Source organism: Numenius arquata, chromosome 8 (assembly GCF_964106895.1).
Source record: "Numenius arquata chromosome 8, bNumArq3.hap1.1, whole genome shotgun sequence".
Lineage (NCBI taxonomy): Eukaryota > Metazoa > Chordata > Aves > Charadriiformes > Scolopacidae > Numenius > Numenius arquata.
The window spans coordinates 47,771,165-47,843,253 of record NC_133583.1 but is presented as its reverse complement, the minus strand read 5'-3'; positions in this window follow the sequence as shown (position 1 = coordinate 47,843,253).

Sequence of the window (72,089 nt, the reverse complement as noted above, 5' to 3'; positions counted from 1 at the left end):
AGCTTCAATCCAATGCTGAATTATTTTAGGTTAGGCTTCAAGAACTGAAAACCAAAGGAAATAACAAGCATTGTCAGTTTGGTACTGAAGGAGAATGGAAACCAAAAATGTTTAATTTCAGGTTCTATTACCAAATTACATAGAAAATATGTGCACCAGAAAGTATATAACTTAGCCAAAGAAAGGCAATGAAATTAAAATAAGGGTTGTTAGGAAGGACAGAAAAAAGGGAAAATTAGCATATGCTAGCTATGAGTATGGAAGGTGAGCACTTGCTAGAGAAAGATAATTGCTGAAATAGATAAAGTTTCCAAATTAGTGAATGATGGAAACATTGCAAACATAATATAAATCATTTAATACGGTGTTTTACAAAATCCTACACTCAAAATTAATCTAAAATATATTGGTTGAAAGATTTACATGAATTTTAAATGGACAATACAACTAAACAAAGAGCTATAATAGAAAAAAAAAGATGATGAATTGGAAGAAGTGCTTGGTTTGGAACTGCAAAAATAGGTGATGATTCCAGTCTTAACTAACTTATTTAGTGGTCTGAAAAGAGAAATATGCAGTATTTAAATGGCTTTTCCACATTATGTTAAATGACATTGAAATGCGAACACCAATAAAGATAGAGGGTATAATACACAGGTAGGTCAAGAATAGGAAACATATAGGGAAGAAGCCTACAGAAAATCACTTGCTTGGGAAGAATATATGCCACGATACATTTGGAAGAGAAAAGATAATTGAAATGGTGATTAGAAGGTGAAGAAGAAAAAGCTTACAAAGCAGGTACAGCTAAACACACACAACTATAGGGGAACGCAAACAAAGGATGTATTTGAACAATGGTTCTCTCCATTGCAAGTGACAACTGCTATGGACACATATATTCATAAGGGGCTACAGTCTCCAGAGTATTTTCAAAAGATCTTTTTGTTGTTCTTGTTCCAGCTTTTATTTTCACAGACTATGACTTTGAGCTAAGCAAGTGCAATGTGGCTGGCCACAGGCTCAGAGACCACCAAAACATCTTTCTGGTTTTGCACTTTGTTACCTCTTAATCTGTAGAATTATTTTTTCCTCATTTTATTCCCCCTGGAGATTCGGTTCTATTTATCCTCTTCTCAGGCAACTCCTGCTAACCCACTCTTTCCCATGTATTGCTCATCCTTGCTACAACTTTTGTAAAGTTTCTTATCTAATACTATCCATGGTAGTTTCACTGTCTTTTCTTTTTCCAGTTCCTTCACCCTGAACCTCTGAGGTCTTGTCCTTATTCTTCTATCCTGAGAACAACATTTTTCAGTCTCTTGAAAGGGTTTTGCTCTTTAGAGATGATTCTTATGTGAAGCCTTTGAACTTTAGGATGGTCCTGTAAGCCACAAAAGTTGCAAGCAGAACAAACATCTTATTTGAATTTCACAGATGAAAGACATTAGGGCAAAGAGAAGAAAGTAACTTCTCATTTGTGTGGAAGGAAAGTAAAGCCTCTGAACTGCAGTGTAGGTAAAATATCCAAAATTGAATGTCCTAAGATAGAAATTCTCAGCAGAAAAATAAAACAAGAAAATGAAGATCTGCTACCAAGGCATACATTCATGGATGTCAAGGTCAACAGGGAGCTACTTCTGCCAGAAAATGAAGCACTTCCTTAACCAACCCTGACTCTGTCAAGTGGGATTGTTGGGGCTGGGATATTGTTCTTACTTTCCTTGAAAACTGCTGCTGCTTTTCCCACATAGGATGACTCAGCTTTCATAACTGCTTTTCAATTGTATTGTGATTAACTGCTTCTATAAATTACAAGGCTATGTTCCAAGGTAAGTGCTAAACCTCAAAACGGTGTGGATATAATAGCTTTGCAATCTTGCATTCCTCAGTACACAGACAACATTTGTATAATTTTCAATGGAAATCAAGAATATAATGAAATTACTTAAGCTTGGACTGGATCTCTGCAGGTTGCATGAACTTAATAAAAGTCAAGCAAAGTTTAATTTATATATATTTAATTTATTTTATCTTCTGCGTGGCTTCTTGTGTTAAAGGAAATCCTACTGAGTTGGAGTCCTTTCTAACTCCTCAGGTGAAAGAAAGCAGATGGTCATCTCTCTCTGTACTTGTTATTTATTTTATATTTTAGGTTACGTCACTTCCTAAACTGGAATTTTTGTGACTGTTTTTCTGTGATTGATCACAGAATAGCTTTTGGTATTTCAGGGCTAAACCACTGCAAAGTATCTCAATTAATAGCCTGTGGCCTCCTGCCTGAAAACATACCTGAGGCATGTATTAATGGACCAATAAAACATGGCCTGACACATCTTAATGTTATATTCCCGTTCTGTGTGAACAAGCCTGCTCCCAGACTTTGCCACAGGCAATCTGGTATTTCATCTCTGTGTCTGTTTTAATCTCTGACAGATTTCATCCACTTTCTGTCAAATTATGAACACTGGCATTATGAAGTGTTTTTTTCATGTTCATGAATGTTTTACTTTGACTCTGTTTGGTTTTGCAGTGTTGTTTCAACCTAGTCTTTTAAACATGATCCCTTTATACAAAAATCACATACTTGCTTCTCACTGTTAACTGCAAAAGTAAAAAAATCAGTTGCTTTATTCATTGAAATTTTGGCAAATTTCCAATTTAGTTACAGTTCAGGATGTTCTGCAGCTCATGAGTTTCAATGTATAAGTAAAGAAATAATTGCTTGCCAGCTACAACTCTTCCCATGACATCAGCATACTTTAGCAATAGAAATTATACAAGCACCTATAGTGATGATCCTTCTAAATGACAAAATTTTGGACCAAACAGAATCCCAAAATATCACAGAACTTCTCAATCTATGCTTAAGAATCACATTTTAAAGTTTGGACTAAAAAGATACTAGTGGAATGCCCGCAAACCTGCTCTGCAATATCCTCCAAATGAAAAAGTTATCTTCCCCCGCCCCCCCTCCTCTGCATTTTTCTGGTCTGTGACTCACACAGCTCCGGGTGGAAAATGTAGGAATAAAATCAGTCACCTCCCAGAAACCATTCTGAGAGCGGGTTTATCTGAGTTGATTTTAATCTACCAATTTATTCTTTTATTCATTAGCAGTACCTATAAAAATACTTTATTCACTGATGGCCATAACCATATACCTTCTGATTAATATCTCTTAATTTTTAAGACTAACCAAAGACTCAACTATTGCTTTAATAATCCATGGGAAGGTAAGCAGAGCTGATCCTGAGTGGCAGTGACTGGTCCCCACACCGTTCCCCACAAGTGCCTCAAGTGCTTTGAGGCCAGTGTTTTGTCTCCAGCAGGTTCCTCCCCATGCGTTGGGAAGCAGGCTGCTGCTGCATGGAGTTGTGGGGTACGGGTGTGGAGGGGGCCCCTGAGCACGTCACCTGCTTCCTCTGCTTCCCTGGACTTCACCTAACAGCAGCAATCAGAGTTAATACACTAACCCTGGAGTCAAACTCAACTTTTACAGCAAAAATAATGGAAAATCACATTTTAACCACCAGCCTCACAGAGCACCAAGTATTTTCTCATTTTAGTCTCTACCTTTCAGTTTTTCACATAGTAATGAAAGCTGTTTTCCATAGAATAGCAGCTTTTCCACCCTAGGAATTACTCTGCTTCTGTTTGTATTGGCAAGCGGGCATAAAATATAAATGCGAACTATTTGGCATAAAAGAAATCTATAAAAATTGCTAGTAATTATTACTATGATTCCAGTCCAGGACTCCTTATTCGCATAAACCTGACATTGCTGTTGTTGCTGGTTTTCCTTCAAAAAAGAACTTTTCTAAGTTCACACACATTGGGCAAGTTCCATTGTTCCATTGCCTTCCTTTAAGAAGGCACAAAAAATTGTGGATATTTATGCTTAGACTGAAACAGTATTAAGAGGTATATTAGTGTCAGAACAAAATAACATGACCACAAGACTTACGAAGAGTATTCATGGCTGCAGTCCTGTCCTTGGTATATTTTCTAACCAAAGTACTCCAGCATTGTGCAAGGTGAGACCAGGGCTGGCTGAGATGCATGTTCAGTGTCCTCCTTTTTTATCAGTTCCAGAATAAAATACCACAGCTTATACAAACATCAGTTGTATTTCCAATTCAAAGTGTTGAATTAAATTTTAAGTCATTGTAATGAATACCTTGTTCTCTTATTAGGAGGTGTATTTCCTCACACACCCTTTATTAAAGAATTATTCTATAAATCTGATAATAAATGATGGTTAGCTGAGAGTCCCTAGCAGTGCATGTCATTTTTCAGTGCTGTTTACAAGAATGCCTGTTGTAATGAAACAGTGTGTTTGGTCTAGTAAATATTTATTCAACAAATATTCCCATGATGGTAAATGTGAAGATTATCAAAAGGCTCATGGCACAAAAGATCATATGATATAAGGTAACTAGTGATTTATGGCTTTGTTACTTCCCATCATTGATGAAATGAGGCTTGCGACTGACTAATGTTTCTTTTTACTTTGTTTTGCTGGAAGAATTTATAACTTCCTCCTGGGATTTTTCAGAGCTACATTGTATGATATTCCCAAACTATTTTTACACTATTGTTTGATTTTAATTATAGTTGAACAGAACTAAAATCTTGGGAATACTTCTAATTTGCTTAACTCCTTCCTGCTATGTCTTGTTAAAATTTATCCTAATTGATTATTGAAAGGAATAGGTCTATTTAAAATCCAAGCAATCTCAAGGATAGCTACTGTTTGCTTTTGTAACTTTTAAAAAGAAAAAACAATACTATAAATTTGAACAATGCTAGGGTGGCTCCCTGATGCCCAGAAACCTTCAGCACAGGCCAAAGAAGCCTCAAGAGGAGAGGAAAAACCAAGATGTTTTCTTTATGGAGTTTACTCCATGTTATTCCACTGATGGCACAGAGGGGAGACTGTGGTCACCCAGGCACTCTACAGCAAATTCACTCTCCACCTGCCAAGTATCTGACAACTCTGGCATCAGGAGCTCATGGCTTCGTGCCATCTTCAGGGCTCCTTGCTGCTCTGCAGCACTGCCCCAGTGATGCCTACACTGATAAGTATCTCCCGCACAGAGGCTTCTGGGACTAGTAAAAGGAAGAGGAAAGAGTTCTATAGCTTTCCTCAGAAAACAGGAGATCTAATCTATATTAACTAATGAGCACATTCCCACTGGTACAGAATCACAGAATCTTAGTGGTTGGAAGGGACCTTTGAGATCATCGAGTCCAACCACATTAAAAAAAAAAACCACAACACACAAAAACAAACCAAAAAAAAAAAAAAAAAAAGCACCCACCAACTAAACCCCACACCCACAACCTCACACACAACACCCCACCACAAACCAACAATCCCGGGCACTAGAACATGCCCTGAAGAGCCACGTCTACACGGTTCTTAAATACCTCCAGGGATGGTGACTCCACCACCTCCCTGGGCAGGCTGTTCCAGTGCTTGACCACTCTTTCAGTAAAGTAATTCTTCCTAATATCTAATCTAAACCTCCCTTGCCGCAGCTTCATACCATTTCCTCTGGTCCTGTCGTTATTCCCTTGGGAGAAGAGGCCAACCCCCGCCTCTCTACAGTTTCCTTTCAGGTAGTTGTAGAGGGCAATGAGGTCTCCCCTCAGCCTCCTCTTCTCCAAACTAAACATGCCCAGTTCCCTCAGCCTCTCCTCATAAGGGTGGGTGGACTAAATTGTGGTCCACAGGTCCACCTAGTCCACAGGTGGGTGGACTAAATTGCCACACAGGACAATGTGGCACTCAGGTAATGAAAATATGTTCTTGATACTGCTTTTATATCTGTTGATGGTGTGAGAATCAGTTCTGCCTTAATTTATGGATTGTCTGAGTTGGGAATGGAAGTATAATATTTCTTTTGTGATGATTAGCAGCCTCAGAGAATGCTTCGACCAGAGAGAAACACTGATCTGTTTATGAGGTCAATCAAAAGACAGATTCCAATGTTGCCTTCCTAGCAGAGCTTTCAGTTACATTCAATCATTTGTTATCTTGCATTGATAAAGTTAATGCAGAGAATCAAAGCCAAGCTTATATCACCAGTAAATATTATGATCGTATACATCTGCAGAGCACACAAACTCTGTCCTCACTTAACTAGAGCTTTTAGAAAACCTAAACACAGTACTTGATTTATGAACACAGTATGACATGTTTTGTCTATTGATGAAACACACATTTATTTCAATAATAAGTTTAGAATAAATTATGATACCAAAAATTATTTTTAGCTGAGCTCATAGTTCTTAATGATATCTAGCTCTTTGATAGTGATCTTTGTTCATATATTTTAAAGTATTTTATTGAGATGGCTGAAATTGTCAAAACCTGTCTTATAGACAGGAAAACTGAGTCACCCAGTGAGCTACACCTACTTTTTTTTTTTTTTTTACTCAGCCAATAAGTGATAGTGTCAGTTCCTCAGTACCACATTCCTCCACCTTCATTGGAAATTTATCCAGACTAGCTCACTACAATATGAACCTGTAACAACCCATATCCCCCCGCCCCCAACACTTCATTAATGATTTTTGCAATTTAAATATCCTGCCTAAATGCCAGTTTGTATTTCTTGCCTAAGTTTTCTTAGTAATTTTAGGTATTCTTGACAAAGTGCTCTACAGACTACCTGCTTGTCTTTTTGTGAACTGTCCTCCCTCTTGGCATCAGATACAAGCTTCTCCAGCTATTCATGTAATCCAGGAGAGTCTCTCTGTCCTAGCAGAAGTACTGCCCTTCTCGATGGCTTCCACTGCCTCTGTCAATCTCTCTGAAACTTTTTTATCCCACTTTGAGCATATTTTTTAACATCTTAGAATTCTTAAGTTCTGGTATTCACCAATTATTTTTGGTTGTTTCTTTCTTTTGTTCTTCTATTAAGAATTATTTCACTTTTCAATGTCCTGTGAATATCCTGTTCTTTGAGATGCACCTGTCTGAGTAATGTTCATCAGAGTTTAATAATCCTTCATCATCGCTAGTCAGGGAGATACATGAATAGCCCTAACAGACTTCACATACACCAGTGTACCTATTAAGTTAGCATTTCTAAAATTCTTTCAAAATGGTAAGCTGTACATAGACTCATCAAATTGTGAGGAGTAATGGGCCATGATGTTTTTACTGTTATGATAGATCTTTGATTAATGCATACTTTTTAAGGAAACCTTATCTGGAAGCCTAGATTATCCTATAGAGAATCAATTTACACTCTTAATTTATAAGCCATTTCAGCAACCATCTTGGTAACACACAGTTGCTTTACTTTTAGTTCTTGATTACTTATTGGTAAAATTACACCTGTATCACAGCAGAATGAGCAAACACAGAGTGTTTTTGATGTTTATGAGAAATTTTTTTCAGTATCAACAAAGATTATTTTCAAGAATGAGGTGTACTCCTAGCTGAATAAAAGACCACTGTGATTTGTTGCAAAACAAAAACTTTTCTCTTGCTCTTCAATGCTTACTATCTAAATCGCCACTCTCTCGATGAATATATAGGCATAAATTTTAAGTCTGCTCAAAAAGTTTCAATTCAGAGCTTTTTTTTGAATGAAAGCTGGATTTTGACTGAGTAATTCTTTTAGTTTTGTAAAAAAAAAGTCCTGCTTTAGACATATTTTAAACCCCAAATATTTAAGCTTGCTAATAGAATGTCAGTGCTTTAGCTGGGTTTTGCTAAATTTTATCTTATTTTTCTTCAATTTCTAGATGGTTTGTCAGTCTCATTTATTGAGAACCATATTGATTTTTTCAAAGCTGAAGATGTTCTTCACTGAAACAGCTGCAGGATGAGTTCACTCTGAAAATTTATTTACATCACCAAACACGACTTGTTTGAAATTGCAAGAATAATGTACAATCTTTGCAGGACATAGGAATATTTGTCCTGTGTTTCAGACTATACTTTAAAAAACCCTCTTCATTTTTGTTTTAGTCCAGCCCTGTTAACTACATCTAAAGTGCACTTGTCAGTGGCCATTAAAATAGGGACCATAATATTGGTCCTCATTTAAGAAAAAAGAGGTTTTCTTGCTTCAGTGTACTGACTCAGAGTATGGGTTACTGCATGCAAAAATGTCACCGAGGGAAAAAGAATTCACACTCTGTTGTACACAGACCCCCAAATAATTTATCCGTTCATACCTCCTTATAAAGATCTATGATGTGATACAGATCCTAGTAATATGACTAAGTCACTTATAATCTCTGCTTATATTATGAAATAATGGACAGATCTTGGCACTATAAATACAGATTAAAATAACTTTGTTAAGAAGCTAAAAAGGTCTGTCAGAATAATGCAATAAAAAGTCATATTCCAAAGTGAGACACTAGCCATTCATAATATTTAAATGCAGATCAGGACAACAAGAGTTTTAAATACAAAAGGATTTTTAAGGCATTTTTCTTAAAGCAGTAATCAATATCTGAAAGTTTCCAGTCTGTTAAGAAGGTCAGCAGACAGTCTCTGAATAAGTAGATCCCTTACTGCGGTCTTTAGACTTTTTTTTTTTTTTTGTTCCATGGAGATTTGAAGGACTGATTGGTAACCTTTTATTTAATAACTTTGCATCTTTTGGCTGTAGTGGAATTTTAAGTGCAATCAAGTTTTCTTTGTGTGAAAAAAGGACCACACCACCTCAACTAATAATCCTTCTTTATTAGATAAATTACTTCACTTTGTCTATACTTCTCTCCTTCCTCTTGACCATAGTTACAAATGACTACAGCATCTGAAAGTAGCACATTCTTTGGGGACCTGACACCAGAAACTGTAGTAATTTATAATTGCCTTAGAATTTGTGTTCCCAGCGCTCGTTGGCTCACTTTCTGCCACTTTTGCCCTAAGTGGTGTCAATATGAACACAACATCCACCCTCTTTATGGAAGTTCATTAAGTTTTGTTCAGGTAAGAGCTATGAGAACAGGTCCTACATAACAGAGTAGTAGCTTCAAAGTAATGATCTAGATAATGAATTCTGAATTCAGTGGAATTTCTACTAAAGTTCTATTGCAGCCATATTAACAACAAACGAGTCTATCAGAATTAATATTCCTGCAATAAATATCAAGGAATTAAGAAAGATTAAACTATTGTTGTTACATATTACATGATTAAAAAGGCAAAAAAAGTCTTAAAGAAGCTGTGAAGATTTTCCTGGTCCTTACATCACTCATGGTAACAACTGAAGGCTCACCTGTATGCCATAGTCAGAGTGCAGTTGGTTAGAGGAAATGTGAATTCATAGCATACTTGATAATCAGCAGTAACTCTGTGCACAGAGTATAGCTGAAGTTCCTTGTTCTATTTTTGAATTAGAATAAGTTACTTCACACGAAGTCACTCTCAGTGCTGTATCCTCTGGCAAATCAAAGAGAAATGCACTGCTCAGTGTGAGTAATATTTGCTGATGAAAACCCTTTCCTATACAGGACTTTTCAAAGCGTAGGCAGCATTCAGTATGGGTCACAAACCAAAAAATTACATTGTTATCATTCACTATAATACTGCTTTGAAATAATTATTAATCTACTTGTCTTCCTCCCTCATAACTTTGAATGGATACTGAGGACTTATTATGGAAATTCACATTTTAGTTTATGAAGACTACATCTCTAGAGTGAGGAGGGACTGTAGATCAGGAAATCAAGCTGCTACATTCAACATACATCGTTCATTTTCATCTAGCTGAAATGCTACAGTAGGCTGTACTTGAGTTAGATTTTGAGTGACCCATAAATGAATGCACAGGCAAATCCAAGGTACCGTAACTATTTAGATTCCTGCTGACAGTGTAAATCTGAGCATCTATTTCTATACCACCTTTTAGATCATGGGTCACTGCCTACACCATGATACATATGCAAGATGTAGGTATTAAAACTAGTCACAAAAATTAGCTGTGATTTTTATTTTTTTTTTTTCCCCCACAAAGCAGCTTGAATGACAGCCATGGGCATAATTGGCTGGAGAAGATTTGACCCAATTTAATTCTCTTTCAGTAAGCACATATTTCCAGACTATCAGTCTTCTTCAACAATTAATGTGTTTTATCTCACCTTATATTTAAAAAATTTCATTTTTAAATGTATTTCTACAGTTGTAATTAAATGTAATTAAAATAATTATTTCTCAAGATTTTCCCTGTGACTATTTCTTATTCCTTATCCTTTTCCTGTTGCTCTTTCATCCAGACAAAATAATAAATCATATTATAGTCAAACTATAAAGCTACTAGTCAGTACTGGTCTTTCGTTAATCAAATCTGAATGCATTATCTCCCTATTGAATCTTGTCTATTTTCTGTTGATAAATTGTTGCTATGACTGTCTCAGAGATACATGAGAGAGTCAATTTTAGAAGATTCTTGCCCATTGATTGTATATCATCAATCATTCCAGCTACAGGGTTTGGAATAGATATTAAAAATGTTTGATATTTTATGCATTTTGGCAGTATTATTAGCAAAACAAGAGTCACCTGCAAGCTAGAAAAGTGAAAGTTTGGCATGATGTCTGTAATATTCAAGCAAGAGAAATACCTTTTTTACAGGGTTAAGTTTTTACCACCATAGGGTTAATATTTACCACTAATCTGAAGCTTTTCTGTATGGCATCAAAACTCCCTTGTTTAAACACAGAATCTATGTAAACACCCATTTGCAAAAGTACTTAACTTGCCCAGAAGAAAAATCATAAAAAAGAGCATGGAAATAGAAAGTTAGAAGACAAGAAAACTCAAAGAAAAGGAAAAGAAACAGAAATGGCTGGAATAAAATAAATAGGGAAAATTCCTGAGGAATGTAGGAGACATTGGGCTAGTCTCCACAAGGCCATAGGCATCATGACAAACAAAAGACATATTAGCACAGGCAGCAGAGGTTGACTTAAGAATCATTAAAATGATATGTGGTTAAACAAAAAGAAAGATGGGCCATCAGCAGTGAGAAGTCCTTCCCTTCCGAATAAAGTAAAGAAACATATCTGAAGAAAATAGTCAGCTTGCTTGCCAGAAGTTCATTTTAATTATTGAGTACTGAACTACTGTTGATGTGTTATGATGATGGATGGTAGAATCACCTAATTCATTTGTTTTCACTTTGCTGCCTGAATACTGTATGCCATAAGTCTTATTAAAAACCAGAATTAAGCAGTGGTGAGAAAGGTCATCTGCCCATTTCATCCTGGCAGTTGTACTCCAGAGATCTTGCTAGAGGCAGAAACTCTACCTCACCTGTGAGCTACCAAGTCTGTTTAAGTGGGAGAAGCTTCTGGAAAGTGTGTGAAACTCAGGATAGCCAGGAAACAATGGTCAGGAAAATACTCTCTCTGAAGACCCACAGGAGATTAATGCCTGTAAACCACTGGATAAGAAAAAAAAAAAAAAAAAATTATGGAAGAGAGTCATGTGCTTTCAGAGCTCCATTTAATCTTTTTTCACCCAAAAGATTTCTGTTTCATCTATCTTCCTTGCGTGTTGTATCTAGGGAAAAAAATGGAGAAACTCTACTCCTAGCTTCTAGCCAAAAATCACAAAAAGTTGATTGGGAACAGCCAGCACGCATCTACCACGATGAGATATGTCATGAAGGTCATAAAGTATATTCCTATTCCCTGGTTAGATAACTTTATCTATGAAACTTTAGAGCCAAATACTTACACTTGAAATTAAAAATGATTTGTACAATAGGTATATGTAAGTACCTCATTTTCTGTGTGTTCTTTTCCACAAATTCATTAACTAGAATATTTGTGGAAAGTAATCACAGAAGCAGTGTGTACACAAATTACACTAATTCCTTTAAAATCAAAAGAATATTCATAGAAATATGTTTGCTGTATTCATCCAATTCTAATTATTACTTACTTTTGACACCTGTGAAAATCAGATAAAGTATTAAAATAGAGTGTGAAGGAGTAAAATATTCTTCCAGTAGTATGATATTAACATATTATCAACTTACACCTTTTAAGAAACAATGTAAAAATTTAACTAGAAATATTGAATTCAATTATCTTGCAGGAAGCCATTGGCCATCTTATTAGTATGATAAAAATATGGAAATTATTGCAATTTAAGAACACATGGGGGGGGTACTAATATGTTAATTGCAATTAAAGCCTGATATCAGTTCCATGTAGGAAGTCCAAGTTTGAGGTGATTTGAATGAGAGAAGAAATGTTAATTAATTAAAAGGCTTCTACTTCATATTCCTAAGTCTTACTGATGAATCTAGCAGGTAAGATGACTATTGCTGACAAAAAGACATCTACCAAACATACCACTTCATGACCACAAGCCCAAAGATCCAACTGCAATGTGACTACTCCCCAACCTGGTTGGTGCTTATATGCCCCAACCACTCAGGGTATTTCTTAAGCCAACATTGCCTTCCATTACTCCCTCATTGTGTCAATGAAGCACTGCAGTATTAGATAATAATGCAATCAGTGGCTTTTGGTACTTTCATCAGAGTCAAAAATACAAATTTTTCATGATGGGAAGCAGTGAATATCCAGTAATGTTTGCTAGTGTTAGAGAGGATGGGGTAGAATGACTCAGTTGCCTCCTCCCTACTCAAATAGAGAAATCATGGACAAAGGATGTTGTCCCTGTGCCTTCATTCTCAACAGAATGTCTTACCCACAAGCCAGTATTCCTCTAGTTTGAGCTGTCTCCTTACAAAATATGCATGATCTACATTAGCTACTTTTAATTATATATCCTTCATTCAAGTAACTTGTACCTTACAATAAAAATTATTAAACTTCTCCACATCAAACTGCCCTAAATTATATCACACTCAGGCTAAATATTGGTCAGCATGATTGATTATGCTTTATGCAAGCTGAAAACCATAACTACACATTACAAGCAACAGTAAAGAGAATATTGCAGGCAGCAGCTGCATCTGCCCAAAGCAAACACTTCATCCTTGCTGTGACAGCATCCGATGGAAAACTCTTGCCATTTTTTTCCTTATGTATAACCAACATAATCAAAGGTTTTTTTCCCCTCTTTCTCCCATTTATCTGTATCTCTAATACAAAAGACATTGAAGTACAGAAGAAACACGTGCTAAAATTAAAACATATGGCAAAGCATCATGCAAATGATTCAGTAGCAGAGTAAGTAATATAGAGAGATATCACTAGTGTATCCTTATTCTCCTTTGTTGAGTCGCCATCCCTGGAGGTATTTAAGAAACGTGTAGACATGGCACTTCAGGCCATGCTCTAGTGCCTGAGATTGTTGGTTTGTGTCTGTTTGTGGGTGGGTGTGGTGTGTGGTTGTGGGTGTTTGTTTGGTTTTGGTGTGGTTTTTTTTTTGCTTTTTGGGGGTTTTTTTGTTGTTGTTGTATGGACTCGATGATCTCAAATGTCCCTTCCAACCAAGAAGATTCTGTGATTCTGTGATTTGTGTTCCTACAAGCTGGCTCTTAGCAATTGGCCATTAATATGCTTTGACTATAGTTAGACATTAACTTGAACTTGAACATTCAGCTCTCCAGCATCTGCACAAGAGGAGCTGGTAATCTTTGGTGAAAGCAATGCTGTGTTTTCTCCTCCCTTTGAGGTATCTGACACCCTCTCCACAGGCAAACCAAGCTGCCACATACATCAGTGTTAGATGACCTGTGCCATACAATAACCATATGGTTAATGCTGCATTTTGTATCTGAGCTACCAACCCAGCATTTGCAAATAGAGGTTCCCTCCCTTAAAAAATGTATAGCCAGAAAGACTTCTTTAGGGCTGAGGGGAAGGAGGAAAGAGTCAAATATTAATTCTGTCTTCCTACTGTTTTGTACTGGAAACCTCTCTTTCAGTTGTGCATGCTGATGTGTACATGCGCTGCAAGTTCCAAGACTGCAATAATAAAAGCGAATACTTTTTGTCATCTGCTTTACTTACAGTGTTAGCAACTTTTCTTCCCAGGTCTTTCATTTTCCTCTTTAAAAGACACTCAAACATATATCAATAGATTTCTTTGTGACTCTAACTAAGTGAGTTACGTATTTTTTTTCAGCAGTAGTAGGTGTTGAAGAATTTGAATTGAAATTTGAAGGTTCCTGGCTCCCAAGCCAGCAGGAGATGAGGTTTAATTGCTTGGAAATACATTTTCACAGCTGATACTGGGTAACAGAAAAAGGCTGTATGTCAAGAGCCTCTAAACTAATCATTTAGCCATAACATGCACCACCCCATACCTGGGGACAATGTATCTGCTAACAGCTTGAAGCTGTTGAAAAAATACACCAATGAGAAGGTTTCCTCTATTTTTCTAATGCTATTCTTCACCCTGAATAAACTAATAGAAGAGAAATGTCTTATTTTCAGTTCTGTCAGTTCAAATGAAAACAATTGTGTGTTCACCTAGTTTTAGCATTGGAATTTATTAGATCTGAGACTGTTCATTAAAGTAACAGTTTTGAAGTTGCTCGGTTGTTAATACTCTGCCTGTATAAACTCAGGGGCTGCCTGTTATATCTGGTTACACTCTGGAGACTGAGATTTGGTTTCCAGCACTACAGATCAGGTCAAGAATTGCAATAACAATTAGCCATTAGTCACTAGATCTCAACTTACCATAATAGAAGGTCATTTCTTCTGAGCATTTTCTCCCTGGAAAGGAAGAAGAAACATAGGAAACTGTCAAACTTCTGAAAATTGTGGTATGGAAAAGCTGGGTATGAGTTCTGAGGAGATAACAGGGATAAAGCTTTATATTTCTTTTTGAGATTACTGTTTTACCATGGGGCAGGATCTGCATATATTGACAGTGCCTGGTATAGTAACAGTTAGTCTTCTTTTTTTCAAATCTCAGTGAAATGGAAAATCTACCTAATCTCACCAAGAATCAGACAGATTGTTCCTAACTCAATACAAGCATGCAAGAGAGACACTGAGAAACTTCCCCTGTACAACGTCCTACTTCTTGTTGCTATAATTATTCCTTTCCTGTTACTTACCTGAAGGACAGAGCAGAGGCACCGGTCTGCCTTTTTCAGTGTACTTTGCTAACTAACCTTTTGCACCTGCCAGCAAAGGGGCCAGCAGCCTTCCTCCCTCATTAACACTGCAGAGGGGCACTGAAGCACCTTTGTAAGCACAGGAGCCGCAGTGGGCAGGGGAACCCGACTTCCGCTCTGGTGCTGATTCTGGCTCTGAAGTAGAAAAGAGAGTAAATGACACTCGTGTAGAGGTGTGCTCTCCTGCCACACAGGAAACCCCATAACAACTCCCTGACACCAAAGGGGTGTTGGGACTCTGCAGTCTCAGCTGGACTTGAGCTTTGCTGCTCTGTGAAAGGAGCAAACTGTGAGGTGCTTGCGTTACATGGCAAGACTTTGCTTCTTGCTCTCCAGAAGAAATATTTTATTTTAAATCTGTAAGTGCCTATAAAACACATAAGCATGATATATGACTGAGCTGTTATTGGTTAATTTTCTAATTGAAGTTGTTCAAAGAACAAGGAGGATATAGATGAACATTTAGCTCACCTCCAGTTACCACTTGAGAGTATCAACTTGGCAATATTCCCTTAAAATAAAATTAAGAGAAATTAAAATGGAACTGTTGTTGCATTTCATAAGGAATCAGTTATTTCCTTGTGAACTGATCAAAGGCATAGGAAGAAGAGGGTGGTGAAACTCAGTTTTGAAGGAAGTTAATCAATGATACAGAAAGTGGAAAAACAAGACTGGTGAAAGAGTAGATAGCATTTCAGATCAGATCCTTGTTTTTAATGGACAGCAGCAGCTGAAAAAGAGATTATAAGGGAAGCATCAAAACTTAGAGGATGTACATTGTCAATTGGTCTTACCTAAAAACAGTATTTATAATTAATATAAACAGATAAGGGATCTCCTGTCCACTGGTAGCCTGGCTAACAATCAGTTGACAGATAGTTAACTATAGAAAGGTCAAAGGTCAGGACTTTCAATCTATAGGTTGATGATCCCTTGGGGACTGTGCAGTGTGATAAAGAATTTGGTATACTTGATGCTATTATAGGCATGATCAGCCTGTCAAAATCCATTAACACTCACTTTTCCTTCAAATAAGCATTAAGCTAGCTTTTGGTATGATTTTTTTCAAAGCAGATTTCTTATCATTCTTAGAAATCCTTTATAAGCATGAAACTTTTTGGTCCTTATATGATAAAAGTGATTTTTCAGGAATTGGTAAAATGCATGCTATATTCTTCAATTAGCTCTATTTATCCCATTGAATATATTTCTGATAGGCTTCAAGTTAAACTGAAGACTTTACAGAGAAAAAACAATCGTTTTGAAATTTCATATTAATGTATGGGGCACAGTGTTATCTTTTTTAAATTTCTTGTTTATAGCATGACAAAGACCAAAACAAATCTGAATAGTCTATTTAAAAGAAAATCAGAAATATTTTTAGTCCTACTTTATTGCTTTTAGACCCAAAGTGTTTTAACTTGACATTTTCTCTGAATATTTTACGAGATGTTCTTTGACTCTCTAGATAGCTGTAAGGGAGAGAAACTTCATTTGTTTTTAACATTTGTTCATTGCAGTTTCAAAAGCTCTTCTTATAATGACCTTGAAAGTAAAGGAACTTGTAGAGGTTTTTTTGCTATACAGCATTTATTAGTAATTAATGCAAAAAGAATGCTAATACTATGTAGCTGAAACATATGTAGAACTGTATTTTTTCATTATGCTAAAAACCAAGATCTGTAAGTTAAATGACAAGAAGGTGCAGCGTGTTTACCTAGAATATTCTGAAAGCTTGTGTTAGAGTTAAGGTCAGTTAGGAAAATGTAATAAAAGTAAAATGAAAACAAATTTCTCAGCTGATAATAACATATTTATAGCAGTTACGTAATGCTGAGTTTAAGTATGATTTAAATCTCCTAAGTAAAAAGCTATTACATGCAGCTTTGAATCTGACTTCTGTCAGCTTCATAACATACATCCTACCATACATTTCCATCCCATATGTCAACCTTTAAAAAAAAGGTTTGGAAAACAGAATGAAATCTTTTGATGTTCACTGTTGTAGCTTTGGCTGTTTATAAAAAAATCAAATCAATGCCTCCCAATATGTAATAAATCTTGACTTTACCTCCCCATAGATTACATCTGTATCTTCAGAAAGGCTCAGTCAGTTTGGTTCATTTGATGGGCAGATGCATGTCATGCAATACTTGATGAGAAACTTGTGAGCATATTTTGGCCATGTCTGCTTTGAGCTGTCAGATGGTTTTCTCTTGGGTATCTTTCCTTTTGCTGTGCATCAGAGCAAAATAATATTTTATTGTTGGTCATAATTAATAATTCATTGAAATGCAACAAAAGAACACACAAAAAAAGAATGTGGATATAAATCTTATTAGGTCCCTGGATAAAGTCACAGTATGCTTTTGCATTTTGAATTTCCAAGCATATATTATATCATCCAATATTGGAACGAGCTGAGAAATGTAATATAAAAATTTGATAAATTGCTTTCTGCCTGTAAATGAGAAAACAGACTTGTAAAATGTGAAATGAACCATTCTGGCAAAGTAGAATTTGAGCTTAGAGTGTAAACACTTGAGTTAATGGCTAGGGTATCTCTGAATCTCAGAAGCTGTGGTACACAGGGAGGGTGAAAGTGAGGTTATGGAAGCTCTTCAATATTTTACTTTGAACATCCTTACAGGCCTTAATTAGACAGATTACCTGTTATGCATGGTGCAGTGTGCTGAACAGTTTTAAACTGGCTTGTCCTCGAGGCAAATGGAAGGCAAAGTCAAAAAGAATTACACTCTACACAAATAACAATGAATGTGGTATTAATGGTTATGGTAAAAAAATGAAACCTTCCCAGCCTATACACTATTTAATTTTTAACTTTACCTAGTACAAAAGAGTTTGTTAAATATTTACTGACCATTTCAATTTATGTACCTAACCTGTCCACCTCTTCAATGCCTCAATCTGTGTGAAACCATAATGACATTTAAGGCTGTAATTACTTGAATTTTTCTGATTTATGTTGCTTTATATCTAAGAAAATGTGACAATATAATGGAAACTGTTCTGACATAAAATTAATAAATGTTTTCTTTATTTATAAGTGGATTTTTTAAAATCTCAGTTCAATTCTATACCTATAGCTTAAAGCATAGAGGAACAGTAAGTATGTTTACCAATGGTTCCAGGATACAAGTGTTAACTTGCTGTATAAATGCTAAATTCCTGAATCTATTTAATCGGTTTATTCAGCCAGCCACCTACGGGGAAGGTCACCATGTCAAGCAATCCTGAATGGTATTTTGTGTGAATAGGGAACAGAACTTTTTAAAGGCCAGAGGTTTGGGAACATAAACCAGATGTGCTCATTTGAAATAGTCTACTTATTAAAAAAAGGTCAAACACTTAGATCTTTTTTAAATCTTACTGTCAGACACACTCCTTAGAGCTAAGAATTTTACTGTTTTGAATGGTATGAATTTCACTGATTTCTTAGATAAAATACATCTTCTGATCATTGCCATAAATGTATCACTTCCTTATTTATAGTCTAATACTGCATCTAAGAATTTTACTAATTCAATCAGATTAATATTTTTCAAGGTACTGTTTTTTTAAAATCCCTTTCCATATTTTTATTTCTATAGTTCAGAAATCCTGCAAGAAATTAATTCATACATTGGTTTACAAAACCGTTTTTCCAGGCAATAATTTGCACAGCATAAATCTAGATAATGATGTGGTTAGTGTGAAGATGTTTTTTGTTTTGGTGTGGGGGGGTTCTTTCCAGATATACATGTCTAAAGATTGATCTCTTGTCCATAGGAGTCAAATTAAATGTCATTTAAGAACTAATGTAATTTAACTCCATTGGTCTGCCTTCTAAACTATTTTACTGAACTGCCTATGCTGACTGGCAGTATCTTATTTATTGCTATGTTTAAATCTGTGAATAGGAATTTTAAAGACCTTTCAAGAAGAAAAATATCAAAACGTGAATCAACCAACTTGCAAGATGTATGCGCGGAAGGAGTCAAAACTTTTTCCAACTTCCAACCAGGATGCTGAATCCATTCTTCTTGACCAACCAGTCAGCTGAATGCTCAGAAACAGCTCAGATCAGTGGAGGCTGAAAACATCCCTTCTCCTCCCATTCTCAGCCCTACCCTTATTGCTAGAGCCCCTCAAAGGAGCAAAGCAGAAAAAAAAAGAAAAATAGATACCTGATATAGCAATCAGAAGTCAGAGCAGAACAGAGAAAATGAAACACCTGGCCCTGACAACATACAGCAAAGGATATGTGGATTACCACTAAATGTCTGTAGTTCTGCTTTCGCTGCTATGGATTACACAGCTATGCATAATTTTCTTATTTCAGCTACTTCATGTCGTTGAAGGTTGTAGGAGGCCTGGAGTTGTAATGAACAAAAAGCAAATCCACTGGTTGGAGTAGATGTTTTGCCTTCTGCTTGAGCTGCCTTACTCTCTGTCCCTCACCAATACTGAGTAACTACACAAAACAAGAACAATCTCAACCAGATAATGGGCTGCTACAAAAATAAACAGACAAAACCACAACAAAACCATCTCCCCGTCCCAAAAACCAAAAAAGAATGAACCATAATTGAGAATAATTTGCTTATGTTATATTCAGATGGTTTGTTCTGTTGTGCATTTGAATAACATTTTTTTCAGTGTTCTTTATTCATAGTGAACTGCAGATGACTTTCCATTTCTAGGTCAGAAACATTATTCACCCTTCAATGTACATCTCCATCTTTTAAATACTTGAATGAAATTCTGGGCTGTACCTATTTAAATTTACACAGAAAAAAAACCCCTAAGCACTTGTACATATTCAGTAAATGTTTTCCTGCACAGGATTATGATAAAATATTTTTTTTCTCCTAAGGGCACTGCAATTTGGTTTTGTACCTTTTGAAAGGTTAAACAAGGGAAATACTGGAAATATTTTTTCTTTCTGATATGAGTAGAATATATCTAGCATAAGCCATTTCCCAAAAGAATCTTCCTTGGGTTCCTGGTGTTATTTCTGAGAATAAGAATCACACAGTTTGTCATATTTGATAAACTTAGAGCTTTCTTCTAAATTATCCAAAAAGAAGGCAAACTTTAAACAAATTTATATACACGTACAAAAATATTTGAGAAAAAAAATTAAAATTGTGTCTACAACTATTAATATTTTTATAGATAGACATATACTTTCAAGAGAAAAAAATCACAAATAAATGAGGCAGATCTAAAGAACCTCCTTCTAGTAGTATTTATCTTTATTATTAATGTTATTATTATTTCTTAGAAGCAGATAGTTTAACTGGTTTAGTTTCTTCTTTGGATAGTTTATTGATCTAGTGTATTTAAATGTTAAACCCTCTTACACTCCCAGTGATAAAGCTTAGAAAGTTTTGGTTTCTTTTAATCAATTTTATTAGTTGGAACTGTGTATACCTGACATGAATTTCAGACGTTGAGTGTATTGAATTTTCGTTCTTTTTAAGTGTGTAAATTATGAATTGGCTCATTATTACACTAGTATCAGTTCAGTCTTCTACTTAAGGATTAAACATAAGGGCTATTTAAGATTAAATATTCTACTGAATATTTAGGACAGTTTATTTTTTTTTAAATTACATTCTTTGTACTTCTTTTCTTTTTTTCTATTTGGAGATAATAGTAAATGAGAGGCATTGCTCTGTTTCAGAAGCAAAACAATGCATTACCTTTTGGGAACGCCTGTCCAAAAACAGTTTACAGAAAAAAATACATGATGTATCAAAATTTCAGGGCTGTAATAGCTATAGTAACTGCAAAACCCAAACTATTTCTGTTGCTTTTTAAATGTCCACTTCAGTATTTCCAACTTTTCCCAAACGGACACTATATTTTAATTTTATTTCAACCTAATTAAAATAGCAATATCAAAGTTCATTACGGTATATGAGACTGTGCAGATGAGACTCATGCAATTAATGGAAGGTCATGAGAAAATGTAAATAAATGTATTAAATTAGAATATACATCTTCAGTTTATTAATCTGTCATTATTCGCTTCATTGTTTTCAAAAGCCTTTTTTGCTTCTCAGTCTAGAGAAAAAATAATTGGCTTGGTCTGCAGAAGAAAGGTCGTGCTGGCATGAAGCATAGAAAGACATCTGATGGAACATTGCTGTTATATGGATATCCAAGGACAAGGTTTAAACACTCAGAGTAATTCAGTGATGAACTGTGATTAGATAATGTGAAAAGTCTCAAAGGAGAATTTAAAAGTATGTGAAGCAAAGTGACATACTAGAGGGTATGCTGGAAAGCTATAAGAGAAGCTGGATTCAGCAGACCCATCTCAGTTGTATCTGCACTTCTGTGAGGATGGCCCTGCAAATGGAACAGAAAATGCTGCCATAGCTTGGATTTTTGACAACCTCACCTTAGCAGTGAAGATATATACTGCTGTTTCATAGTCTCTGACCCATGAAATGTAATTATCTATTTTTCTTGGTTAAATTGATGTCAAATCAATCACCTCCACATTCTCTGGTATTACTTCTGAATCTGTGCTTCATTCCTGTTCTTGGATAGAAAAAGTTGACCTTACTGATATGAATTTGAAATGACCCCAGTGAAGGTCAGAAATACCTGGAATAACATCCTTTCTAATGTAATTTAATTGCTGTTGGTTGTTCAGAGGTTTCTGCCAGTATAGTGCTGGCCTCACTGGGTCAAGGTCTTCATCTGAATCATGGGCAAAACTCTCACTGACTTGCCCAGAGCAGGGATTTTGCTATGTAGTCTGTGGGATGCCATGTTTTTTGAACACATTACATGTATAAAATATTTCTATAAAAACCAATTTCAAGTATTTTCTGTAATTGTGTTCTTCAATTTTTTAATCATTTTTAAATAAGCTCTCTGACTTTAATCATGATAATTATTTGTAGAGCATTGCAGTGCAGGATTTTATCATAGAATCATAGAATCATAGAATGGTTAGAGTTGGAAGGGACCTTAAAGATCATCGAGTTCCAAGCCCCCTGCCATGGGCAGGGACACCTCCAATAGACCAGGTTGCTCAAAGCCCCATCCAGTCTAGCCTTAAACACTTCCAGGGATGGGGCATCCACAACTTCCCTGGGCAACCTGTTCCAGTGCTTCACTACCCTTACAGTAAAGAATTTCCTCCTAATATCTAATCTAAATCTCCCCTCTTCCAATTTCAAACCATTACCCCTTGTCCTGTCACTACATCTCCTGACAAAGAGTCCCTCTCCGGCTCTTCTGTAGGCTCCCTTCAGATATTGGAAGGCTGCTATGAGGTCTCCCCGGAGCCTTCTCTTCTCCAGGCTGAACAACCCCAACTCTCTCAGCCTGTCTTCACAGGGGAGGTGCTCCAGCCCTCTGATCATCTTCGTGACCCTCCGCTGGACCCGTTCCAACAGGTCCATGTCCTATTAGGTACTGTGTGAATGAGAAAAAGGTGTGTCTTCACCCAAAATAATGTTATTCTTTTCCACTTTCTCTGACAAAATGTTTTAGACTGTTCATAGTTATCTGCCACCTGTGCAGTTTAATACTGCTTCCAATTATGGTAAAGTAAACGTATGCTGTAAAAACCTCTGCTGCTTTATATTCTGTGCCTCACCTAACAATCCTCTGCCCTGTTTGCCTTTTGTACTGCCTTTATGCTCTGGACTGATGGTTTCAATGATTTTCCTCTTCCTGATCATTGTGCTGGATGATTGTTCTATTAAACTCAGAGTCCCTAGATTGGTTCCTTGCTTCACGCCTAATTATTTTATATTTATCTCATGCTTATACAAGCTTATCTGAACCTCTCTGGCTTAAAAAAATAGTGGGGTTCACAACTAAGGAAACTGAGAAGCTTTTTTGGTTAGTGATTTCTGAGTTACATCAGGGTCTTTTAGCAGTTTTAGATAATTTTGCTGATACCAAAGAAGTCATCCCATCAGTCAGTTGGAACCTTGTTGGATTGAGACACACTCCCAGCTCTCCATCTCCTAACCTTTTGAAAAACATTGACTTTTGTGCATACTGTGGAGCTGCTGTGTTTTCAGTAGCATACTGGCAAAAGCATTTTTATCCAATTTTAATTTTTTCTGATTGAGCACAGAAGTGTGAAATAAAACTCTTTCATATAGCTTTAATATAAAAGAAAAGTGTTTCTACAAAAGCATAGTTTTGGCAGTTCTGGTTATTAATTTACATGACTCTTTTCATGACCTTTTGGGGTATATGAAAGACATTTAATATTAGGTTATTTCTAAAGTTATTACAGGCCATATAATCTGCTGGACTCCACAGGTTTGATTTGTTTTTGGCTGAATCGTTCCATCCATTTTTATTTCTTGAGAATATTACTAATATTACATTCTAAAAACCTGTAAAGTATGAATGTTACCAACTCTTAGGACAGTGCACATCCTTTGCATTGGATGTAGCTACTTGTCCAGCTGAACCTTTAAAAATCCATAGCACCAGAAAAGGTCTGGGAAAAAATATATGCAAAATTGAATCTGCTGTCCAAGAAAGGAAGCTCTCAATCCCACTCCCCAAAGCGTTACTCATGAAAAGAATATTTTTTCCTTAAGTACTGTTTAATACAACTGTTAAATGCTTTGTGCTATATTTCTTTCTAGTAGTCAAACATATTCCCTCTCTTTGTCAGTTTACAAAATACATCATCCTTGAGTTGCCTTTTGAAGAAAGTTTACTGCTCCAATATATGTATTTCAATAATTAATGGAATAATAAAGTAAGCCTAGATTTGATAATGTGCCCACTGAAAACATAAGAAAGAAAATTAACAGCTGTTTTCATTTTAATAAGATAATGGAAATGATTTTTAAAATATAAATTTAACATTTAAAATATTTTTTCTTTTTTTTGTGTTTTCTTTTAAATTGAGTTTAGGTATTTTAATCACCATTGTAAGGTACTGAAAACACACTCCATAAAAACGTCCTTGTGCACTAACATAAATTGTGCTCAAACTAAGGTTTTGCAAACCGTGAATCACCAGTTTGCATTAACCTTATAAGTAATCATTAAAATCCTTTATTTAGCAGTGACTTAGTCTTTACTGCTTTCACTCTTAAATCAAGTTTTCTGTTGAACAGAGCTTAGACAGTTTATGTCCTGAGGGGCAACAAGGGAAAAACTTGCAAAGAGAATCCCAACAGACATCAGAGACACTTAGAATTAGGAGAGAATTAAAGAGGGAAAAAAAACTGCAGCGAAGATGGATTGTTGTTTTCCCGGTTTGGCTTGATCTGTTTTTCTTTGTAGCAAGATGCTCCTTTGGTGTCATGCTATTGCCAAGGTCCTCACTTACTGCCTTGCTCTGGAGATTTCCTACTGTTGAAACAGTGTCTTTATATCTTTTTGGTGAGAAATTATGTTCCATTATATTTAGGGTTTCATGATTTGATTCTGCCCAGCACAGTGCAGAGCATGCAAATGTTTCTTCTATTGACTTCATAGTAAAATTACACTTGGACTTGAGTGCTTTACTGGATAAGGGCTTCTTATGGCAAAAATTCAGAAATCCTACTTGAGAATTGATGAAACCATTCCTACCAATAAAATGTATTTTACTTATCAAGATGAGTTCAGTTCATACTAGTCCTTAACTTTTTGCCCCCTGTATTCCTTGCTGATATCTGATTTCCTTAATTTGGTTTAACCACTTGCTGGAGAAAAAATATAGCGGGTATCCTTCCAGTGCTCTTTAGAACATGTAGCATGTCTTGACATTTTGTATTCTAGCAAAATTGTAATTATAATGCTGTTGAGTATACCTAACATGCCCTGACACTCCATTTAGAAGAATGAACATGGCATTGAAGACTGTTTTCCAAAAACATTTATGTTCCTGCACTATGCATAGGAAAAATAATTCAGCAATTCAATTTGTTTTTGAAAACAAACTTCAAAGTGTTTTAAGAATGTTTATTACAGAAATAGAACATGCATATAACAAAATAGAGATGCAGTTAGAATTTGCCAAACACTTTTTTCCTTGCAGTGTTGACAGAAATATTTTGGAAAAAAAAAATAATAAAAGAGTAGCAAGTAAATGCTAATTAGAAAATTAAACTCTCCTTCATATACCAATAACCTATCTAACTCTAAATGCAGATAATTTTGGAAGGTCAGTAACTTATGTGAACAGAAATATGTTGACCTGAATATTTATCAAAACCGCGTAAGAATCACAATCATGATTAAATCTGAAGAGGTATTTGAATATACCTTTTCTGCAGTCTTTCTGTTTCTGCATGGCTGAATGAGACAAGATTTAGTAGTGTAAGCAACGACTGATGGCATGAAAGAGCAGTGTTTAACTCCAATCTCAGGCTTAGTCTTCCTCCAGGACACTTTGCGAAATCCTAACTGAGCACCTGAAACCTTCTAGAGTTCAGTCATTTGTCTGTGACTTAGTTCCTGTTTGCAAAACAAATTTAATTGCACTTCCTTACTCTACAGGACTGTTGTGACAATATGTACATTAAAGACTGAGGACAATGGGGACTGCATGAGTACAGTCAACACCCAGCGGGCTGCCCATGCATACAGCTGTATACTGATTAGGCTGTAAGATTTGTAGCCAGAAGCCTGCTAGCTCTGCCCTTCAGTCTGGAAAACCCTGCTGAACTCCAGCATAAGGAGGTACCACACATGCTTGCTTTCCCCTTCCTCAGCATGTTTGGCACTGTTTGAGTGTGCATATTTAGCATTTCTGCTTAGGACTCTTAACATGTCTTGACACTTGCAAGAAAGTGAAGAATAGTGCAGACTCTCATTCATGACATCTGGCCCTTGGTGTCACTCTTCCTTCCTCTACTACAGCTAAGGAGAAAAATTCTTAGAAAGCACCACAACTCCCCTCTAGATCAGTTCTTTGACAGGTTGTGATATATTAATAAGAAGCACAACTGTAGATTACTTCAGTATAGCCTCAAAGTGTTTGGAATGAAAAAATGTGACTAACATTATCCAGGTTTGTTCAAGGGAGTCTTAATGTCATCCCTAAGCAACAGCATAGATGTTACTTACAATTATATTTGATATAGGACAGAAGATAAAACTCATCAGCTAGATGAGCAGCCTGACTCTCCATTGTTCCCTCAGTGTTTTTGAGTCGGCCTTGGAAGAGCACCTGAAAGCATGACCCAGATGTCGTGGGTACAGAGAGGCTTCTGTAGAACAAGGAGCATCCTCAGTAGCACATAAATACTTTTTTTTCTTCCTAGTGCATTTCTCTTTGCTGTCTACTAAGATTGCTATTGGCATTGTACCTTATTAGCGCCAGGTTGCCCAAAGTCCTTTGGGTCCTAAAAATCTGTTACTGTGGTATTTATTCTGGAGCTGCAGACTGGATGAACAAAGGAATAGGGTAAGATTTACTCTGGTAGGCTGAGAATTTTAAAGAAACTATGTTTCGCTGAATGTATGGATTTAAGTGTTTTCTAAAATCTTATCATGATATTATTAACAATGTACAAAATTTGGAAATTGAAAATGCAGAGATAAACAAATTATTTGTTACAAAAAGGGCCTTGCGGGTCTCTGGAGAAATGGAATATTCTAATGTCTGTTTATACCAGCAGAAATAAATTGTATTTGGTAAACATAATGTTAGTCATTTGCAAACATGAAAAAATATGGTGGTTTTTTTATTTATTTCAACAACTTCCCATTGCACATTGAATTTATTTTGGTTAAACTGATTTGTAGCATAGTGAGCTGGCAATGTGTGCTCACAGTCCAGAAAGCTAACCACATGTTGGACTGCATCAAAAGAAGCGTGGCCAGCAGGTCAAGGGAGGTGCTTTTCCTCCTCTACTCCGCTCTCATGAGAGCCCACCTGGAGTACTGCATCCAGCTCTGGGGCCCTCAACATAAGAAGGACATGGACCTGTTGGAGGGGGTCCAGAGGAGGGCCACAAAAATGGTCAGGGGGCTGGAGCACCTCTCCTATGAAGACAGGCTGAGAGAGTTGGGGTTGTTCAGCCTGGAGAAGACTTCGGGGAGATCTTAGAGTTGTCTTCCAGTACTTAGAGGGCGCCTATAGGAAAGACGGGGAGGGACTCCTGATCAGGGAGTGGAGCAATAGGACAAGGGGTAACAGTTTTAAACTGAAAGAGGGGAGACTTAGATTAGATACTAGGAAGAAATTCTTTACTGTGAGGGTGGTGAGACGCTGGAACAGGTTGCCCAGAGAAGTTGTGGATGCCCCATCCCTGGAGGTGTTCAAGGCAAGATTGGATGGCCCTTTGAATAACCTGGTCTAGTGGGAGGTGTCCCTGCCCATGGCAGAGGGTTGGAACTCGATGATCATTAAGGTCCCTTCCAACCCAAAGCATTGTGTGTTTCTATGATTCTATGATTCAATGAAATGTCACATTTTTTCTCAGTGTATTTGGGCAGAGAATGGCTGTGGTCTCAGCTATTAGGAAAAAGCAGGTTTCAAATTATTTCAGAAAGTAGCAGTTATTTCAAGAGTGGTGGGAATTATCAGAACAACATGAAAGATAAAAATAAAAGATAATAATTGAGTTGCTCAATGTGTTCATGGTGTAGTGAAGACCTTTTCCATTTTGTGGTGGGTTGACCCTGGCTGGACACCAGGTGCCTACCAAAGCTGCTTTATCACTCCCCTCCTCAGCTGGACAGGAGAGAGAAAATATAATGAAAAGCTTGTGGGTCGAGAAGAGGACAGGAAAAGATCATTCAGCAATTACTGTCACAGGCAAAACTGATTTCACTTGGGGAAAGTGAAATTTTTTAACTTGCTTTGTTACCAATCAAAGAAGAGGAGGATAATGAAAAAATAAGAATAAAATCTTAAACACCTTCCTCCCACCCCTCTCTTCTTCCCAGGCTCTGCTTCACTCCCAATTTCTCCAGGTCCTCTCCCAAGCGACAGAGGGGGATGAGGAATGGGGGTTGCCATCTGTTCATCACACATTGTTTCTGCCGCTTCTTTCTCCTCAGGGGAAGGAGTTCTCAAACTGTTCCCCTGCTCCAGCATAGGGTCCCTCCCATGGGAGGTAGTTCTCCACAAACTTCTCCAATGTAAGTCCTTCCCACATACTGCGGTTCTTCATGAACTACTCCAGCATGGGTCCTTTCCATGGGGTGTAGTCCTTCAGGAACAGACAGCTCCAGTGTGGATCCCCCACAGGGTTACAAGTCCTGCCAGCAAACCTGGTCCAGCAGGGGCTCCTCCCTCCATGGGCTCACAGGTCCTGCTGGGTGCCTGGTCCAGTACAGGCTTCCCACGGGGTCACAGCCTCCTTCAGGTGCATCCACCTGCTCTGGTGTGAGGTCCTCCATGGGCTGCAGGTGGCTATCTGCTCCACCATTAACCTCCATGCCTGCCTCACCATGGTCTTCACCATAAGCTGCAGGGGAATCTCTGCTCCGGCTCCTGGAGCACCTCCTCCCCTTCCATCTTCACTGACCTTGGTGTCTACAGAGTTGTTCTCTCACATATTGTCACTCCTCTCTCTAGCTGCAAATGTACCATTGTTTTTTCTCCCCCTTAAAAATATGTTATCACAGAGGCACTACCACCATTGCTGATGGCTGGGCCTTGGCCAGCGGCAGTTCCATCTTGGAGCTGGCTGACATTGGCTCTATTGGACGTAGGAGAAGCTTCTAGCAGCTTCTCACAGAAGCCACCCCGCTACCAAAACCTTGCCATGCAAACTCAATACACATTTGAAAAAACATCACAAATATTAAAGTGCGTTAGGCTCGGAGGTATTTGCTCGTACAGCTGTCAACAAGTTTTAAACATGCACCGCAAGCAGCAGCGTCCATCAGTCTCACACTGTGTGCCCAAATAATAACATAATTTTAAAAGTCTCACCAGTACTGCAGACAGCTAAGTTTTATAAGTTCTTCAGGAATAACAAGGAAGGTGATTTCAGGTGAAAGGGACATAAGACAAAAGTTCAAAATGTATCTAGTTTTATATACTTGTCCTTATCCTGTTATGCTATTTACCAGATTTCATGTTTCACTTTTTGGCTCTATTGGCTATTATTCAGATTATAAATATCAAACCTACATGTCTCAGGTAATGGTACTACAATTTTACATAACAGAAGGAAATCTGTAAATAAGTACAGTTTGAAGAGTTACTAAGCTGTTATCTTCCTAATAAACCACCATGAGAAGTAGGTCACACCTTAAAAATATTAATCAGAAAAACACTGAAATTACTTTATTTTATTTTTCTGCTCATTTTGAAAAAATTATCAAATTGATATTTTAAATAAAATATTTTCCAGAAATTGTAATTGGTGCCCATTCAGATTGAATTAGACCTTTGCTTCTAAATTTGGAAAAGTGCATTTTCCCACACTCTCTTCTTAAAAAAAAATAAAAATATCCAATTCTATCCACCTGATTAATACAGTACAGTTGCTGTACCATAGTGCAGCCAAGGGAGAGATGGATTAATATGTCAGCTAAAATTGACAGTAGGATGACTAGTAACCTGCTTGATATAATTCCATGGGGTTTTAGGCCTTCTAGGTGAATGCTTATAGCCAGAAAACTTGGGTTTAAGTAAAGATATGCAATTGCTGAAGTTGCTTTTATTCTGACACAGAATACTAAAATAAGGAGTTTCATGGAAAAAAAAAAAAATATAAATGAATTCTTCTCTTAAACAGTTATTTGGGCATTTTTTTCTGTCATTCCAGGGACAGACTGGTCCTAGGTGCTTGCTTAGAAAAGATGGAATTTTTAGAATAAGAGGACTGGCAATATAAAATGTATTGGTCATAAAGTTAATGCACATAACAAGGGACATAATTTTTAATCCCAGCTGATATATAGAGAAAATAAGGAAATAAAACTGGAAACAGATACAAAATGCCTATAGGAGTGGGTGTTTGTTAGCATTTAGTAAACATACAAGCAGGGGACATTGTAAATGCAGGTGCTACTAGTGGTAGTTATGTGTCATGTGAGATTTATAAAACATCTACTTTTCTTTCCAAATACAGCTGAATTCTGGCCCCTAGTGTCCTGTCCAGCCAGGTGTTAAATGTCTTGGGATGTGGCTGGGGTCCAGCCCCTCAGGAGGCAGAGCTGAGCGAGTACATACCACATGAGAATCAGTTCCCAGAGCAGTTGTTCTGCTCATCTTTGCTTCATAGTCCAGACTTGGGTCAGCCAGCTGGCTGTCTAGAAAAGAAAGTGAAGTACAAGAGGGATCTGGTTCAAATTCAAGCTGTGCCCTTCAAGGCAGTGTGAAAGCATTGGTAAGCAAAGCCCAGAGTAGACATTGTTTCAGGCTTGGCCTGCTGTGTTTTTTTCCTTCTAGTGTTTTAGGTGAAAATCACTTCCTATGGATCACGGAATCACAGAATTCTCAGAGTTGGAAGGGACCTCTAGAGATCATCTAGGCCAACTCCCCTGCTAAAGCAGGATTGCCTAGAGCACATTACTCAGGACTGCATCAAGGCAGGTCTTGAAAATCTCCAAAGAAGGGGACTCCACAACCTCCCTGGGCAGCCTGTTCCAGTGCTCTGTCACCCTCACCATAAAGAAGTTTCTCATATTTGAATGGAACTTCCTATGTTCCAGCTTGTGCCCGTTGCCCCTTGTCCTACCGCTGGAAACCACTGAAAAGAGTCCAGCTCCATCATCCTTCAACCCACTCTTTAGATACTTGTAAACATAGATAAGGTCTCCCCTCAGCCTTCTCTTCTCCAGGTTAAAGAGTCCCAGCTCTTTGAGCCTTTCCTCATAAGGGAGATGCTCCAATCCCTTAATCATCTTAGTTGCCCTACATTGGACTCCCTCCAGTAGTTCCCTGTCTCTCTTGAACTGGGGAGCCCAGAACTGGACACAATATTCCAGTTGTGGCCTCACCAGTGCAGAGTAGAGGGGGAGAATGACCTCCCTCAACCTACTGGCCACACTCTTCTCTATGCAGCCCAGGATCCCGTTGGCCCTCTGGGAACAAGGGCACATTGCTGGCTCATGGAAAGTTTGCTATCCACCAGGACTCACAGATCCTTCTCCTCAGTAGTGCTTTCCAGAAGATCCATCCCTAACCTATATTGGTACCTGGGGTTCTTCCTCCCCAGGTGCAGGACCCTACATTTGCCCTTGTTGAACCTCATTAGGTTCTTCTCTCCCAGCTCTCCAGCCTGTTCAGGTCATGCTGGATGGCGGCACAGCCCTCTGGAGTGTCGGCCAGCCCTACCAGTTTGGTATCATCAGCGAACTTGCTGAGGATATGCTCTGTCCCCTCATCCAGGTCATTGATGAATATGTTGAACAGGACTGGGCTGAGTATTGACCCCTGAGGGACACCGCTGGTTACAGGCCTCCAACTTGACCCTGCTCCATTAATTACAACCCTCTGAGTTCTGTCACACAGCCAGCTCTCAATCCACCTCACTGCCCCCTCATCTAGCCCACACTTCCTTAATTTTCTAATGAGGATATTATGGGAGACAGTGTCAAAAGCCTTGCTGAAGTCAAGGTAGATGACATCTGCTGCCCTCCCCTCATCCAGCCATCCAGTTATAACGTCATAGAAGGCTATCAGATTGGTCAAGCATGATTTACCCTTGGTAAATCCGTGTTGACCACTTCCAATAACTTCTTGATCTTCAATGTGTTTGGCGATGACATCTAGAACGAGTCTCTCCATTATTTTCCCAGGGACAGAGGTGAGACTAATTGGCCAGTTCCCTGGGTCCTCCTTCTTGCCGTTTTTGTAAACTAGTGTGATGTTTGCCTTCCTCCAGTCCTCAGACACTTCACCTGTTCTCCAAGACCTCTCAAAAATGATGGAGAGTGGCTCAGCAATAACATCTGCCAGTTCTCTCAGCACTCGTGGGTGCATCCCATCAGGGCCCATGGATACAGCCTCATATCAATAAGGTTTGCATTATTTTTGTTTAAAGATGCTATGTATATAGCTCATATAGAATAAAAAAAAAATGTTTGGGGATAATTATGTAAAATACACAACTATGTATGAAGTGGCTTCATGTCTCTTGCACAAGAGTCCAAATGCAGTCCAAACAAAACAAAAAAATATATGCTGCAGACTAAGATTCATGGCACTAATTGTGCTAGCAATCAAACATCCAGATTTTAAACTAAGTTTTTGCAAGTACACTGATCAATGCCTCCTGCTTATTGTCAAACATTAACTCTTCTATCAGTGCTCTCATTTGTCCTGTCTAAACAACTGTTTCACCCTTCATTCAGAGAATGACCTTTTGTAACTAAGAAAAAAATTAGCATCAAGAACTTCTTTTAAGTTGTGTGAGATAACAATTTTATTCAATCTGCAATAAAAGCTGTTTTATTTCTATGAGTTTATTTTCTGAAAGGTATAAATTTGTCACCTGTAGTGTTCTGAAAGACTTTCAATACAGGGCCATAAAAAATGAAGCTCTTCTGCTTAGATAATTGTATATTGGAGATAGATCTCCAATGAATTTAGCACCCACCCTCATGGAGGTGCCTAGTGTGCATTGTCATTGTTGTAGTTGCTGCCAGTAATGATGTACTGCCTCTCATCTGGCAGATTTGGAGCTTTTAACAAGAAGCAAAGCAATGAAGAGATGGCACAAATGGCCGTTGAGGAACTGGTGGGCTCCTTGGCCTCAGGGCAGGTAGCACCTTCCTCTCTACCAGAAATTTCCAGGAAACATTGAGGCCACACAACTCCTCTTTTAAAGAGGAGAAACATTGTTTAAAGATTGTAATGCCTAAGTCCAATAGAGAGACAAAGTGTTGAACATCTGCAAGCACAGGAAGATTTTATGAAGCCAGACGCTGCCCATTAATTACACTTGGCTTCTTTTCATATGATGTCCCAAGGCTCCTCATGTAACTATGAAGGCTGGAGCCCTGGTATGCCTCCAGCAATGACTGTAAACAAAACACAATTTAATTTGCTTTAGGTCAGTCATCAGTGCAGAGGGTGGTGGCTTTGGCTACTGAGATCTAAGATGTTGAACTTGGGGAAATTGTAAAAGATTCAGCTGGAATTAATCATTTGACTGACCCTAAATATGTGTAATGTTTTGTTTTCATTTTGGTTAAAACAGAAATATCCTAACACACAGTGGAACAATAGTAATTTGGAGTGTTTGAGCAAAGGGAAAATGTTGGAGAGTTTCTCTGGAACTCCAGCAAAATACTTCATAGCAAGTGATGAATGAACCCAAAAGGTTCCATGGAAAAGTATTAGGCTTCTATAGAATTTACTCCTAACTTTTAGAATTTCAAGGGGAACTATGCCTTTTTCATATTTGTTAAGCCTGCTACAATAATCTGTAGCACTGTTGTGTGTTGTTTTGTGCTTGAGTCTCGTGGGTGGTTGTAAACCTGGCTGGAATTGATATTTTCTATTACATTTTGTAGGGCTTTCCCATAGAATCTGACAGTATTTGTAGAGATGCACTAATCATGGCCAAGAGTTTAACTTATGAAAATTTTTCTTGATTTCACTTACACAGAAAATGGCCAAGCTGAGAATATAGTTCAGATGTAGCAAGCTTTCAGCTCCCTTCCTTAGCCATTGGATAGACAAAAGCTCCTTTATTAACAGTATACTAAAACATATAATACATTAATATCAATTTTGTAAAATATACAAACAAAATTGGCAGGCATACCTAAACAGGAAAATTATTTCCTGAAAAATGTATGTCCTGATGGGAAGCCAGTGGGTTAGTCAACTTATTTCAACAAGCTTTTGATTGTTCTTTAAACTTTTGAACCTAAGGAGAACTGAATTTTCCTCTCTTTAATATGGAAAGAGTAGACAAAATTTTCTCTTTCCCTAATAGTTACCTGAATCACTATAGTAAAACACCCCAAAAGCCAATGTACTGTACACTGTCTAGAAAGGGGTAATACAGATCTCACTGAAGCTGGTTGTATAGGTTTTGAAAATTATTGAAAAGATTCATAAAATATGTTAGTTACGGTTTATTCTTCACTGGATCATTAATAAGGTAAGTGCAAGGTCGACGCTATGTGTCCTTTGCCTGTGCTTTAATTATCTCCCAATGAGCCTAAACTTCCTTTGCTTACTTCTCCCTTCCACCAGCAGCAGAGACCTAGCAGACTGCTAGATTATGATAAACTAGAAATAGTGGTTTGATCTGATTTTACTATCTAAACGTCACCTGTAGAAAGCCTTCCATAGTTCCCTGTAAAATCCTTTGTCTCTCCAGCTCATACAGCATTTTTATGAGGGCAGGGAAGGGGCGAGGAGGTATCAGCATGTCTCAATGGTTCTTCCAAGACAGTTGTTTTCTAGATCAGTTTTGGCTCATCCTTTCAGCCTGGCGATCACATGCATGCCATAGTGATGCACCCAAAAGGACCAGTTTCTACACTGGATGCAAACTCAATGGTAGAAGACATTCAGAAAATGGCAGTGGGAAAGGCTACAGTGGAGGGCAAGGCAGGATTACCAAAGGTTTGATTATTCAGGCTCTGACATGAACGTCATAAAGATGACGCCTGTCTGAAATATCCTGACCAGTATGACATACATGTTCATTTTGCTGTTTGGATCTTCAAACACATCTCCATGGTGGTCTATCTTGTCATGTAACCATTAAGGCTGAATTTCAATTTGTTTTCCCTAGAGAAATAAAAAAGTGACGTTGTCATTCTGATACTTCCTGACGCACATTGGCACGTGCTACGCTCTTGTTCCTGCCTGTGCCTGAGCATCTGAACATTTGGAAGCGGTGCTGATGGGGACAAGGTGGTGACAGGGTAAATGAGGAAACATTTCATGCAGAATGATAGTTTTTCTAATATATATTTTACTGTTTCATAGAAATTACAGATTGAAGAAATCTTGTATGTGGTTTTGTGCATTCCTCAAAATTGTTTCTATTCCCTACACTACACTGATACATCGCTTAATTTCATTTTAAAGAGTAAAGTAATAGTTACCCACATTTTCCCTTTTTTCCTTACTACTTATAAACTCTGCACACCTGGGATTACTAAAAGCTTCCCCTTGCTGCATGGAGGTGCTTATGAATGACTATCTTTTCCTCCTTATTACTGTTTTGGGGAAGAAAATGTGTATCTGGGGCCAATATGGTGATTATTCATAGTACTCCTTAGTTAAACAGCTTCAGCGGTACAGTTCCTCTGGGTAAAAGTTTACAAGAATGCCTTTTAGCTTTCTGTTGAATAGGGTTTCCTTTATAATTTTTTTTATTTTTTACAGATAATTGTTTCTATTTATCAGCCTCATCCTAATGTAGTAGTCTACTTTCATAAGTATAATTTATAGAAAGCATTTTATTTTCTGCTGCTGATAATGAAGTATATAGTGTACAAGCATTAATAAAAATGTTCAACAACATAGAAATCTATCCCTTCTATGTAAACCTTTTCTAGTTTAGAAAATGTTGGTTAGGTTTAATGTTGCTCTAAGAAATGATAGTGCTGAATACCATACACATTTTATGTAAAATATTTTTATTTATTCAACTGTACTAATTGTCCCAAAGTATTAATTACTGAAAATCATTTCCATTACACTCTACTAGCAATTCCTTAAAAACTGCATTATAACATGCTTTAAAGAAATATGTGTTTTTCATGGTTCAATTATTGTCATGGCAAATATCCAGACCAGTGAATAAAGACAATAAAATACCTTATAAGAAGTTAGAGGCCCCTGAACACTTTTATTATACTGTACACACTGGAATCAGTGAAAGAGTTTTTAGGTACTATAGTCTGGGAAACCATCTGGTTTGTTCTATTTTGAACAAAGCAAGCCATTTTTATATTCGTACTTTTCCCCTTATTGGAGGGAAGCACTTATGCTGTTGTGGCGAAGATTGTGTCAGCACTTCCCTTATTAAATCCATTATAAGAACCAAAAGAGAAACTGGAGAGTCGTCAAGTGTCTACAGGTGGGTGAGAGGGAGGCATGAGATTGGAGCAGTCAGGGACCTTCTTGCTGGCCCAGCTGCATACATTAGCCCAGCTGAACTTCACCAACTCCAATGACTTCATCAGAGTGTCTGTAAGTGAAAAAAAAAAATCAGTTAGCACTTGGGGAAGAGATCATCAAAGGAACAGGAATCTATCTATTGGTGTCAAGTAGTCATGTTTCAGTATCTAATCCTGTCCCTGGGTGAGATCACCTCCCATAGGGGTGATTATTCAAACAGAGTTGCTGGGCTGGGTCTGGGGACAGATATGGGAGGGAGGTGGCTGTCTGCAGAACATCTGCTTGTAGTCTTTCTTGAAATGATGCCGGTGTCCCTCTTCTTCCTGCACCACAGCTTGGCAGCTAGTGGGGCAGCAGCAAGGCAGGTCTTCTTGCCTCGCAGTCTCCCAGCCATATGGTGGGCAGCACATAGTGCCACCCACACTACGTCACTCTGCAGGCAGGGGATACTTGCCTATAGTGAGGGCCTATGCTGGAGCCTAAGAACTATTGGTACTTGCTGGTAACAGTACAAAATAACAAAAGACAAGGAGAATGCCCATGGAATTTCAAAACTCTGAAGAGGAACACTCCAAACCTGATATACAGAACAAAAATTTGCAGAAAATGTTGAGATTTGTTTTTTTCGTTCCAGTTCAGAATGAGATAGATTTGGAACTGTTATTATTTCCTGTGGGAATTTGTACCCCCATGAAGCAGATAATCATGTTAATTAGTTCTAGCTTTTGTTTATTAGGAGAATTTTTTACTATACTTTATGTTCAACATATTTTACAGACAGATAAAATCAGCATTTAGTACTAAAAATACAGACATTTCCCTCTGAAGATTCCTATTTTGCTTTTCACTATGGCAGAAAGTCTTATAATACATTATTGTTTAATTTTAAAAAACTAAACATGGACTCTTATATAAAGTAGGCCTGAAGGTCTCGTTTGCACAGACTGTCATTTAGAATAGACCTAACACAGAGACAGGGAATGGTAACATGATGGGAGCCTTGGTAAAATGTTGTATAAAGGGAACAGCATTTTTTTCAAATGTCCTGAAATTCTCAGGCATCATTATCGAAGTACAAATGAACAAACGTAACAGAGGACTTTTCTGTGTTGTACACAATTTAGAGTATTTGAGAGAACTGATGAGTTTCTTGTTAGGTCTTGTTGATTGTCAGGTCTTGATGACACATGAATAATAGTGTAGACAGCTCACCTCCTTGATGTGTAAGTTTAAGAAATTACTCCTTCATTTGGCATTTCCTCCACCATAAATAGCTTGTATAGGAGCTTCCACACAACTTCCAGGCCAAGTCAGCTAGATCAGCTTGAATGACTATCACCAAAAGTGATTTAAATTAACTAATAACTTTTGTGCTGAAAATGGCTTTCAATTAAATTATGTCAGAATTGCAGCAGTTTCCTTAATAAATAAAAATGTGGTGTGCTTAAACTCTAGAAATGGTTTTTTTTGATTAATCAAGTCAGTAAGGAGTCTTCTCCAGTTTAATTCATGTGTGCCATTTTTGAACTATCTTCTGTGTCTGAACAGAAAATTACGCACAACTAATTAGATTAAAATGCAGATGGAAAATCCATCGCTATAGCACAGCTCTGCATGGGAAACAGCTTTCTCATATCATACATTTTTATGCTAAAAAAAAAAAAATCTGTTTCCCTTCAGAGAATTTTCATGAGAAACTGGAGTAATCACTGGTCAGAATAACCTCACATACTAACTTTAATGAAAGCACTCCAAACACATGATGGTATCAGGCCAGTAACTTAAACTCGACATTAAACTCAACTTAAACTCCCTACTCTCAAGACTTTTTTCTCAGTTTCAGTAGGTAGCATCTTGCAACTGAAAAATCTTTCCAATAAGTTTCAAGGAAATGCATTTTTCAGTGCTGTGAAAAAATTTCCTGATCACATCTTGCATCTTACAATAAGATATCTTTGTATTTGTGCTGCCTTTTCTCCCTTATTGGTTTTGGTTTTATTTTTTGTCTTTGTTTTCTTTTGTTTTTTGGTTTTTGTTTTTTTCTTTCTGTATATGATTTTTATATGTATGGAATTGTTCAGGCATTTCAAACAACAAAAAAAGTTTTTCTTTGTAAAGAAGACTGGAAGTTTGCGAAACTCCAGTTCTGCATCCAGACATTTAGTAATCTCATTTCTGCACCCCTGAATCTGGCAATAGACTCTTGTGAAGTTCCCATACTGATTACTCCTACTTTTGGATTTGCCTAGGACTGGTATCAAACCTTGTATTGATCACAAACTGAGCACTGCCCTGTGTGACATTTGGTACAGCAGATTTACATTGTCTTTGAAATATTTGAAGAATGCCTTGAAATATCATCAGGTTTGTCAGGATTTGATTAAAATCTTACTTCAAAGGCTTCTAGAGGACAACAAAGGGTGGAGACAGGAGTTACTGATGTGAAGGGTAGTTGACAAAGCTTTCCTGGATTGCCGAGATCACTGTACCACATTCCAGAAATGTTCATAATTCAAAGTTTTTACGTTTGCTCAAGAATATCATGGCACAGATTTGTCACCAAGTAGATGAGTGACACAGCAGAATTCTGTTCAGTGGGAAATGGCTTACACAAAACACTTTAATCTTGAGCTTCTTTCTACACATTAGTGTTATCCTGGAGGAGTAAATAAATGGTGTGATTTACATTTTTCATACACTTGGTTTGGAGATATCTAGTATCACTTACTTCAGCTAAAGTAATTGTAATTTAAGACATGCATTTGCCTTGATGAATCACTCTGAAATGTTATGATCTGTTTATCTGAGGTTTGGAAAAGAAGTCATTCTGGTCTCATCTTGCCATTTAGGTACTGAATGGTGAAGTCACCCACATGTATGAAATTGCTTACAGATGGCTAGCATTGAAGTTGAGCTTAATCTTCACATTTCTATAACTTTTATGAAACCTATTTTCAGACAAGGGGATATTTTATTTTATTGCATTTACTCATCTTGATTTCTCCTGTGACCAAAGAATTCTTTCCCAGCTGCTTTGTTCTTAATTGTAAGTGAGCAATTACTTCAGGATGTGTTACTTTTGTAGTATAAGCTATTCCCAGAACAAGAGAAACATTGAGAAAGATAGGGTGTGCTCAGGATGTTTCCAAAACTCTACTCTTGCTAATTTTTTTTTCATGCTGCAGTTTCTTTTATGGTATTAGTCTTAGCAGGGTGGTTGCTATGTGATTTTCACAAATGAGATTTTCCTTTCCCAATTATGTTGTACTCTATTTATGGTTGTTCCACTAAAATTTAACTTCTAATGTTGTTTGTGTAGGCTTGACAATTCCCTCGTCTTTCTGTTTCTCATGAAAAATGCAGAAATTCAGCTGCATCTCTTTATAGTGTCCATTAAATTCTTTAAGAGATTCTTGTGAAGTCTCAGAAAGCTGCTCACTAATGAGGTATGATTGCCATATCTTGGCTAAGTACTTAAAGAAGCACTGACCTGTTCACTATAAAATCTAATTTGGAAAGATGTTGCATTTATATCTTATTTAGAAAACTCATAATTCAACAACAAAAAAAGATCTTATATAAACCTGACATAGCATTGGTAAATACTTTATGAACAAGGATTCCATAAAAGGAGGAAGTTGTTTATAAAAAGTATAAAATTTGCTATACCTTCTCAGATATTTTTGGTCTCACAAAATTTGTGCAAAGTCATGCCATTCAGGAAGCTTCAATTAAGCAATTTATTTATGCAAATGGTGAATGTAGTAAGTTAATTAGAACAGCAATGGGTGTTTGTTAGAGATTCCAAGTTTGGCAGGCTAATCACTCCACTCTGGCAATGCTGCATACCATTTGTCCCTTAGGCTTCACATAAAAATCAGTCAAAACTCCTCATAAAAATGACAGATTGCTTCAAACCTAGGAACTGTGTCCTGAATATGTTCTAAATAGGATTTGGTGTTTTGGGGGAGAATGGATTTGTAATCAGATGCCGAGACCCAAGAGAGAGAAGACTGAAGCAGACAGGAAGAGAAGATGAAATGAATATATATGAAGCATCCAAAGAGCATTTTCAAGTAGGGTATGACTTAGGATTCGAATTTCCCTATATATGCACATAAGACCCTGACTTGTACTTTTCAATATCATACTGACTCTGTTGACACGCCCACAAAAAGGGCAAGGTAAATGTTTAACTTAGGAAAAAAAACAAACCCACAAAAAAACCAAACCCAACACAAAAAACCCAAAACAAAACAACACCCTCTGTGTGTTTACCTGGCATTTCATTGCTTTCCACTTCAGGAAGGAGATGATCCTAGATAAGGCTGGTAAAGAAAGTAAATCTCTCTGGTACCGCAGCCACAGAACATCAGTGGTAATCTGTGCTTAAATATTTTTGAGCTTTCAGCTTCAAAACCTGGCTACCAACCCACTGTGTATGGTACAATTTTAGTCCTATTTTTTGTGCAGTGGTGAGGTATACTCATTTACATGTACTTGCTGGCACCTTAATTCACCATCATTCATTTAATTGTTCCACAAATAGCCAGTTGATCCTTCTGATTATTATCTATGCATTGACTTACTCAAAGCATGAAGATATTGACTGTCTAGTTTTCTTATTCTATACCTCTGTCAGTTCAATCCTTTTTTTTTCTCCGATTCAGTGAAATTGCTACTTCTGGTGCTGCATTTACAAACTAAATTTTTCAATTTTTATTGGCTTCTGTTACACTTCAAAAGATGAAAGAAATTCCATTTAATTGCTCAATTTTGGCACACACTGTTGTGGACTGAGAACATATACTTCACACTGTCCTTCCAATAATTCTGGCAGCATTTGCTGAAACAGCAAAATCATGGGTCAGAGATTTGGGAGTAAGCTGCAATCTACATGGCACAGTAGCTGAAAATTCAGGTTGCCCATAATGAATGTGTGTGTATCTGTGTGGACCATTTAAAAATCATCATTTGATCCCGATGACATGCGTCATAGAAGTGGGAAAGGCACGGAACAGCCAGTGCCATTTCCACAAAACTGTAAGGATGTTACAGTGAATTTAACATGTTTTCATTGCACCATCAATAACTTTAATGAAAATATTATGTGGGTTGTTTTTCCTAAAGTATATTTAATGCTTATAAGTGCATGGAAAGAACTGCATAGATGCATATGCATGGGGCATTAGTGATGTCTTTTAGTAGTATTTTTTTATTCTAGATATTTCCCTTCTTTTTATTTCAGAAGAATTCTCGCAATTAGATCTCTTGCCACAATGATAGCTGCCTTGCAGTTCTGATAAGATAATGGTCAAATGTCTCACATCACTGTGCAGATGAATGCTGATTTAGAGAATTATTACACTCCCTCCTTTTGCTGGAATGGGCCTATTTCTTCACTGTTTTCAGCCATTAGGGAGTGTAATGTTTTACTCCTTTTCTTTCTCCAGCTTTTCAGTTTCAATCCATCTTTTAAACGAGAACAACATCTTCTATTGTTCTCCCTTCTCGCATTTTTTCCCATTAACACTGATTTGTTTTAATGTCAAGAGATACTGAAGATTTTCTGTTTATTACTGGTGAAACGGCTAGTCATCAGTTCATCCCGGGGGAGGAATCATGTATCCAAGAGGAAGGAAAATATCACCTTTTAAAAGGAATTGATGATTGAAGTTTTGATGAAATGTAGTAAAGAAAGTGAGGATTACACCTACTATGACCTTCCTGAGAAATTTTGAAACTCCATATAAATCTCCTAATCCCACCTACAGCTCCTCTTTTATAACTACTACATGTTCTTATGTCACCTTCTCCTGTAACTTTGTCTGTACTCTTGAAAAGTCTGTGTTATATCTGAAAAAGAAGAGTGATCTCTTGTTGATGTGCAGTCTTTTCTGTAGCTGATAGTGAGTACTGGCGCAGAAAAATTCTTCCAGAAGTGTTCATCACCGGGCGGTACCCCACTGGCAAGTGACAGCAGAGCTGCAGTGCAGGTGATAGAAAAGCCACCTAAAACATAAGGTTTGCTGATGAACAGATGTCTAAGAGCTTTGGATCCACAGAAGTGGCTGTGGCAAATTTCTCTTTTGTGATTTTCCTTTTTTCATTATTTTTGACATTTCAGAGATGAAGCTTTGTTATATACCTCAAACCTATGGCAATGGACCAGCGAGATAAGAATTCAGTGAGATATAGAACATCCAGACTAAGAAAATGTGTGAAAAATTGAAATGACAAGGGTGGGTTGATAGCTTGTTGCTATTGAGCTATAGTACTTTGGCTGGAGAATTAGGTAGTTGGAGACAGGGTAAAATAAAATATGTGCTGACTATGCCTAGAGAGAAAAAGCTGAAATATTTAAACCTCCCAAATCAGGACTTATAATAGATAGATAGACCAATTCAGTTTTAACATAAGAGTGCTACAGATAAAGTATGAAATATAGTTGATGAAGTATCATTTTCAGCATGTTATACTGAGCTTGTATACTTCAGTAAATAAAGTGAAATGTCAAAAAGATGTTCATGCAGCTACCAAATAAAATACAGCAGCATCTAATCAAATACGATCATATACAAGAAAACAATAGGAATGAGAAAATAAACTTATTAAGAACTAGAAAAAAGTTTGCAAATAAGAACCTTTAATACTGCTCTCATTTAATCTGATTTATTTTCTGCTAGTGTTAAACAATCTCATATGAATTATTTCCACTTACCCAAGCTGCTCCCCCTTTTACATTGATTTGTCTTCCCATCAACTAAAGAATTAAAAGGGTCGTGTCTTGACACTTCCTTGGCAGTTCAAAGAGGGTTTTTTGCCTTGCATGTTAAAAACTTGAGTAAAGAACCCACATTTAGACCAGTATAATTTTCCCTGTCTCACATAATCGGCCTGTTGTACAGTCTTATTGGAAGAGGTGGTGATAGGGCCATCATTCCCCCTGCTTTTCCACCCTTTCAATCACACTGCAGATATTAATAAAATCCCAGCTGTGCTCCAAAGCATTTATTTTCTTCTACAAGCACAGGTCCTACAATTAGAAATGACCCTGGTAAAGAAGGTTTTATCCGATGAGCTGAAAAAAGGCAAATTACAATTCGAGTTATATAAATTGATTCTTAGGTATAATGAAATAAATTCAATCTAACTTCCATCAAGTTTCTCTAACAGCCTTGTTCTTCCCATCAGACTATCTGCAAGGAATATGTCACATCAAAATGCCATACTGTCTGAAACAGTCATATTCTAGCCTACCAAACTCTGCAGTTCCATTTGCAAATTAATTTCATTGGACTTCAAGTCACTATATAATAACCTTACAGCATAAATGTCATCACAATGTGTTGTTAATAGATTGGGTTTCACGGGAATCTGTGATCCAAAACAAAATCTGATCTTTTTTTCTTTGACGTAAATTATCGCACAGTGCTGAAACTGGATAAATATTTAATTAAATAATTCTTTCAAACATAGGAAGAATTCCATTGATTTTCCTCTGGGAAAAAAAAATCCAACGTGATGTGACTAATTTTTAAATGTATTTTATAATGAAAGTTCAAATCTACGTAAATGAAGGTTCCCCAAAAAATGAAGGTTCCCAAAAGTCAGGAAATTTACTTTTGTGAAATTTGTAACTAATAAAAAAAAATTATGAGATAAAGTAGTTAATTTATTGAACAGTTTGATTAACTGATAGCTAAAACAGAGTAAGATTTGTTACAAGTCTCTAAAATTTAATTTTGAAAATGTCTGGTCTTATTTTACATTACGTACTTAGCTTGTTAGTAATAGAAATGTTGTCACATTTCCTTGTGCTGGTGACTTAACAAAAACAACTTCTCTGGGGTGTTGGATGAGCGTAAAACTTACAAATATCAATTTAAAAATAAAATGACAAGATTTTATATATTGGATTTCATTTTGTTCATTTAAGAGAGCAATCTCCCAACTGAACCTGAGAAAAGGCCCTCTGTTACACAAAGCTGTGAATAAAACAAGAAGCAACCAACTCCCCAATAGCTTTCTGAAACTTCCAAATTTAATAAAAATCTGATGGAATTGACAAATTCAAATATGTTTTCTGTGGCCTATATGCTCTGGTATTAGAGCACAGAGAAAAAATCTCACGAAATCTTTCAAGAACTTGGTTAGCATGTTATAAGAGAGTGCTCTGGATAAATACAGCATGCCTAACTTCCTATTCTACATGAGTGGGTGCATTTACATACACAAATATTTCCTAGAAGGGTCCTCAACTTTTTATTTATTTACAGCTAATATTTGCTGCATATGCCCTTTCCAGAAGCAACTTTCTCTTCCAAAATCCTTTCTGACTGTAAAAATACAGATTAATATTCTGCTATATTAGCACAGCTGTGACCATTGGTAAGCCAAATGTATGATAGAGGTCCTTTTTTTTCCCTCTACAATATACTTGGTGAAGCTCTAGAGAAGCACTTTTACTCCAACAAAAGTATTTTTAAATAACTATTTCTATCGCCAAAGACGGTGAGTACTGTGAGAATAAAGCTGAGTGCTAAAACTTGTTTCACAGGACAAATATCGCAAACAGTACAGAGATCTCTTAATGATGCAGTTATATTGTTGGTGCTGTCCAGAGGCAAAAAAAAAAAAAAAAAAAAAAAAAAAAAAAAAAAGAAGACAGAGTAATATTATCCTGGTCCTTTTGAAACTATGCAGAATGAATACATTGATTACTACGTGTGAGCAGTAATTCCTGAAAATGAGTGTTGTGCCTCTCTGGCTTTCTGAACACTTTCTGCTATCTGATGGAGAAAAAAGGAAAGCCCAACAATATTCTTTACTGTGGAAATTAATGTATTCAGCAAATAGAAGCAGTTACACCAGATTTACACCACAGTGCCTGATGTGCCAACTTAGTTTGCCATTATATGACATTGCTTTGCCTCTGTAACAGTTCCTCTGCTTCAGAGCTCATCCTACAGACTAAACAAATTTGAGGAAATTTGTTACTGGACCCTCAGATTAGTGCCAATGCCCACCTGTCATCGCTCTCATTTTGCATATGACTAAAACCACCATGGACTGAAGTATATCCACTTGTCAGAGGTTAATGCAGCCGGTGTGACCATAATTATCCTCATATAGTCTCATCTGGTTAGCATTAACATGATAGTGTATTAAATAGACCTGTAGAGATCAATATGAAAATTTTAACAAACATTATATAGCTGCCACAGTCCATTGCAGTGTACTGTAAGGTTTCATCTGCTTTTAGTAATACAAATATATAATGTCCTTTTTTCTTACCATAGTAAGATACATTGACTGGACTAGCTGGGGACGCCATACATTTTCCAGTATTGTAAACTTTTAAGGAAAGAATAGCAAGATTAATCAGCCTGTCAATATTGACACATTCTTAGTTGATATTGTCTGCAAGAGTGAAAGGAGACTTACTGAGATCCCTTCCAGTCCTCTTTTTACTTTTTTATGATTCTAGGGTATTTGTTAAACTAACTAGTATCCTCGTTATCTGAAACACAATACTGAAAAATATTTTAAAGGCATGGTATGAGAGCATATATACAAAAAGTCTAAGAGATTAAGGAACACATAGCCCAGTTTCAAAAGTGTTTTCTTTTATCCAGGGACTACAAATTTTCAGTAGGACATGAGAAATTGAAACATCATTTCCCCTCGATTCAAATAAAAAAATGCATAAAATCCTTGCAGGGTTTCTACTGCCTGTGTAGGTAATGTAAGTACAAGAGGGCAAAAAGACCTTACAGACTTTATGCCTCTCCCATACACTCCACTCTCAATGGCTAAGCAGAGCATAGCCCAAAGTAAGTTTATTCTAAGTAAATCTAAATGAGACTTGTTTTGTCTGTCAAAGGAAGGCAACCTTTCTTGAAATTGTAAACTTTTCTCTAAAGTCTTCCTTTTTTAAATCTTATACCCTAAAAAGCAGTTGTCTTAATATAAATTGTGATCTTAGTTTATAAACAGCATTGCTCAATAGTGAAGTATTTTTTAAACGTGATTTAAGAAACAGTACAAGCTACAGTGGCACATAATTCATCACAATTTTCCAAAGCAGTCTAGCAGTCCCCTATGGGGAGGGAATCTTCCTGCAATAGCATTTCTTCACTTTTTAAAAAGTACTTTTCTTTGTCTCTTTCCTCATTTCTATACTGTAAGAGCTGACATCTTCCCTATTGCTGTCTCCTTAACTTTGCAGTTTTGCATGCTGCCACAGGGAAATTCCATTCCAGGTGGTGTCCCTTTGTGCACAGTTCATGTTATGTGATATGCAGAAGCTACATACTTTGTTCCTGTAATTTCATTGCTGAAATAGAAACCCCACAAGGTTCTGCCTGTATGTTTCTTCCCATCATGAGTAGCACAGAACCAGTATGTCACCTATAGCTAGTGATACAACTCCAGGTTTGGTCACCACTGTGTTGCAATCAGCATGTTGTATTACATTTTCATATAGAACAAGAACAGTTATTTGCCTGGAATATTTCATACAACCTAACAAGGATGCTGTACAAGTCTTCCCAAAGACTGACATTGATCTTTACTTCTCTTTTAATTTAATTTTTGAAAATCCACATAATAATTTGTGATGGCTACCTGATGTAAATTTGACATCTAAAACGCTCCAACTATTTAATTTTTTAAGATGAGGTATGTTTAGCAATCTAATTTCTTAGCTTTTCTGACAACATAAAATTGAAAAAAAAAAAAAAGGAATTGTGTACAAATATTTCAGTGTCTTGATAAGCCTTAAATATAGATGCAAATATTTAGCAAATAAAACATCTTTCTTACTTCCTTTATACACATCAGTCCACATTTTTCTCAATTAATATTCCCCCTTCTGTAGATATTTCTGTGCCTCTGAGTGGTGCTTTCCTGGCGCACACACGTGCTACTAAGAAACAACATTGTCCACTGCTGTAAACTTGACTAGCTCCATTGATTTTAGTAGCACAAGGCTGATTTACGCCATCTGATGAGCTGATGCTTTAATCCCTACCTTTTTTTAGTGCTGCATGCCAGATAATTTTTCTTTGTACTGTTATTTTTTGACAGTAGAGTCTGACTGACTTAATAGAAAAATAAGAGCTAATTGCTTCAGTTTCATGCCTGAGGAGTCTTTAATATGAGAACATTTTTATTAAAACAGTTGAACACGTTTGGCACACCCTCTCCTTCTGTTAGTAGCTCACACTACTAAAATGGTAGTTGTTCCTCCCACTTTAGAACACAGGGTTTAATTACTGTTTCACCTGAAAAAGGAAAAATTGAATGTCCTATCATGGTTACTTGTTAGTGATGTTAAAACTGGTAAGAATGTAAATCCTTGTGGGTTTTTTGTTGTTTTTTGTTTATGGGTTTTTTTTCTCCAGATTGTAAACAGTGGCCACTAATATTGTTACAATTTGAAGATGTTGCACTTTGTCCTGTTAATGTAGTAGAAACACAGCACCACTTACTACTCAAACCTCAATCCAGGCGGTGAGGTGGACTGATTTAAACTTTTCTCTAACTTCCCTATTTCCTCACACACTTTTTCTCCTGTTCCATCACCCAATGATTTATACAGGATATGTGAATGAGGAATTGACTCAAAGTCAATTGATACTGGATGTCTCCAATTACTTTTGTGAATTAAATTATAGAACTCCACAACTGATTTTTTTTGGGGCCACAATGAAGATGGATAAATTGGAACCATAGAATGGTTTAGGTTGGAAGGGACCTTAAAGATCCTCTATGGGTCCTCAGTTCAGGTTAGGTTAAATATTAGGGCCAATTCATTATATCAGAAGAAAATGGATTCTAGTTTCATTATATGTAAAGGAAGGCTCTTATATTTATGTCTATTGTCTATTTTTTTGTAAGAACAATGTAGGAACTTTGTCCTCTTTTCTGGTTTCTTTATCTGATTCATGGGCACCTTAAGTATTTCACAACTCTTTTCTCATCAGCATCTCAGAAGATGCCATAAATTCACCAGGTAATTTGTCTCAGATCTGTAACTGGTTTGAAACTCATCCCATTTGAAAATTAAAGGACAAAAACCTCAATTTTTTCTCTTGACTTAATAGAATGCAGTTTTCAAAGGTTGTGTTTATGCCTTTTTGACCAGACAAATTAGCCATTATATCTTCTTAAACAATTCATTAGTTACTAATGGCTGCAGTGACATCTGCTGATGACAGTGAAGCTGATCAAGTAATGCTTTCAGTGCTGCTAAATTAATCCACTCGTAAATTCCTGGGTTTGCAAAGAGCATAGAGGAACAGGCATAGATTTACTCTTGAACAATTATTTACTTATCCAGAGTTGAACCCTCTAACTGTTCCACCACAAGTTGAATCCAGGACTGTACATGCATATGAGCTCTGAGCCAGGACCTAAAGGGGAAAGGTGTAGATAATTTCATTTGACTTGGCAACCTACCTTTATGTCCTCCATCGATATTTGAGAAGTCACTCTTCCCATTAAAATATGTGGACACTGAAAGACCAGAAAAGGGGACAGTCTGATCTCTGCATAGCAAGGACTCTGCTCAAGCATTGCAATCACTCAAAGCCCCAAAGACACAAGCCACATCTATGCAGCTTTGTTAAATTGCTCCTATGTTGATTTTTTTAACCTACATGTGCAAATCCCTAAACCACACCAGAACCCTCAGTGAGAAATGTTGTCTAATTCTTTAAAAGCTGACCTATACTGAGCCTCCCCCTCTGGAGAGGATGGTGAGCAACCTGCTCACATGACACATGCTGTCCCCTCCTACTACTCAAACTGAGCCTAGGCATGTCTGGGAAATGGCTAGTAGTGAGGGGCCAGAAATTTGCTGGGCAGAGTGCTAGTCATAAAACCCTAAGGAAGGATGCTCTGATCCTGTCATGAGTACCATTGGGGATGGTGTGATAAGCATTCAAGGTGTACATACTCTTAAAATAGCCCTACCATTATAGGCCTGGTCTCTGTTCTACTTAAATGATAGAAGCCAAGAGCAGGTCTGGGCTCTGGGGTAATGCTGTCTTACAGAATTCATACAAGTTATTTCCTTGCCACTGGTGACGGATCTGGCAAGAAATAATTATTTACTTCTATTGCTTCTTAGAGCTCCAAGCCACCACACATTCTAATCCTTATCTACAGGACCTTCTGTGAGTGATGGAAAAAACGTGATACTGAAAAAAATACTGGAAGGTGAGCGAAGATATTTTTCTTGTGACATGTAAATATATTTGCACCTAAAAGCAATGGCTGCATCTTCTTGCTTTGTTCCCCAAGTTTATAGCCATTCCCACTCCTCTAATAAAGCTTTTTTTTGTTTTTGTTTGGTTTGATTTGCACATGCCCTCAGACTACTTGACATTGTCAAACTTCTGACTGTAACGGGTATTGGGAGAGAGTACATTTAGTTTCCCTGTGCTTCAAACTGGTTCAGTTATATTTCAGGGGTGAAATGAGACATACTGAAACCAGCCCTTTTGCTGCCATTAACCAGCTGGCAGAAGGGCTATAGATAGATTCCAGATGCATGAGGAGATTTCTCAGCATCCTGAAAGGATAACACATGATATACCATGTCCAGTAAAGGCACAGCAAACCAAATATAGCTTTTAGGTATATCTAAACAAACCAACTGATTCTGGGTTCATTTATACTAGGATTACTTCGTTCCTAACTGGTAAAATAGGATCATATGCCCTCAATTTCTCAGGGGGATAAAACAGTCTTCGCGCCCTCTGTGAATAAGGAGCCTCTGCATTTTCAAGGAGATGATAATCCAGCATATGCCATTATGGGAAACTTTTCTTGCAGCAACATTTTCTATGTGAACAAATTAGCCTGTGTGCCTAACTCCAAGAATTTGTTCATGTGCAAATATAGGGATGGAAATGGAGCACAATCACAGGCCTAGATCCTGAAATCTGTCTTGCACAAGCCGAACGTGATGCTTGTGTGCTACAGTTTGGCAAAGCTCACTTCTTGTCTTCTGTAAATTGAGCTACAAGCCAAAGTGTCTGCTACCTCAATGCTTTGGCTCTCGTCATACAGTCATTATCACTTCAAACATTCATAATTTTTCAATAATTTTACTGAAATGTTTTAAAAAAACTATTTAAATAGAATTTTATTTTAAGGTGCTTTATTGAAATAAAAATGTTAGTCGTCAAGTCCAATATCTACATTAGGAAAACCTTAGTGGACTTAGTGGAAGTTCTTGATAAAAACCTGTTTTAGCATTTCCATGAACTGAGGATTTTTTTTTCCTTGAAAGTACTTCCAAAAAGTAATTTTTTCTTTTCAGGTAGAAATTCATGAGCATTCTGGATTTTTCAATATTTTTAAACTTTTTTCAACCTATGTAAATTCTCATGAAATAGAAGACCATTTCCCATTCAGCTGAATTACAAAGTATTCATAGGATAATTCCACTAAGGAAATGATTGAAAACACAGTAAGTGACCTCAGAGAATCACTCAGCACACTGAATTTCCTCTTGATATAGCAGAGAGCAATTAGATTTCTAGAAGAAGAAAGAAAATATCTATTACCTGTTCATGCTGCTAATGGTCGCATCCACAATCCAATGCATTTAAACAGTTCCTAGTGATTTAATAATTGCCATTCTCTTACAAAAACAGCAATTTTCTCATACCCCTACAATATGGAAGTAGTTTTCTAGTGTGAATATCTGCATCTGCAACTATTCATATTCAGTGACTTGAATTTTTATAAAAGGTTTTTCTGGCAAATCATTTAAACTCAGTTTGTAATCCTGCTTTGCATTTTTAAAGTTGAATGTATGTTTCTAGACTCCATTTATAACATGGGAACTATAATGGGAATGATTTCCCAGCCCACTGAATTTAGTAGTAGGCTTTTCCTTTGCTTGTCAGCATCTAAACTCCTAGTCCACAATACTGGATTAACCTTTCCTCATGGAAATAGTTCTTGTATGGAGATAGCTTTCACAAACAAAGGTGTGCCGCACATCCCTGTGGCAGCCTATTACATATACAATAGCGTTTCCAAACTACCACTTCTTTGTGCCACCTTTGAAGTTAGAACAATAACAAGTGTCTTAGGTCCACGACAGCTAATTTTGTATTTTCTTTCCATACTCTAACAAAAGGGAACTGCCTTATCCTGTTTGCAGCTCAAGTACAGGCATGAGGGCAAATCTTTAATTGCAGACACGGCTGTTGCATTGCTCATAAAACACTTTTTCATGGAAATCTCTACACACGTGGAATTTTACTGTGGCCCCATAATACACTTCACTTAAAGAAAGGTGACGAAAGACAGCATTTTTTATATCTGCATGAGAGTGGCAGAAATTCAGCTGTGTTTCTTAATGATGATGAAAGAAATACATAAGGATATGTATTCTATTCACTTCACTTTATCCAGTATTCAAGTAATCCTATTCTGAACCTATTTTTCCTGATTAACTCATTATTTTAAAATTCAATAGCCTCATTTTGCCTAAAATCCCACTCGTCTTGCTCTCAGTTTTGGATTCCCAATTCCACATCCTATTCATGAACTAGAATTACTATTATCATGTGTTCAGTCCTGCATATTCTGTAACAGTGGAAAACCCGGGATCAGGAAGAGTTTCTGATCTCCCTCTCCCATGGACGGTAATGCTTGATTAACTTCCTATATGCCTTGCTGAATTGTCACTTGGGATAAGATTCCCCATTGCTCTTTGCCCAAGTGCACTGCAAGGCCAGCGTTTGGCTCAGTAGCATTTCTGCACAGGAGGAGGCTCTTAGCTTGCCTACGCAGCAGTATTTGTGGCTGTTTATAGGCAAAATCATTCTGTTAGACTTTTGCACTGATCTAGGCAGATAGAGCCAGTGGTACTGAAGCAGTCTCCATCTCAGTGCAGTCCCCAAGGCCCTCAGTAGCTGAGCAAGGTCAAACCAGCAAAATGAAACTGTGTCAGGATCAGGTTTAGAGCTATCCCTAAGGCACAAACTTCATCCATCTCTTCCATCCACTGAAAAAGTGGGTAAAACTCATATGGGATATTGCTGAGGGATGCTTGGGAGAAATGGAGCACATGTGACAAAAGGGCATTTGTTTTTGAATTGTTGAAGGTTGAAACATTTCAGTATTGTGTTATTGAAGAAGATAAACAGAAACGCTTACTGTTACATTAGTGCTAATCATGTTTCCTTTTTGTTCCATTGAACTTTGGATGATTTTTATAAATGCCTGAAGTAACCCAATATGGGATGTTTGATTATATTTTAAGATTATAGTGTTTACAATACTTTATACAAACACATAGCTGTCACATTTACGTTTTAATGTCTAGTTCTCATACCAAACTAGCTATAACACTTGCAGCATTTTGGAACAGTTCTTGGTCCTGTGCTATTTAAGGAGGGGAAAAAAAAAAAAAAATATCATTGTAAGTAAGGAGAAGAAAGTGTCACTGGTGCAAAATGACCTGGATCACTTGCTAAGCTGGGCATGAGCTAACAATGTGCTTTTGAGCATGTGAAAATGCCGCATTCAAGTGAAAGTTCCGGAAATTCTTTGGAATCGTGCTGAGTGAATTTACAAGTAAGGACTGGTAGATTACTTTATAAAATTTGGGTTCTATTTCAGATATAAATTAATTAAGAGAAGTCTTATAGCCTCAGCTTTATAAGAAACCAGAACAAATGATTAGTCAGCTCTCCTGTTCCTATGGCATGAATTTTAGAATCTAAGATTTCTCCCATTGAAATCAACAGAAAGTGCTCCACAGACTAGTAGGCACAAGATGAGGCACTGTGGCTTGCTGGTATTTGTGCTAAAATGTTTCTTTCAAAGGGAAGCTTTTATCAGTTTCCATCTTTTTTTTTTTTTTTTTTTTTTTTTTTTTTTTTTTAATTGGGGAAAAAACAAACAAGCAAGCAAGCTAAATTCTCAACTGGTATAAATTGGCCTGTGGACTTTATTGGAGCTCTACCAAATTATACCTACTGATGATTCGGCCGGTGAGTCTTAAACTGTGGGATAAAACAGGAACTCTCAAAAGGTAGAGGTAAACAAAATCATTTTTAGTCAGTAATTAGTCTTCTAAACTTCAAGAACCTTAATGAGCTGCAAGCAGCTGAACTTCCTTCATTTCAATGCATTGCTCCTCATGTTTCATGCTACTTTATTAGATTAGCTTGCAAATTAGCTTACATTAATGAAAAATGATTAAACTTAAACCAATGGAAATTAAATGGCTTAACTGTAAAGGCATTTGAAATTGCTTTTAAAATTAACAATGGGTTTATTCACTGATCTTTCCATGCTTAAAGTTTAGCAACAACTTCTTTTTGGGGATGGATTGTGTCTACAAAGCAGTTAAGGGCGCCTTTGTAAAGTGACATCTCAAGTCTCTTGTCTTCAGGCTTTTCCTTGCAAACTCTTCATTGTTCAAAGCAGGCTCAGAGACACTTAAGCAGCACAGTATAGCAATGGCAAAAAGTATATTGCTACACTATGACTGACTCAGACCCAGGCAGACAACAAACAATTTTCTCTGTATATACAATGCATTTATGTTTATAATAGCAACTCAGAGGATAATTTCAGAAGAAATTATGCATGTGTATTTTATGTCTGTGTACTTCATGCAATTTGTTTGGTGATATGCTAGAAAAGGTAGAACTCTTCATTTCAATGAGTGTGTGTTTGGGTCTCTGTAGTAAATTACATTTTTCTTACATGGAAAAAATAAACAGTATTGAATAGTATGCTTTTAGTATGCACTAGAAACACAGCTGAAATTGTTGGAGTTTGTTTTTCTTACATATTTTGAAATGTTTCAATTCTATTTTAAGTACATCCACCTGTTACTAGTAAAACATAACACAAATTAAGCTTCAATTTGCCTGGTATGGAAGGACCACACATTCATTCTTCAGCTGATTTATAGGACCCCAATATAAAATTGAGATGTAAGACATCTGCTGAAACACTGAGTTTCCAAAAAGACATAAACCAAAAAGTGAAGTCCCTATGTCCCACACAGGTACAGCAAACCCTAACAACGGTGCAGGGGTGAAAAAGACAGGACACAAGCTGAGAGTAGCTCACAGGCTCTTTACAGTTAAGGAAATGTCACAGTAGGTTCCTGAACCCAGGTGTGCTTTGGATGAACAGGGTGTTCGATGCCTGCAAGAAAAGAGGCTACTGTAACAGCTGTGGAGGGACCGGTGGTCCCCAGTACCAGCACCCTTTGGACCCCAAGGAACAGCCCAGGCCTCTGATATCAGCAGTCTCCTAAGGACTTCAGTGGATATTATATCAAATCATTCCTTTGTTGAAAGCTAGACCTTTCCATTACATGACACTCTAAAAAGAAAGATTAAGTAAAATCTGAGCAATGCCTTATGGTGCTTTTCTTCAAGGGAGTGAATTTCATCCAGACTAAGACACAAACCTATGAATATCAATTCTTACATGAGCAAACATACAAGGAAGGAAAGGGTTTAGTATTTTTTATTGTAATTTACTATTATTTACTCACTAGAAATAAATGGTCTTACAAGGAAACTGTGATTTGAAAACACAACATTATAGGAAATACCATACAAATTTTAAATAATGATTAAAATCATTTAAATAGTGATTAAAGATGATTAACGATTAATGATAAAGATTTCATTAAGTATCTAGATTTCATAAGACTTTAGAGATATTGATCTCATCTCTGAGGTCTAGAAGATTACATTTTTGTTCCCTGAATAACCAAGAAAAGAAGATATGAACTATGAGAATTGTTAAAGCTACAAAAAGTCTCTTTGTATTTTCTTTTGAGGGTAAAGGTAATTTGTTAAGAAACCAACTTGACAGGATGATGAAGCATAGTTCTTTTGTTTCTTTCCCCATAGTGTATAGCCATGAGAGTCAAAAGAAAGCTAGGCTTACTGTAACACATTGATTTTTTTTTAATTCTAATTGTCAGTCAAAAAAACACCACAACCAAACCACAACAAAACCAACAACCTAGAAAATCAGATCTTATAATGGTACCTAATGGGATTCTGGAAGTCTACTGCTCTCAGGTATCATCAGGTGGTGAAATTGAGAGAAAAGCACAGAAACTCAATTATTGCCAAAACTGGCTGCTGTCACAAGTAGAAATTTCTTTGGCTTCACAGTTGTATTGAAAATTTTAGATTTCCTGTACCATTATAGATTATTATGCCTCTTAAAATTAATAAATGTGTTTCAAATGTTTGGCATACCCTACACATCAAAGCCTTCAGAATTTTATTCTGTCCTTTTAAAATATACTTGATAATGAAATCAAGCAGCTGAACAGAAAGAATTTATTTCATTCATCCTTACACTAAAAATCATGGGGGTATTGGCTTGATAACTGATGCTTCACGGAGGCAAGAGCTTTCCAAAAGACTCAAGGCCCTCACAGCTCTCATTATTTTCAATAGATTCAATAATTCTTCTACTTAAATTACTAGTCATGCTTTCACTTCCCTGCTCCCCACCACTGATGTCATGGGCTGTAGATAAAGCGGAATGGTATTTTATAGTGCTTTTACTCCTTCAAGATGAGTTTAGATGGCTATTTTAAATGTTCAATATGAAATTTTTTTTTTTTTTTTTTTTTTTTTTAAGTTATGCATTGCCTCCATTCTGCACAAAATTCCATACATTGGAAGAATAGTGATGGCAAAGTTTCACCTATTTTAATCTTTCAAAAAACTAATTGGTAAATCGGTCCATAACTAACTGCTCCAAAATAAATACGAATTTAACCACAGAACACAGAATAAAAATAAAGTTTCCTCTAATAGCAATTTTAATGCATAGAGACTGGTTTTCAGTGTTCAAAAAGTCATCTGAAGTTTTCAGAAATACAAAGTAATAGTACTATATTACATGGTGTTACTTTGAGTAAAAATATATAACATAATTATGAGAGATGATAAAAACATTTGGGTTTTCCCTGTGACAAAAGAATATATCTGTCATAAGAACCTTACAATTTCTAATATTTTAAGTTTTAATATTTTAAATTTGGGACAACAATCAAAACTTGCTCTGTAAGGCAGACACTCTCAAAAATGATTCAGTTCAGTGAAACACTGTGCTTCCACTGTTGATGGAAAACTTTCTGCCAGCCTTATTAAAAATGTAATCAGTACCTGGCTTCATGACTGAATGCTTTGAAATAAAGAATTGGCTATGGACTAGAGTGTTCGTCTGTGTAGCAGTTTCATACTTAGTATTTTGAGAATGTTTCATCTTCATACAGCTCCTAGAGATAACAGAAGTTAATACATCCCCCTCTACAGAACTGTTGGGAGTTAGAGAAATATTATCCCCATTATATGGATAAAAGTTGTAAAGGTAAGGATTACAATTCACAAAGGAGTAGAATAAGGTGCTTAACACCAGATGATGTTTAGGCAGCCAACTGCTGAGCATTTCCATTTGCCCAGCATACAGTGCATGATTAGCCCTATCAAGATGCGGCCTAATGATATCAATCTCGCTTTGCTCCCAACAACTTTGTGAGAGATTGCTCTCTTTGTAGAAATAATTCCCACTGCTTTTCCTGGGACAGTGCAGCCTCCCAAATGTAGTTACAGGTTAGTGCCAACTAATACCTCTTAAAGATGAGTGTGAGTAATGTTTGCATTTAAATCTCTAGCTTAGATGGTTAAATTAGGAGTTAAGGCTTCCAAGAACACTTCAGAGCTGCCCAAAACTTTCTATCAGCTATAAAAGTAGCTTGAAGTCTAGGGATCTAAAGAGAAATGGTTTAAATATATTCTTGTATAATCTAACCCTTCATCATAGAAGCACTCTGGAAAATTCTATTCAGTAAATTCAATCCACTTAATTTTCAAGCCTTTATAAAAACATCCCAAAGATTTTATGAATGCATTTGTAGATTTATTTTTCTAGGTCTTCCTCCTTCAATTTGTTTCCCCTATAAATATCACTGGGCTTATATGTATCTACCGTTTCACTCAATGTAGATGTATTAAAGATCTGTCTGTGTTTGCAACTAATCATAACGTTTATATGTTTTTCTAATAAGGATATAGTCTTTCTGTCTGTGAGTATGGCTCAAGTGAGGCAACAATTATTAATGAATGTACATCTGCCTTAGTGAGTGCATGGAATAAGAGTTTCTAAAGAACACTAAATGTCTACAGCTCTGGTTCACAGACTCTATTCCTGAAACTCAAGGAAAGCTGCCAGAAAGAGTTCATTTATCAGACACCTGCAGTCCACAAGTGAACTTCAGTTAGTTGAGTCATGAAGAGGGAGCTGTACTCCCAGATGCTAAATATCACTGGCTGAAGTTGTTATTTTATCCTGCTGCCTTACAACCTTTCTTCTGCTGCCTCTCATCAACACACAGAATAATTTAGATTTTCCTATCATTTGCACTCCCTTAAATGAACATATACTTACCCACAGGGCTAGCACAAAGAAGAGACAGATCAAGGCTGGTTTCTACAGAGGACAGTAATCATATTATGCCCCTCTCCTTCAGTTTAGCAAAGCAAAGGAGAGTAAAGAATACTTAAATCTTCTTCAGGGGAGTCTCAGCTGAAGTACAGCTGCCTTCATCAACCTTTCTCACAATACATATGCAGCACCTGGCATAAAAGTCATGTCACAGATGCAAATGAATCTCACTAAACGATGTTCTGTGTTTTGGCTCTCTTGGTGCATGGACTGCCCCTTAGTAGACATAGGCAATTAAATAAATTAGAGGAACCACACAGTCAGGGAGAGACTTGCATGTTCTTTGCAAACATCCCTCCTGGCTGCACATGATAAATCTGGCTGGAACTGAGAACTCGGCCCATTAGTTTTAATCTAGGTAGACATTCCTTCCCTTTTTCTTTCATCAGAGACATACATTTCTGATGTGTCCACATGGAAGGGATTTTACTCAAACCTCCTCCTCTTATTTTCCAAAGGCGTTTGGAAAGTTGGCTGTGACGATGCCAATCGAGCGGTGTGTGCTTGGAGGACAAAGTGGAGGAGAATCCCAATGTGACGCTGTCGGGGCATGCACATGGACAGCTTGAGCCAGCCAAAGGGAAAGGCTGTAAATCATACTCAGAAGGAGATTGATGATGTTTGTGGAACATGCTCTCAGGGTGCCAAAGAGGTATTTGTTCCTGAGGCTTAAGAATTATTTTTGTGGAAGGCTTTTATCATTAAAGTTGATGATGTGCCTACAACCAAGAAAATAAAAGAGCAATGCTTGCAACAGCAGAGTGATTTGTATTCTTTTGCATGACAAAAACTTTCATCATCCATCCCTTTGACAGTTATGATTTGTTAAAGTTTTCTCCAGGGTGTTTGTAACAAAGATTTGAATTTACTGTTATGTGATTTGCATCTTATTTCCAGTATGTATGAAATCTGTAGTATTTAGCCGATCTAGCTCATAGTTCGTATCTAATTTACATACTGTGGAGACCTCTTAAACATGTAGCCTTTGTGTATAATAAATTCATTCATTGTAAGAGGCTGCTTTGTTTTATGAGGTGTTAATTAAAGTTGTTCTCAACATAAGAAAATGTAGGCAAAAAACCCTAATATGCAGCAGTCCTATTAATTAACAATTTAATTTAGACTTACTTATATATTGCACCATTAATAATTTTATATTTGCTGAACAATTATTGGGAAATCATAAAGAGTGAATAAGCACATGAACAGATAAAATTAGACACCTGTTCGTGGTATATATATGAACACTCAAGTACATGTTTTGCATGTGCATATTGCTGATACCTCAGCAATGTATTTCTGAATAATGATAAGAAGAAAGGAGGATTAAGTAAATGCTTATCTTCTGTTCTTACAGATTTTTTGTATCTCATTTTATGTTTATTTTGTTATGCTAATGGGATGGGAAGAGTAATGTATGGCTAATCAATAACTTCTGCAACAGCTACTGTCTAAATGTGGGGTAAGTGTGGGAAAGTCAGTGTTAGTGTAAAAGAGTGCTTTACTAAACAATCAGGTATCCGTTGTGCTGGGTCATGGTACTGTTTATTTTATGTACATACTTACTAACATGTTTGCAGGTCTGACTAAAAGTATATAGCATAATAAAACATCAAGAAGGATATGGCATGTTCCAGTGCAAGCAACTTCAATAGTCTTCACCCATACCCCAGCTTTTATACATTAACACTTTCATTATGATACTTAATTGTATCTTAATACAATTGTGATACTTAATAACTTGAAACTGTGTAAAAATCCAAAATAACTGGGCAAATTGTCACTTCTTTACTGCCATTTACTAAACTCAAAATGTACAGAGAGCTCACCTGTACGTTTCAAAGCTCAGAAACCTCATGCTGATTGAACATTGGGTGAAATGGCTGAGCTAAAGTTCATAGGAGACTTTCCACTGACAGAGGTGCCAGCAGGATTTTAGCCTGTCATTTTGTCGGTGATTGTCTAGACTAACCTTACCCTCCAAAATGTTCTAAATCCTGCAAGACTGAAAAGAAACTGAACTTTTCAGAAACCTAGCTGCAGCTCTGAAGTATATTTGTTTTCCTTATTAAAGTTGTGCTTCATATTTACAGATTTCCATGAAATTGGGTTTTAGAGTATGGCAGGATGAATACCAGTAACACAGCAAATATGTGTAAGATACCATTCATTACCTTACACATACAAACTGACCATGCCTACATCTAGCAGTTGCACTGTGAGGTAAAACAAGCTTACTCAAATCACTCTGGCTGGGAGAGAAGACAAGTGCTACCTTATTAAACCAAGTCAGATGACTCCCTTTTACAGCTTCATTTTGCCTTAACACATATAACAATTCTTAACTGATACCACTGAAAACTGTCATTCAAAGAACAGAAAAAATTATTAGACATATATTAAAGTAGTAACCCTGAGCCAAATATTGTAGCCCCTTATGTTCAACATCGCAAAAATATAAAACATAGCCTAAGCCTGATATTACAAGGAAGTAGACACACATATAACATAATGCATATAAATGCACCATGAGGTGATTACTCATTGATTTTACACAGATCTCTCTGTAAGATAAAGATAAAAATTGCTAAATGCTATGAAATAACAATATTTTTCTGTGCATTAGAAAACATCAAAGGACAAACCAATATAGAAGATTGTTCCTTTCTGGAGCCTGCTGATGTGTCTTAGCATTTTCATAATGTTTAAACACCTGGAACAGTAAAGATTCTAATTAAAAAAAAACTTGGTGGGATGCATTACTGTGGTTATTTCAATACATATCCATCTTCCTATCAGCCTATCAGCACACTGATTAAAATATTTAACATGACATGTCTTTGACATAATCTCAAAGATCCAGCAAAGCTTCTGTTCAGAGGACAGAATGTCTTTGAATATACATTGTGTTTGATTCCCTACAAATACTACACCACATAAGCACCATCAGCTGATTAAGAGGTTTTCCAGGGAAAACCGAAAGCACAGCAAAGAAGCGCTTTTCTTTGTAAAATAGTTCAGATACTGTCTCAAACACTTGAAAAAATGGCATTCAATTTGTGAAAATACTTAAAGCTGCATTTCTTCATAAGTAAAATCTTGAACTATAGTAGTGATAAATAAGTGCATATAATGATATGCACAGTACTGTCCTTTTTGCCATGGCATTCAAGATTTTATATTCAAATAAACCTAATTTTTCTCATACGTTCTTTTTCACTTCAGGTTCATTCCACAACTATTTAGACATTACTAAATCACTTTCAGCCTCCACATAGTAACTGCGAATACTTAATATTAAAACCGTTAACTTCCTCTTTAAAAAAACTAAGGAACAACAATATGAAGTGCACTGGTAAAATAAGGTCAGTTTTGGTCATTCAAAGAAATGTTGTCATTTCACTTCTCATTTTCTGTTTGAGTATTTTCCTCGTACAAGGGAACCATATTCCTTGGATGCTTAAGAACTCAGGTAACTGTTGCTTATCTCAAATATTGGGTGAATATTAGTGAATACTGTACTTTACTCATGCCAAATCTCTCTTGCCAAGAAAATCTTCTTTTATAAGACATATGCAAAAATTACTTTACCAACTGCTGAATTCCATGTATGTCTGCAGATTATACTTTTCTTACTCACTTGGCGCAACTGAGTGTTAGGGCCACAGGAAGAGCATCACAACAGTCCTCTAGGGTGCTGGATAGGAAAGAGAGTGGGATGACACCCACCTCTTCGGCCACTCCTTTCATCAAACAGAAGCATTTGGCTTGTTTCTCTGTTCCCTCTTCATCTTGTTTCCAATATCCTTTCCCTTCTAGTGTCTTCAGCCTGGCTTTTAAAGGGGTAGATAGATAACAGGTAACAGTTTATGCATTGAAATATGAATTACATACAAAATAAAAAGAGTGAACGTGAACCTAGGTTTCTGAAGCTTTCTGCTAAATATTTTCTGACAAGTGGGAAAAAAATGTTTGAAGTATGTCCATAGTCACCCCTGATAAGAATGTTTTCTGGTTTTAACTGCTCATGAACTTGTTGATTTCATAGATAACCTGACAAAATGACCAGTTGTTAAGAATTTCTGAAACATATTCTCTCTCAGTATGAACTATATTTTCATCTGTGAAAATAATAAATTATTCCAACCAGGTGTCAAATTGTTCATGAAATGTTTGATTCAAAGTTATAGATTACTTGGACATCCCACAATTCTTAATTTCAAACCACAGTTTTAATATTTAACTTCTGCTCTCAAAATACTTACTAATAATTAATTTTTCTGGGGTGAAACTTTTCCCCAATTCATCTCCTCCATCTGCTTGCACATACTGTGAAATTATAATCAGCTGTAATTTGTGACAGAGACGTGCCAAACATTTCTAAAACAATTTGGAAAGTGGCAGACTGGAATTCTTGCCAACTTGTACTCCATGCAGATGCTACTTGTTCTTCTCGCTTTACTCACCAAAGCTGAGTTTAAAAAAGAAATCTTGAAGTTCTGTTAAAGCAATATTTGTGGAAACCACTTCATACTATTTTGCTCTCCTCCTGAGTTGTAAGAGTTTAGGAGCTGAGTCCAAAGCTCATGGGAATCAGTGAAAAAATTCCCGTTGACTTGGCTGGAGTTAGCTTAGATGTTAGATAGTTCTTCCTAGCTTCTACCTGAATCCACTAATTACAGACACGAAATAGTATATCTCCTCCAAGCTTGCTTATTTATTCATTTACTTCAGACCCACAGGGTTAAAGACGGATTTAAAAATATTGATGACTGTTACTCTTAAGGTAAGTAACTAAAATCAGTTTGGTACTAAAAGGAATGCAATAAGTGTTTGCAACAGGGTAACTAGCAATTATTTCCTATTCATACTCTTAATTTGCCTTGAATTTCAAAACATAATACACACCTTCATTAAGAGCAGTAGATTATGAAAAGATTAAACAAGTGATTAAACAAGATCATCAAACAGCAATGAGACTTGTGGATTATAGAAACTATGTTAAATTCCTCTCAAGTGATCACATTATTTTGAAGTTTCCAGTTCAGAAAAATGTAGATCGCTTGAGGTTACCAGTTTCAAATTACTTTAAACTATAAAGTTGTGAAGTGTAAGCAACATCAGTAGTTAATCAGCTTGTTTCAGAGCCCAGAACTTGCAAACACTGATTCATTGTACCACAAAAAAGACATTGAGGTGCTGGAGCGGGTCCAGATAAGGGCAATGAAGCTGGTGAGGGGTCTGGAAAATAAATCTTATGAGGAGAGGCTGAAGGAGCTGAGGTTGGTCAGCCTAGAGAAAAGGAGGCTGAAGGGAGACCTTATTGCTCTCTACAACTACCTGAAAGGAGGTTGTAGAGGGGCGGGTGTCAGTCTCTTCTCCCAAGTCACAGGCGACAAGACAGGAGGAAATGGCCTCAAGTTGCACCAGGGGAGGTTCAGGTTGGATATTAGGAAAAATGTTTACACTGAAAGGGTTATTAAGCATTGGAATGGGCTGCCCAGGGAAGTGGTTGAGCCACCATCCCTGGAGGTATTTAAAAGACAGGTAGACATAGTGCTTAGTGACATGGTTTAGTGATGGTTTTTATCAGAGTTAGGTTGATGGTTGGATTAGATGATCTTAAAGGTCGCTTCCAACCTAGATAATTCTATGATTATTGTAAGACTGGAACTCAAGTTGTCTAACAAGTTATCAACAAACCATTCATGTCTCAAGTTGTCAACAAACCATTCACACGTATGAGATGGTTACACTCTTTGTAGGACAACATGTTGACACAGAACTTCCACTTTATGAGAGCCTTGGAAACAGTATAACATAGAGCCTAAAAACCAGGGTTTAGAATGAGTCCTGAATTTTTTTCTACAAGCAGAATTTCTGAAATTATTTTTTTATTTGGAAAATAGAATACATTTTAGAGGTTTTTTTGGAGGGTTTTTGTATGTTTAAAGTAGGAAAAATCTGAAATAAAATATAGTTTCAAAATGAAAAAATAAAAAACAAAAAAACCCTTTATTTAGCATTTCTCTTTGGTTAGAACTATGTGTTCAGTTAAATGTTGTTTTCCCAATCTGTCACATTAAACTGGACTTTACACTTTCTAATTCCAAGCAAAATTCATATGTAAGATTACTGAAGGAAAAACATCCAGAGTCCTAGATAGAAGGAAACTGCTGGCTGGATGCTGTAAATAGACCTGTTCCTTTACAGCCTCCAACAGCCCCAGGAAGCTGTGTGGGCTGCTGGCAGGGTTGGGGTGCAGAAAGAGCTACTGCTCAGATGCCTCTGCACTGCTGCGGTGGCAATAGCCCCATTTTTGTGTGCATTTTTGCCCTCCTTTTCTCTCCTGGCCAGCTGCACTGCTGCTCCCATCTCTTTTTTGTGGCAGCAGACGAGGCCAGTGCTGCATCTTCAGGGTCCAATATTTATTGGGTTTTACCTCAGCTGTTGAGAAGGCTTATCTCAGCTCTCTGATGCATTAAAAGAAAAAGGGAACTCAGTCTCTCTAGTTACTATTGTCATTTCTGTTTGCTTTTAGGGTAATAAACTGCACACATTTCAAGCCATTAATTGTATGTGGAGCAAATTGTTTCTGCTATATTGGGAAACTTTATTTATTCAAGATGTGCATAGTCTTTTCAAGGTAAAGCTCACATCTATAGAAAAAATGATCTCAGACTTAGATGTGTGCTTAAGGACCCTTCTAAAATGAGGATTTAATGTACCAACAATGCATTTAGATATGACATTTACTTCCATTTTATAAGGCTGTACAGTTATTTGAACTAGAGGCATACATATAAGAAATGAATAAATGGAGATTATAGGAGGAAAGCTGGTATATGAGGTTCTTCCTGTCAAGCAGTCTAGCTATTGGACAGCACAAGCTTGCCAACATTTTTCAGAACTACTTTCCCTCTGAACCCCATGGACTATGTGGCATAGTGGATAAGGGAAAAGCAGCATTAATACCATTATAATATGCCTTTCAGTTGCCAGTAATCAGATGTGCCAATTTTTTCACCATACATATGAACACAAAGGACAAGGAGTACGAGGATGATGTGTTTATCAGCAGAGATGACAAATAAAACTGAAGCAAATATTTCAGAAAAATAATATGGTTACAAAGGCAACATGAGAGGTGAAGCAAGTGAAACCAGTTCCATTTCTTTCTTTAATGAAGTAGTTATAATATATATCTGAAATATTTTATTTGCTTAATTTTATTCATTTTTTCTAGTTCATTTAGTCTTCCTTTCATAATTTTAAACCCAAACCATTTTTACCCTGTGAAGACTAAATCTTTATGTGTCGGTAAAAATGGATGTTCTTAAGAATCATGTGTACCATGTCTCTCATTTCTAAAGCTATAATATTTTTTTATTTTCTTAAAAAAAATTGAAATTTCTTATCTAAGTCAAAAATAGTCACTGATTTATCAGTAGACATCAGAGGATTTGACTGCATACAAACCAAATCAAACTGAAACCCAGGTTCTTTAAAATCTTGAGATATATGTACGTATTTTAATGAATAATCGAGTTTGTATTAACAACTGGGGCCTTAGCTTCTAGTTTCTGAAACATACCGTATTTCCATAGCCTTATGTATCACATTCACTGATGATACTGGGCCACCTAAAGACCGCTTTTTTGTATTTAACTTACATAAATATATCTGCTGTTTTTAAAGTAACTGACATATTATGAAACAGATTCACAGGTTTTTAGTAATTATATAGTCAAAGAAAATAAAAGAATCAATGTTTTATGGCATGACCTAGTGCCTGTCTTCTGCTGAAAGCTCCTACTACAGCTTGCAAAATGTTGGCTGCTATTCTACCAATACTGCTACCATTGTCAATAGTTAATGAAATTTAAGAAATCCCCCTTTACAATTTCTGTCAAAGAATAACTTAATGAGAGCGCCAACATGGCTTTAAGGCTCTGCAGGAGGGAAGCGCCAGCTGTTTTGCCCATACCTGCTCTATGGTAGCTCTGTGCTGGGCAGCAGCAGAACATTTAGTTCAGTGTAAGAGAACTGTGACTTCCTTGTGACATGCCAGAGTGGGAGACTGGGATGGAAATGGAAATAGAATAAGCACGGTATTTATTAGAATTATTAGAAGCAACTTGTCTCTGGTATGTGAATAAAAATACTGAGCCAAATTCCAATCTTGCGTGTCCTGGTGTAAATCCAGAGTAAATCCATTACATTCAATTTGTATTAAGATAAAACTCTCAATGCTAAAACTTTCAAACATGAATTTAAAACTGGTGAAAATATTCTCACTTTATCAGTCAAAAGTCGCACAGTTTGCTTTCTCTAGTGGATTTTCCACTATTATAATCAGCTTTGTCATTCCTATCACACTGCCTATAAACTCTGTTTATACTCATAAACAAAAAAGACCATCTGGGCACATATCCAACATTTCCTCAACAAAACATAAAATGCTGGCGGAACTTGGGAATCTCCCTGTACAGAGGGCAGACTGGGTAAACTAGGTATTGCACGTGGCTGGGGACTCATGCACAGAGTTCAGACAAACAGTTTGTGGAAGGAGTAAAAAGTCCAGCTGAGACATCTGATGAGAGAGAAACTCTCTTAGCTGATGTACAATATGGCTACATGGACAAGTTACCATGAAGTAACTGAGAGACTTAATTTAGGATTTGACACATGAATGGAGAGGTGAAGCTTTAAACATAAATCTGGTGCAAATCACACGCTGAAAGCTTCATACAAACAAGCAGACTGTACATTTGAAAGTGTGAGAGGCACTGAGAGACAGGCATTTGAAAACGTGATAAATGGAGTCTGGATTCATCCAAGGTGAGACTGACTATTATATGGCTAAATCAAAGGAGCTGTGAGAGGTTTCCCAGTTCTTGAAGACAGGGTCGGTTTGGGTTGGTATGGCCAATCTATTCTGGAGTTTATAACCTTATCATAATAGGTTTTTAAATATGAGATATTTCCAGAGTAACTGCCCATATAAGCCCTTTTGCTTCATGCAAATATAAAGTATCTACACACACTTTCATTAAGCGACTGACATTCTCAAACTATGTAAATTTTCTTTAAGGCTATCTCAAATGCACTATGATGTAAATGCATAACTGCAGAGTTATTTACCTATAGTAGTATCTAATACTCTTAAAATATACTTCTATTTTAATCTCCTTGTAATTTACCTATGTAATCATACACTTTGTTAGTAACTGGATTTGTACAATTTTTGTATCAGTAAAAATCCATTTATAGAGTTAGCATTCTGATACATGTTTTTTAGCTCAGGGAAACCCTCATAGGGCAAATCAGCACTGGAGCTGAATGTTGCCTACATTTAGTCTGTGCATGTATGGAGGAAAATGAGAGTTTATGAACACTATGCTTCATCACGCAGGATGCATGGATGAACAAGAAGCTCTTGGACAAGCTCAAAATCAAAAAGGAGACCTACAGAGGGTGTAAGTAAGGACAGGTAGACTGGGAGGAATACAGAGAAACTGTCCAAGTGGCCAGGAACCAGATTAGGCAAGCTAAAGCCCAGATAGAATTAAATCTGGCCAGGGACATCAAGGATAACAAGAAAAACTTCCATGAGTATGTCAGGGACAAAGACAAGACTAGAGAAGATGTGGGCCCTCTCCAGAAGGAAACAGGAGACCTGGTCACCCAGGATATGGAGAAGGCAGAGGTACTGAATGACTTTTTCACCTCTGTCTTCACCAGTAAGGGCTCTAGCCACACAGCCCAAGTTGCAGAAGGCAAAACCAGAAGCTATGAGAATGAAGAACTGCCCATGATAGGAGAAGATCAGGTTTGAGACCATCTAAGGAACCTGAAGGTGTATAAGACCATGGGAACTGATGAAATCCATGCACGGGTCTTGAGGGAGCTGGCGAATGAAGTTGCTAAGCCGCTTTCCGTTATATTTGAAAAGTTGTGGCAGTCTGGTGAAGTTACCACTGACTGGAAAAGGGGAAACACAACCCCCATTTTCAAAAAGGGGAAAAAAGGGAGACCTGGGGAACTACAGGCCAGTGAGTCTCACCTCTGTGCCCGGCAATATCATGGAGCAGAATCTCTGCTGAGGCACATGGAAAATAAGGAGGTGATTGGTGACAGCCAACATGGCTTCACCAAGGGCAAGTCATGCCTGACAAATCTGGTTACCTTCTGTGATGGAGCTACAGCATTGGTAGATAAGGGGAGAGCAACAAACGTCATCTACCTGGACTTATGCAAAGTGTTTTACACTGTCCCACATGTCATCCTGATCTCAAAATTGGTAAGGCATGGATTTGATGGATGGACCACTCAGTGGACAAGGAACAGGCTGGATGGCTGCACTCAAAGGGTTGCGGTCAATAACTCGATGCCCAAGTGGAAACCAGTGATGAGTGGTGTTCCTCAGGGGTTGGTATTGGGATCAGTGCTGTTTAACATCTTAGTTGGAGACATGGACAGTGGGATAGAGTCCACCCTCAGCAAGTTTGCCAATGACACCAAGCTGTGTGGCACAGTCGACATGCTGGAGTGAAGGGATGCCATCCAGAGGGACCTGGACAGGCTGGAGGGGTGGGTCCATGCAAACCTCATGAAGTTCAACCAAGCCAAGTGCAGGGTCCTGCACCTGGGACATGGCAATCCCAGACACAAATACAGGTTGGGCGGAGAATGGCTGGAGAGCAGCCCTGAGGAGGAGGACTTGGGGGTGTTGGTGGATGAGAAGCTCAACATGAGTCAGCAATGTACACCTGCAGCCCAGAAGGCCAACCGCATCCTGGGCTGCATCAAAAGAAGTGTGGCCAGCAGGTCAAAGGAGGTGATTCTACCCCTCTGCTCTTGTGGGACCCCACATGGAGTACTGCATCCAGCTCAGGAGTCCTTAGCACAGGAAGGACATGGACCTGTTGGAACGGGTCCAGCGGAGGGCCATGAAGATGACCAGAGGGCTGGAGCACCTCTCCTATGAAGACAGGCTGAGAGTTGGGGTTGTTCAGCCTGGAGAAGAGAAGGGTCTGGGGCGCCCTTCCAGTACCTAAAGAGAGCCTACAGGAGAGATGGAGAGGGACTCCTTATGAGGGAGTGCAGTGATAGGATGAGGGATAATGTTTTTAAACTGAAAGAGGGTAGATTTAGATTACATACTCAGAAGAAATTCTTTACTGTGAGGGTGATGAGACGCTGGAACAGGTTGCCCAGAGAAGTTGTGGAGGCCCCATCCCTGAAGGTGTTCAAGACCAGGCTGGATGAGGCTTTGAGCAACCTGGTCTAGTGGGAGGTGTCCCTGCCCATGGCAACAGGGTTGGAACTTGATGATCTTTAAGGTCCCTTCCAACCCGAACCATTCTATGATTCTATCATTTTCTCGTTTATTTATTGAGAAGTTAATAAGAATAAGATTAGAAATATCTACAAAAAATAGAAAAGTATTTTTTCCTTTTCAATTGTATTATACAAAAAAGAAGCCTGTGGGCTTGGCAATAGCATGCACCCTGTTGTCAGCTGTTAAGCTAAAAATAATTTGTAATGCAAGGTCTTGTATTTGACTAACATAAAAATATTGATTTTCTTTTTACAAAAAGGAGAAGAACAAGTCACTATTTTGCATTTTTCTCATTCATATAATTTGTAAGTTGGATCAAAGTTGGTAACATCTTCAGTCACTCGGGAAAGTTTGAATACTCCAGTTCTGTATTAAACTCACATCATTGTACTTTTAAAGATACACTTACAGGAAACTGAACAAGGCAGAACATACCCCAGGGGTACTTGACACAGTATCTCACTAAATACTATTAAGGAAACTAAGCTACCTAGGGCACAGTCTCAGATAAATAACTGGTTAAAATTTTAGTTTTCATAGGGCACGAGAGAGGTAGTCCCAAGTGGAAGTTTATGCTGTCCAGCATGTTCATAAATGATCTGTAAAAGAGGTAAGTAGTGGGTTAACAACTTTGTTGATGGCACTAAGGATATTCAAGACAGAAATGGTGAGTTTCAGCTGTGAAAGACTTCAGAAGGTTCTTATATTATGAAGGTCAGGAGATTAAAAACAATTAAATAAAGCTAAAGTAGACAAATATGAATTCATGCATAGTGGGGTAAATCCCTAATTTTGCTTATGCAATAGCTATTTCTAAATTGGCACTTACTGTCAGGAGTAAGAATATGTGAAGAATATGTGTTACAATAGAAAATGATTTTTAAAAATCAGATTAATTCTTTTAAAGGTAATGAAAAACTCAAATAAAATGTAAGGGTTTATTAGAAAGGAATAGAGGAGAAAATATAAAACAGCATCCACATCTTAAGCATGTACAGTTCCTTTCTGTCTTTCTCCTCCACGTTCAGAAATTATACAGTGGAACTCAATACAGAGAAAGGTGAGAAGGATGATCAAAGGTATGGAACAGCTTCAGTACAAGGAAGAGCCATGATTAAATAGACCAGAATCCCTTAGCCTGAAAGGATGTAAAAAGAACAGTGAAATCATGAGTAGCATGAAGAAGGTGAATTAGTAAATGATTGCTCACTCTGAATTCCAAAAAAATAGTGAGTTACAATAGATAAAATTAGCAGGTGGCAGGCCCAGAACAAACAAGAGGTGTTTCTTTGCAGAAAGAATGCACAATTAAGCTGTGACACTACTTGCTATAAGACATTGCAGATGGAAAAGTTTGCATGGCTTCAGACTAATTTGTGACAGGAAAATCTGCTTAGGACAATTAAATGCAGACACTATTTCTGCAGTTCAGGAACTACCTGAACCACAGATGGCTGGAAAGTATTCTGCAGAATATCCCAGCATATAATATTCCTATCTACTTGTCCTGCTCTCATGTACTTTGATTAGGCATCTGGTACTGGCAAGTGCTGAAGAGAGAATCCTAGCCTTGACAGAGGTGTGGTCTGACTCCATATGGACATTCTTATGTTCTTATATCAATCTGCATATGATTTGGTAAATGGGAAATATATGCATTCCTTTATTTAATTTGTTTAATTATTAACTCATTCAGAATACACAAAAGTTGAGAGCTCAGAATGGCAGTTTTTTTGGGAGATGTACCCTATGAAATCAGCACAGAGATCTGATAAGGTCTTAATAACATGTAGTAATCATATACTTTATTTCCTTCAGTTTTCGCAATAGTAAATAAAATCTAATTAGTTTTGCTCATTTTTCATGTATAAAAATTTCCAGTGATTTTGTTGGTAGCAGTGGATCCTGTTTCAACAAGTCCAGGTCAAAAATATTTGCTACAGTAATATATATATACTCTTCTATGGAAACTAATTAGGTCTTGTTCATGGTTGTATTTCAAAAATTGGCTGATCAGATAGTCACTTTCTTTCTTTCTGTCCGAATTGGCTTCCATGCCATTTTTTTACATTCATACTTTCACAAAGAGGAAATTTTAGATGGAATGCATGCACAGTTCTAAATCAGATTTATTTTGCAAGTGTAATTTTTATACGCATCAAAGTTTTGGCATTCATCATTTGCAACAGAAAATGAAATTATACACAGCTTGAGTTTAAGCTTATAAGAACATAAAGACAAACATACATTGTCCATAAACAGGATTTCCTATTGAAGTCCACAGGATTAGTTTGGAATTCCTTAGATGGTTTGTAAATCCTAATAAACCTATACACGTCCTTAATAGCATAAATGTTTGTAAATCAGTGAATAGTATATTTGCAATACTGTAAGTCTGGCCAATTAGCATAATTTCAGAGTCCAGGCTAGAACTGCTGTTTATCTATACCTATCTGCATGTTCCTATATATATTTGTTTTACATCTATTTGTTTTAATTTCAGCAAGAATTGTGAATAAAATACTTCACTGAAATGGCAGCTTTCATCTGAAAATTGAAATTTAATTACATATTAATGACATTTATACAGACATGTTGATCAATCCGTAGAATTTGATGGAATCGAGTAAAATTGCCTCCACATGGCCAGTTAGAGACACTATGTCTTATCTAATTTACTTGAAGTTGGCAAAAACTAATTTGTATAGACAAATGGTTCACTTTGATTGTATTGTCACATCAAGGAAATCAGATAGGGAGGAAGGCAAAAATTTAGCTTTAAATGGAAAGAAATCTCATTTGACTTTTTCTTGCTATCCTTCGGAATATTTTCGAAGAGAATTCTGAACATCAAAACTTGTCCACAGAAAGTCACTGGGGTTTTTAAAACTTATCGTTAAATTAGATAAAAGTTAGTTTTGCTAACTGAAACCTGCAAGGTCTTTAAATACAGGTATATTTAAGCCAAAGAAAAACACTAAGCTTTTTTATGAGTCACTAATTTGGCTCACAGGTGGACAAACCATGAGGATGATGGATAGCTAGAGTACTACAAAGAGGGAATCAAACGTCTGCCTGGTAAAGCAGTTCACTACTCATTGTATCAGCATTGTGATAGAGGGCTTTTGGA